This window comes from Saccopteryx bilineata, chromosome 3, assembly GCF_036850765.1.
Source record: "Saccopteryx bilineata isolate mSacBil1 chromosome 3, mSacBil1_pri_phased_curated, whole genome shotgun sequence".
Classification (NCBI taxonomy): Eukaryota; Metazoa; Chordata; class Mammalia; order Chiroptera; family Emballonuridae; genus Saccopteryx; species Saccopteryx bilineata.
The window spans coordinates 178,736,970-178,809,058 of NC_089492.1; the positions used below are offsets into that span (position 1 = coordinate 178,736,970).

At 38.6% G+C, this 72,089-nt stretch overlaps 1 protein-coding gene across 2 annotated transcripts; it reads right to left on the reverse strand.

Annotated features, from left to right (window-relative positions):
* Nucleotides 1-45,537: 45,537 nt before the first annotated feature.
* On the reverse strand, nt 45,538-56,455 carry RBM24 (RNA binding motif protein 24). Of its 2 annotated transcripts, none has more exons than XM_066268322.1 (4): nt 55,676-56,455; nt 54,408-54,531; nt 53,021-53,075; nt 45,538-46,237 (listed from the first exon to the last, which is right to left on the reverse strand). In XM_066268322.1, the coding sequence occupies exons 1-4, from the start codon at nt 55,841-55,843 to the stop codon at nt 45,889-45,891; spliced, it is 696 nt and encodes a 231-aa protein (XP_066124419.1). In that variant the 5' UTR covers nt 55,844-56,455; the 3' UTR covers nt 45,538-45,888. The 2 variants fall into 2 exon arrangements, with proteins under 2 accessions (XP_066124419.1, XP_066124418.1); XM_066268321.1 differs by having other exon boundaries at nt 45,538-46,265; nt 55,676-56,452.
* Nucleotides 56,456-72,089: the final 15,634 nt, after the last annotated feature.

Consider the following 72,089-nt stretch of genomic DNA (forward strand, 5'->3'; position numbering starts at 1 on the left):
AAATATTCCTGTCTTGACTTTGATGGCAGATGGACAGCAAAAAATAATTCATAGTATCCCAAAGGAAGAATTTAATTTAAATTATCCTAGGTCATTAGTGCTCATAAGTAACTGGGAAAAACAAATGCAAGAAGAATGCTAGTTCAACCCAGGCTCAAAGAATTCTGTTAGGTTAAGCTTTAAGAATAGTGAACTTGAGTGACGTCACGGAAATGGCGCCGTGAGAAGCGCATCCGACAGCACTCCCCTAAATCACAACAAATTTATCAACTAGAAACAGAAAAAATTTATCCTCGGAGAATTCCGGAGTTCCACACAAACTGAAAGCAAAAGGACTGTTATCACTTGAATCTGAGAGACGAGGGTGTGGAGGAAGCTACCGCAGCAGCGACGCTCATTCAAGCCGCGAGGGAGTGCGCCTGCGTGCTATCAATAAGACCACCCTCAGATGCCGATAAGAAAGAGGAAATCGAATATTATGGATACAAAAGAAAGAGAGGTAACACAAATAGATGTGGAAAAATCTATGGAGAAAAGACTTAACATATTGGAAGCCTTGGAGCTAAATGACAGAGAATTTAAAATAGAAATCTTAAAAATACTCAGAGATATACAAGAAAACACAGAAAGGCAATATAGGGAGATCAGAAAACAACTCAATGAACACAAAGAATATATTACCAAGGAAATTGAAACTATAAAAACAAATCAAACAGAAATGAAAAACTCAATTCACGAGCTGAAAAACGAGGTAACAAGCTTAGCTAACAGAACAGCCCAGATTGAAGATAGGATTAGTGAAATAGAAGACAAACAACTTGAGGCACAACAGAGAGAAGAAGAAAGAGACTCAAAAATAATAAAAAATGAGAAAGCCCTACAGGAATTGTCTGACTCCATCAGAAAGAATAACATAAGAATAATAGGTATATCAGAGGGAGAAGAGAAAGAAAATGGAATGGAGAATATACTCAAACAAATAATAGACGAGAACTTCCCAAGCCTGTGGAAGGAACTAAAGCCTCAAATTCAAGAAGCAAACAGAACACCAAGTTTTCTTAACCCCAACAAACCCACTCCAAGGCACATCATAATAAAGATGACACAAACCAATGACAAAGAAAAAATTCTCAAGGCAGCCAGGGAAAAGAAGAGTACAACATATAAAGGAAGGCCTATTAGATTATCATCAGATTTCTCAGCAGAAACTCTACAAGCTAGAAGAGAGTGGACCCCAATATTTAAAGCCCTGAAAGACAGGAACTTTCAGCCAAGAATACTATACCCATCAAAGCTATCCTTCAAGTATGAAGGAGATATAAAAACATTCACAAATACAGAAAAGATGAGAGAATTTATCAACAGAAAGCCCCCACTCCAGGAAATACTAAGGGGGGTTTTCCAACCAGATTCAAAGAACAAAAGAAAACAACACCACAAGTAACAGCTCCACCAAGAACACAATAAAACCAAACTTAAACTGTGACAACAAAGGAAAAAAAGGGGGGAGAGGATGGAGATTAACAGTAGCAAAGGATGATGAAGTGCAGAAATACTTATAAGATAGGGTACTACAATGAATATGGTAGGTACCCTTTTCATTACTTAATGGTAACCACCCTTAAAAAAACCACCACAAAAACACTTGACTTAAAAAAGGTAGCAACAGAGGAAAGAAGTATGGAACACAAACAAACAAAAACAAATGATAGAAAAACAAAAGAGAAGAATCAAACTAGATACAAAACTAACAGAAAGCAATTTATAAAATGGCAGTAGGGAACCCACAAGTGTCAATAATTACACTAAATGTAAATGGATTAAACTTACCAATAAAAAGACACAGAGTAGCAGAATGGATTAAAAAAGAAAATCCAACTATATGCTGCCTACAAGAAACACATCTAAGCAACAAGGATAAAAACAAATTCAAAGTGAAAGGCTGGAAAACAATACTCCAAGCAAACAACACCCAAAAAAAAGGCAGGCGTAGCAATACTCATATCTAATAATGCTGACTACAAGACAGAAAAAGTACTCAGAGACAAAAATGGTCATTTCATAATGATTAAGGGGAGTTGAATCAAGAAGACATAACAATCCTTAATATATATGCACCAAACCAAGGACCACCAAAATATATAAGACAGCTACTTATTGACCTTAAAACAAAAACTAACAAAAATACAATCATACTTGGAGACCTCAATACACCGCTGATGGCTCTAGATCAGTCATCCAAACAGAGAATCAATAAAGATATAGTGGCCTTAAACGAAATACTAGAACACCTGGATATGATAGACATCTACAGGACACTTCATCCCAAAGCGACAGAGTATACATTTTTCTCTAGTGTACATGGAACATTCTCAAGAATTGACCATATGTTGGGCCACAAAGACAATATCAGCAAATTTAGAAAAATTGAAATTGTACCAAGCATATTTTCTGATCATAAAGCCTTGAAACTAGAATTCAACTGCAAAAAAGAGGGGGAAAAACCCACAAAAATGTGGAAACTAAACAACATACTTCTAAAAAATGAATGGGTCAAAGAAGAAATAAGCGCAGAAATCAAAAGATATATACAGACAAATGAAAATGAAAATACGACATATCAGAATCTCTGGGATGCAGCAAAAGCAGTAATAAGAGGAAAGTTCATATCACTTCAGGCCTATGTGAACAAACAAGAGAGAGCCGAAGTAAACCACTTAACTTCACACCTTAAGGAACTAGAAAAAGAAGAAAAAAGACAACCCAAAACCAGCTGAAGAAAGGAGATAATAAAAATCAGAGCAGAAATAAATGAAATAGAGAACAGAAAAACTATAGAAAAAATCAATAAAACAAGGAGCTGGTTCTTTGAAAAGATCAACAAAATTGACAAACCCTTGGCAAGACTCACCAAGGGAAAAAGACACAGGACTCAAATAAATAAAATCCAAAATGAAAGAGGAGAGATCACCACAGACATCATAGAAATACAAAGAATTATTGCAGAATACTATGAAAAATTATATGCCACCAAATACAACAATCTAGAAGAAATGGATAAATTCCTAGATCAATACAACCTTCCTAGACTGAGTCATGAAGAAGCAGAAAGCCTAAACAGACCAATCAGCAGGGAGGAAATAGAAAAAACTATTAAAAATCTCCCCCAAAATAAAAGTCCAGGCCCAGACGGTTATACTAGTGAATTCTATCAAACATTCAAAGAAGACTTGGTTCCTATTCTACTCAAAATCTTCCAAAAAATTGAAGAAGAAGCAATACTTCCAAACACATTTTATGAGGCCAACATAACCCTCATACCAAAACCTGGCAAGGATGGCACAAAGAAAGAAAACTACAGACCAATATCTCTAATGAATACAGATGCTAAAATACTAAACAAAATACTGGCAAACCGAATACAACAACATATTAAAAAAATAATACATCATGATCAAGTGGGATTCATCCCAGAATCTCAAGGATGGTTCAACATACGCAAAACGGTTAACGTAATACACCATATCAACAAAACAAAGAACAAAAACCACATAATCTTATCAATAGATGCAGAAAAGGCTTTTGATAAAATACAACACAATTTTATGTTTAAGACTCTCAACAAAATGGCTATAGAAGGAAAATATCTCAACATGATAAAGGCCATATATGATAAACCATCAGCCAACATCCTATTAAACGGCATAAAACTGAGGACTTTCTACCTTAAATCAGGAACAAGACAGGGTTGTCCACTCTCTCCACTCTTATTCAACGTGGTGCTAGAAGTTCTGGCCAGAGCAATCAGACAAGACAAAGAAATAAAAGGCATCCATATCAGAAAAGAAGAAGTAAAGCTATCACTTTTTGCTGATGATATGATCCTATACATCGAAAACCCGAAGGACTCCACAAAAAGATTATTAGAAACAATAAACCAATACAGTAAGGTCGCAGGATACAAAATTAACATACAAAAGTCCATAGCCTTTCTATATGCCAACAATGAAATATTAGAAAACGAACTCAAAAAAATAATCCCCTTCACGATTGCAACAAAAAAAATAAAATACCTAGGAATAAACATAACAAAGAACGTAAAGGACCTATATAATGAAAATTACAAAGCATTGTTAAGGGAAATCGAAAAAGATACAATGAGATGGAAAAATATTCCTTGTTTTTGGATAGGAAGAATAAATATAATCAAAATGGCCATATTACCCAAAGCAATATACAAATTTAATGCAATTCCCATCAAAATCTCTATGAGATTTTTTAAAGAAATGGAACAAAAAATCATCAGATTTATATGGAACTATAAAAAACCCCGAATAGCCAAAACAATCCTAAGGAAAAAGAATGAAGCTGGGGGCATTACAATACCTGACTTTAAACTATATTATAGGGCCACGATAATCAAAACAGCATGGTATTGGCAAAAAAATAGACACTCAGACCAATGGAACAGAATAGAAAGCCCAGAAATAAAACCACATATATATGGTCAAATAATCTTTGATAAAGGGGCCAACAACACACAATGGAGAAAAGAAAGCCTCTTCAACAAATGGTGTTGGGAAAACTGGAAAGCCACATGCAAAAGAATGAAACTCGACTACAGCCTGTCCCCGTGTACTAAAATTAATTCAAAATGAATCAAAGACCTAAATATAAGACCTGAAACAATAAAGTACATAGAAGAAGACATAGGTACTAAAATCATGGACCTGGGTTTTAAAGAACATTTTATGAACTTGACTCCAATGGCAAGAGAAGTGAAGGCAAAGAGAAATGAATGGGACTACATCAGAATTAAAAGTTTTTGCTCAGCAAGAGAAACTGATACCAAAATAAACAGACAGCCAACTATATGGGAACTGATATTTTCAAACGACAGCTCAGATAAGGGCCTAATATCCAAAATTTACAAAGAACTCATAAAACTCAACAAGAAACAAACAAACAATCCAATAAAAAAATGGGAAGAGGACATGAACAGACACTTCTCCCAGGAAGAGATACAAATGGCCAACAGATATATGAAAAGATGCTCAGATTCATTAGTTATTAGAGAAATGCAAATCAAAACTACAATGAGATACCACCTCACTCCTGTTAGATTAGCTATTATCAACAAGACGGGTAATAGCAAATGTTGGAGAGGCTGTGGAGAAAAAGGAACCCTCATTCACTGTTGGTGGGAATGTAAAGTAGTACAACCATTATGGAGGAAAGTATGGTGGTTCCTCAAAAAACTGCAAATAGAACTACCTTATGACCCAGCAATCCCTCTACTGGGTATATACCCCAAAACCTCAGAAACATTGATATGTGAAGACACAAGTAGCCCCATGTTCATTGCAGCACTGTTCACAGTGGCCAAGACATGGAAACAACCAAAAAGCCCTTCAATAGAAGACTGGATAAAGAAGATGTGGCACATATACACTATGGAATACTACTCAGCCATAAGAAATGATGACATCAGATCATTTACAGCAAAATGGTGGGATCTTGATAACATTATAAGGAGTGAAATAAGCAAATCAGAAAAAAACAAGAACTACATGATTCCATACATTGGTGGAACATAAAATTGAGATTAAGAGACATGGACAAGAGTGTGGTGGTTACCAAGGGTGGGGGGGGAGGGAGGACATGGGAGGGAGGGAGGGAGAGAGTTAGGGGGAGGTGGAGGGGCACAGAGAACTAGATAGAGGGTGACGGAGGACAATCTGACTTTGGGCGAGGGGTTTGCAACATAATTTGATGACAAAATAACCTAGACATGTTTTCTTTGAATATATGTACCCTGATTTATTAATGTCATCCCATTACCATTAATAAAAATTTATTAAAAAAAAAAAAGAATAATGAACTCATAAACAAAATGACTCAGAACATAAAGAAACAAGAGACCATGAGTGAGAACCAGCAGAGTGGTAAGATGGTAATGGAATAGGAGGATGTACCAACTTCCACCTCCCAGAACCAAAGTGGATTACAACTTAATTTTAAGAACCATCATTTGGAAAAACCAACTTTGGACTAAACTAAGAGGACTCTTTAACCAAGGAACACTGAAGAACCCACACTGAGACTGGTAGGGAAAGTGGAAATGTGGAGAGGGCTTCCCAGCTCCTGAAAGCAAACGGCAGTCCAGAGGGACTTGCATGGAGGGAAGTGAGTTTAGTGGAGAGGGGAAGGTCCTGTGCCCCAGGAACAGAGCCCCAGCCTGCAGCCCCAGAGCTTAGAAGAAGCATATGGACAGTATTTAGCTGCAAAACAAGGCAAGATACTGTTTGTGAGAAAGAGACAGATTTCACAGACCCAGGATTCTTCTTAAAGGGACTGCAAAGAAAACCTCTTTCACAACCACTCACCCAGGACTCTGGGAGAGTGGGAGAGTTGAGAGGACTGGAATAGCAGGAAGAGAGTGTAATCTAGGAGGCACAGGGAGAAATACTTTGAGGGACAGCCACCCTAATCCCTGGGCTGAGTCATCCCCCAAATCTAAAGTGAATATTTCCTCTGGAACCAGTACCAACAAAGGGAAGCAATATACCAGCCAAACAAACTCTCCTGTGGCACTCAGAGCAGAGTTGCTTAGAAGGAGGGAACCTTCAGTAAAACAGTATTGAGTGTTTAGATTTGAACTGCAGCACCCCCACCCACACTGCTGAGTGCTAGAAGGGGGGGCACATGCGGAAGCGCGATCCTGTTGGTGTGGGTGAAAGCTGGCAGTGGCCAAGACTGAGGCCCAGAGTGACCTCAGTCTCATAGGGGCGGGGGTGGCAGAAGTGGTGCACAAAAGTGTCAGAGTCAGCTACGGGCCGGGTGAGCAAGAGCAGTCCCACCTGAAATCCTGGTGCAGGGGAAAGGCAAAGACCAGGGCACTGCAGAGACCTGTGGCTGAGGTGGGCATGGAGCCCTGTCCGGCCTACGCAGTTGGGCCTTGCGTCCCCACACACGAGCACAGTTCCACCCACAAGGGCAGGGCGAAAACCCTGGAACAGGTGGAGACCTGTGGCTGAGTGAGGGTGCACAGCTCCACCCCTGGAACCTGGTCTTGAGGTCCTCGAAAGCACAGCCCCACCTGCAGGGGCATGGGAAAAAGCCCAGAAAACAGAAAAGACCCATGGCTGAGTATAGGCACACAGCCCCACCCACAGAGGAGGGGCAAAGGCCGAGGCCAGCTGAGGCTTGTAGACCTGGTCACATGAACACAGCCCCTCCCATGGAGGAGAGGCAGAAACTTCAGTGACAACCGCAGCGGGCCAGCATCAGCAACACCCATACATGAATGCTTGAGGCAGTGGAAGAGGGGGTGACGGGTTTGCTGACAGATCACACCTAGGGAACACAGAGGCCACACCCATTAGACTCCAGTGGCCACACCCTTTTTATACACAGACAAAATGGGAAGGCAGAGAAATGCAATCCAAATGAACCAAGAAAAATCCACAGAAAAGGACTTGAATGAATCAGATATAACCAAATTACTGGATGCAGAGTTTAAAATAATGCTTTTTAGGCTGCTCAAAGACCTTAAAACAACCACAGATGGACATAACAAATACCTAAATAAAGAAATAGCAAGTATAAAAAGGACATTGAAATAATAAAAAACAATCAGTCAGAAATGACAAATACAATATCAGAAATGAAGACCACAATGGCAGGAATTAAAAGGCAGATGGATGAAGCTGAGGATGGAATCAGTAAGTTAGAGGCCAAGATAAATGAAGGCATGGAAGCAGAGCAGAAAAAAAGAAGAGATTCAAAAAGTCTGAGGAAACTCTACAAGAGCTTTGTGACAACACGAAGAGAAATAACATCTGCATCATAGTGGTTCCTGAAGAAGACTAGAAAGAACAAGGAATAGAGACTTTGTTCAATCATATCATAGCTGAAAACTTTCCTAAATTAATGAAGGAAAAAGTCTCACAAGTTCAAGGAGCACAGCGAACTCCATTAAAGAGAAACCCAAAAAAATCTACAAGACACATTATAATGAAAGTACCAAAGCTAAGTGATAAAGAGAAAATATTAAAAGATGAGAGAGAAAAAAGGCTATCACATACAAAGGAGTCCCCATAAGGATGACATCTGACTTCTCAACAGAAACACTTGAGACCAGAAGGTAATGGCCAGAAATGTTCAAAGTAATGCAGAACAAGAGCCTCTAATCAAGACTATGTCAGCAAGGCTATTGTTAAAAATTGAAGGAGAAATAAAAAGCTTCCCAGACAAAAGAAAAAAAACAACTCAATGAATTCACTACAACCAAACCAATGCTGCAAGAAATGCTAAGGGGCCTGTTGTAAACAGATCAAAGGGGAAAAAGAATATAGCAAAAGAGGAACACAGCTTTAAAGAATAAAATGGCAATGAACAACTACATATCAGTAATAACCTTAAATGTAAATGGATTAAATGATCCGATCAAAAAACATAAGGTAGCTGCATGGTTAAGGAAACAGGACCCATACATATGCTGTCTACAAGAGAAACTCTTTAAAACAAAAGATGCACCTGACTGAAGGTAAAAGGATGGAAAAAAGTATTTCACACAAATGTAAATGAAAAAAAAGCTGGGATAGCAATACTTATATCAGACAAAATGGACTTTACAGCAAAGGCTATAGTAAGAGATAAAGAAAGTCACTACATAATGATAAAGGGAGCAATCCAACAGGAAGATATAACCATTTTAAATATCTACACACCTAATATAGGAGCACCTATATATAAAGCAGACTTTGATGGATATGAAGGGCAAGATCAACAGCAATACTATAATAGTAGGGGATTTCAATACCCCACTAACATCACTAGATAGGTCCTCAAGAAAAAAAATTAACAAAGAACAGCAGACTAGATCAACTGGATTTAATGGATATCTTCAAAACCTTTCCCCCTAAAGCAGCAGAATACACATTCTTTTCAAGTGCTTATGGTACATTTTTTTAGGATAGACCACATGTTAGGGCACAAAAGTGGTCTCAACAAATTTAAGAAGATGAAAATTATATCAAGCATTTTCTCTGATCACAATTGCATGAAACTAGAAATGAACCACAACAGAAAAACTGAAAAAACTTAAACACGTGGAAACTAAATGGCATGTTATTAAACAATGAATGGGTTAACAATGAAATCAAAGAAGAAATAAAAAAATTCCTAGAAATTAATGATAATGAGCATATAACTCAAAATTTGTAAGACACGGCAAAAGCAGTACTGAGAGGGAAGTTCATAGCATTATAGGTATACCTTAAGGAGCTAGAAAAAGCTCCAATAAACAATTTACCCTGCATCTAAAAGAACTAGAAAAACAACAGCAACTAAAGCCAGAGGTAGTAGAAGGAGGGAAATAATAAAGATCAGAGTGGAAATAAATGACATGGAGCAGTGGTTCTCAACCTTTCTAATGCTGTGACCCCGCAATACAGTTCCTCATGTTGCGGTGACCCCAAACCAAAAAATAATTTTGGTGGCTACTTCATAACTGTAATTTTGCTACAGTTATGATTCGGAATGTAAATACCTGATATGCATTATATATTTTCTGATGGCTTTAGGCGACCCCGCTGGGGTCGCAACCCACAAGTTGAGAACCGCTGACATAGAGGCTAAAGAAACAATACAGAGGATCAATGAAATCAGGAGATGGTTCTTTGAAAAGCTAAACAAGATCGATGAACCCTTAGCCAGACTCATCAAGAAAAAAAGAAAGAGGACTCAAATAAATAAAATTAGAAATGAGAGTGGAGAAATTATAACTGACACAACAGAAATACTAAGGACTGTAAGAAAATACTATAAAGAAGTGTATGCCAAGAAATTAGACAGCCTAGATAAAATGGACAAATTCCTTGAAACATAATCTTTTAAAAATCAATCTGGAAGAATCATAAAACCTAAATAGACCAATTACAACAAATGAGATCAAAATAGTTATCAAAAAACTCCCAAGAAACAAAAGTCCTGGGCGTGATGGCTTTACAAGTGAATTCTACCAAATATTCAAAGAAGAATTAACTCCTATCCTACTCAATATTTCAATTTTTTAAATATCAAAAAATTCAAGAGGAAGGAAGAATTCCAAGCTCCTTTTATGAGGCAAACATAATTCTGATCCTATAAACAGGCAAAGACAACACAAAGAAAAAAAAATTATAGGCCAATATCCCTGAGAAATCTAGATGCTAAAATTCTCAACAAAATATTAGCAAACCAGATCCAGTAATATATGAAAAAAGTCATACACCATGATCAAATGGGATTTATTCTGGGGAGGCAAGGATGGTACAATATTTGCAAATCAATCAATGTTATTCATCACATAAATAAAAGGGAAGAGAGAAACCACATGACAATTTCAATAGATGCAGAAAAAGCATTTGATAAAATCCAGCACTCCTTTATGATCAAAACTCTCAGCAAAGTGGAAATACAGGGAACATACCTCAACATGATAAAAGCCATCTATGACAAACCCACAGCCAACATCATACTCAATGGGCAAGAATTAAAAGCAATCCCCTTAAGATCAGGAACAAGACAGAGGTGCCCCCTTTCACCACTCTTATCCAACATAGTCCTGGAAGTCCTAGACACAGCAATCAGACAAGAAGAAGAAATAAAAGGCATTCAAGGTGGAAAAGAAGAAGTAAAACTATCATTATTTGCAGATGAAATGGTATTGTATATAGAAAACCCTAAAGTCTCAGTCAAAAAACTACTGGACCTGATAAGTGAATTCAGCAAAGTGGCAGGATATAAAATCAATACTCAGAAATCAGAAGCATTTTTATACACCAACAATGAACAGTCAAAAAGAGAAATTAAGGAAACAATCTGCTTCACTATTACAACCAAACAATAAATAAATAAATAAAGTACCTAGGAGTAAATTTAACTGAGACTAAAGACTTGTACTTGGAAAATTATAAAACATTGATAAAAGAAATCAAGAAAGATACAAACAAGTGGAAGCACATACCAAGCACATACCATTCTAGGAAGAATAAACATCATTAAAATGTCTATATTACCCAAAGCAATCTATAAATTCATTGCAATACCAATTAAAATACCAATGACATACTTCAAAGATATAGATCACATATTCCAAAAACTTATATGAAACCAAAAAAGAACATAAATAGCCTCCGCAATCTTAAAAAAGAAGAATAAAGTGGGAGGTATCACACTTCCTGATATCAAGTCATACTACAAGGCCATTGTACTCAAAACAGCCTGGTACTGGCATAAGAACAGGCATATAGATCAATGAAACAGAACAGAGAACCCAGAAATAAACCCACACTTTTATGGACAACTGATATTTGACAAAGGAGGTAAGGGCATATAATGGAGTAAATACAGCCTTTTTAATAAATGGTGTTGGGAAATTTGGACAGCTACCTGCAAAAAAATGAAACTAGACCACCAACTTACACCATTTACAAAAATAAACTCAAAATGAATAAAAGACTTAAATGCAAGCCATGAAACCATAAGCATCTTAGAAGAAAACATAGTCAGTAAGCTCTTCAACATCTCTCGCAGCAATATATTTGCTGATTTATCTCCACGGAGAAGTGAGATAAAAGACAGGATAAACAAATGGGACTATATCAAACTAAAAAGCTTTTGCACAGCTAAAGACAATAAGAACAGAATAAAAAGACAAACTACACAATAGGAGAACATATTTGACAATACGTCTGATAAAGGGTTAATAACCAAAATTTATAAAAAACTTGTAAATCTCAACACCAGGAAGACAAACAATTCAATCAAAAAATGAGAAAAAAAATGAATAGACACTTCTCTAAAGAGGACATACAGATGGCCAATAGGCATATGAAAAAATGCTCAACATCACTAATCATTAGAGAAATGCAAATTAAAACCACACCAGTCAGAATGGCACTCATCAACAAAACAACACAGAATAAGTGCTGGTGAGGATGTGGAGAAAAGGGAACCCTCCTGCACTGCTGGTGGGAATGCAGACTGGTGCAGCCACTGTGGAAAACAGTATGGAGATTCCTCAAAAAATTAAAAATGGAATTGCCTTTTGACCCAGCTATTCCACTTTTAGGAACATACCCTAAGAACACCATAGAACTGTTCCAAAAGGAGAAATGCACCCCCATGTTTATGGTAGCATTGTTCACAATAGTGAAGATCTTGAAACAGCCCAAGTGTCCGTCAGAGGATGTGTGGATTAAAAAGCTTTGGTACATATATACTATGGAATACTACTCAGCCATAAGAAATGATGACATTGGATCATTTACAATAACATGGATGGACCTTGATAACATTATATGGAGTGAAATAAGTAAATCAGAGAAAACTAAGAACTATATGAATCTATACATAGATGGGACATAATAATGAGACTCAGAGACATGGACAAGAATGTGATGGTAATGAGGAGGGGGGATTTAGGAGGGGAGGGGGCAAAGAAGGAGAGAGAAGGGGGAGGGGCACAAAGAAAACCAGATAGACGGTGATGGAAGACAATTTGACTTTACGTGAGGGGTATGCAACATAATCAAATGTCAAAATAATCTGGAGATATTTTCTCTGAACATATGTACCCTGATTTATCAATGTCACTGCATTAAAATTAATAATAATAACAATAAAAAGCAGTGGTACATATATACAATGGAATAATATGAGGCCACAAAAAAGAATGAAATCTTACCTTTTGCAACAACATGGATGGACCTGAAAATTATTATGTTAAGTGAAATACGCCAGGCAGAAAAAGAAAAATATTTTATGGCCTCACTCATTTGAGGAATCCAATGAACTATGTGAACTGAGAAATGGAACTGAGATAGAGGAGAGATCAAAGGGACAAGAGGAAAAGAGGACAGAGGGAAGGGAGATGATTGAATGGGATAAACCAGAAGGGAAGTGGGGAGGGTGCATTTGGGAGGGGAGCAAGGGAGATGTTGAGGGGAATACAGGGGAAGGGGGATGCATTTGGGGCAACACTAAAATCTATGTAAATGCAATAAATTAAAATCAATAAAAAAAGAAAAGAAAAAAAAGAGAATCTGCAGAAGGAACACATCTCAGAAACAAAGTATTTGAATTGTCACATAGAATATGTTTATTACTTAATATGCTTAAAGAAACATAAGGTTTGATACCTATTAAACATTAAAATAAAGATACCAAGTAGATAAATAGCATGAGACTCTGGGGGGAGAGGTCAGGGATTAAGATGTTAATTAAAAAGTCATGAGCATAGAGATGGTGGGTATATTATATCATTTGTAATTTGTATATAATAGCTAGCTAGTTATATAAACATGGTATTCATAATAGAATATCACAAAGGCATTAAACAAGAGTATAGATGCACATAGATTGATACTAAAAGTGTTCAGAATATACTGTTAAATTTAAAAAGTAAATAGCACATGTATAATATGTTTTGTGTAAAAAATAATTACATATATATGCCTATGCATGGATGGAAATTTTTTGGAAGATACATAAGCAGTTGTCAACAGTACTTACTTGACTGGAGGTGGGGTGGAGGCAAGATATGAGAAGGGTGAAATTTGCTTAACCATTTTCATTATTTTAAATTTTACTTTGAATATGTATTTTATAAGTAAATGTCTAGGAAGTGATTGTGGTGATGGTGTTTTTCCAAAAAGGATTTAAGGCTATGAGAGAAAGAGAACCAAACTAAGAACCGGGATATCTGGTTTTCTCACTGATGCCGTGTGTGCTGTAGGACCAGTCATCTCTTGCACTTAAGCTTTAATTTTCTCACCATTATTGAGCAAGCAGGTTTCTGCATTAAAAGTCCCATCTAGGGCAATTTTGCCTTATGCTGTATTTTATTCAGGCTTATTTATTTATACCACACACCAATTCATGCACTCAAACACAGTACACTGTTTTACATCAATCTCATTCAATCTACTGTGTTCTATTCAATTCATCCAATCTTAATCAATCAATGAAATTCTATTTGATTTAAGTCAACAGTGCATCTACTATGTCCCAGGCACTGTATAAGTATCAAGACAATAAAACATAATCCTAATCTTCACAAAGAGTACCTGGTTGGGGAGAAAGTTATCTAAACAGTTATAATACCTTCAGTAATAATAGGGGTGTACAAAAGTTCTAGAGGTAAAACAGAGGAAGTAGTGATAAATTCTAGCTGGAAAGTTCAGGGGGTGTCTCCTTGATAGATTGTGTTACTGTTTACCAATATGTGCTTGCCATTCTTGGGAGAAGATTCTATTTTCCCAACCCACTAAAGTCATGCATAGCCATGAGACTTGCTTCTGCCAATGGAATATAAGAACTGATGTGTATCACACCCATGCAAAGGTTTAAGAGCAGTTTGTGTTTTGCCACACTTTCCCCTGTTACCAACCAACCTTGTTCTGGGGCCCAGAATGAGATGACTTGAAACAGCATGACATCCACCCACGATGGACTGCGTGAGTGGGATTCAAACTCTGTTATTATAAGACACTGAGATTGGGTATCCATTCATACTGTGCACCTCTGAAGGTTGGTCAATGATGTTAGACTGTGTTTTCCATGCAGAGAAATACAAGGGAATAATTTACTAAAATATCAGGATCAGAAGCACCAAAATCATAACCTTTGTGGGCAGGGAAACTCCTGATATGTCCTGCGGAGGAAAGCATATTACTTGGACATAGTTTGCCTTTGTTCAAGAGAATACATTTTCTCTCTCATTGAGATGAGAAAACAATTTCTGACATATTACCCTTTTAAAAAGGTACCACTATTGCAAAACTAAACTGATGCATAAATTATACATGCTAAAAACAAAGACTGTCCCTGTCTCCAATGTGGCTCCATCTTAAAAGGCTCAAATCAAACTCTCAGCTTTATATAGAAAGACTCAAAAAGCTATAAGTAAAGGCAGGTTTTTTCCTGTTGTTCAGCCTTTTGTAGTGAGAGTGAAAAAGTCTCTTCCTGGTTAGACTTCTCTTTTGAATTTCCTAAAAAAATATACTAGTGTCTAATAGGAGATGGGTGATATGGATGTGAAAGTTATCTTAGGAGCAAAGAAATTAGCTACAATACAGGTTTGGGGGTTCTTGGAATGCTTTTACAACTCTACTTGAATGACAACCCAAAGCATTTCATTAGAAATCTCATGATCTTTTTCTTTTCTTGTCTTTTCTCTTTCTTTCTTTCTCCTTCTTTTTTCTTACCTCTCCTGTTTGCTCATGAGGTGAATTTTTTCCAGGTAAAAAACAAGATAATTTGAAATACTAACATATTTTTAAAAGAAGATAGTGCTTTAAATTCATGACCATTAACCTCAGTAGTCCTACTCTGTTTCTTTAATGTTCTTACTCTCCTAGACTTTTTTTTACAGAGACAGAGAGAGAGAGAGAGAGAGAGAGAGAGAGAGTCAGAGAGAGGGATAGATAGGGACAGACAGACAGAAATGAAGAGAGATGAGAAGCATCAAATTAGTTTTTCATTGCAACACCTCAGTTGTTCATTGATAGCTTTCTCATATGTGCCTTGACTGCAGGCCTTCAGCAGACCAAGTAACCCCTTGCTCAAGTCAGTGACCTTGGGTCCAAGCTGGTGAGCTTTTGCTCAAACCAGATGAGCCTGTGCTCAAGCTGGCGACCTCGCGGTCTCAAACCTGGGTCTTCCGCATCCCAGTCTGACACTCTATCCACTGAGCCACTGCCTGGTCAGGCTCTCCTAGACTTTTATATTAGAACTTCTCCTCCCTCTTCAAGACAGAAGGTATTGATACTCATGGGGTTTAAATTCTGGGGTCATGGAATACCAAAAATAAGTGAGCAAACAAATATACTTCTCAGATAGGTGATAAAGGTAATGACAAGGAATAGAGAAGTAAAAGGGATAAATATAGAGTGATAGAGGTGGGAAGGAGGGTGTTGTGCTTTTGATTGGCTAGTCTGGAAAGCTTCTCTGATAAAATTACATATAAATAGGGGACTAAGAGGACATATATGAGTAAACCATATGGACATTAAAGGAAAGATTATTCTAGGCACAGAGAACTGCATGTACAAAGGCCCTGAGGCAGGGGTTGGGAACCTATGGCTTGTGAGCCAGATGTGGCTCTTTTGATGGCTGCATCTGGCTTGCAGACAAGTCTTTTTTTTATTTTTACCTGAATTTCTTTTTTTTAAATTAATTTTAATAGGGTGACATTGATAAATCATATGTTCAGAGAAAACATCTCTAGGTTATTTTGACATTTGATTATGCTGTATTCCCATCATTCAAAGTCCAATTGTCTTCCATCACCTTCTAACTGGCAGACAAATCTTTAATAAAAAAAATAACATTAAAGATATAAAACATTCTCATGTATTACAATCTATTTATTTCCTACCGCTCATGTTCATGGTTGTGGGTGGGTAGGGCCAATCACAGGTGTCCTCTGGGACAACACCAAATTTTTATTGGATAATGCATATGTACACGGGTCATTGTGAGGTCAGGAAGTAAACTTTCCTCCTTTTAATCAAGTAGTCAGCTAGCTAATTGCAGAAACCCTTTTGATGAAGATAAAAGAAAAAAAGATGGATAAAAGAAAAAAAGATGAGTATTGTACTTTTCAGCAAGAATGGACAGAGGAATTTGCCTTTGTGGAGACAGCAGGTTCTGCAGTGTGTCTAATATGCAGTGATAAAATTGCATCGATGAAATGGTCAAATATAAAGCAGCACTTCAACACACGCCATACTACATTTGCATCGAAATATCCAGCGAGGGATGGCAGGAAGAAAGCATGTCAAGAGCTACTGTGCAGAGTGCAAGCTAGTCAGCAGCAACTCTGTGTTTGGACCCAACAAGGTGACTGGAATTTGACTAGCTTTGCTGGTGCTTTAGCAATTGTGAGAAATGAAAAGCCATTCATAGATAGAGAGTATGCCAAAACATTCATGCTTGATGTTGCCAATGAACTTTTTGACGACTTTTTGGATAAAGACAAGATAATCAAATGAATAAAAGACATGCCTCTGTAGGCAAGAACTGTTCACGATCATACCATCATGATGGCAAATCAAATTGAGGCAACCCAAGTGAAGGACATAAATGCAGCACCATTCTTTTCTCTCGCTTTGGATGAGTCAACAGACGTAAGCCATTTATCCCAGTTCAGCGTGATTGCAATATATGCTGTTGGTGACATACTACATGAGGAAAGTCTTGCTGTTTTGCCTATGAAAGAGACAACAAGAGGCGAGGATTTAGTCAAGTCTTTCACTTGAGTTCGCTAAAGAAAAAATCTACTGATGGATAAACTTACTTCGCTGTGTACTGATGGTGCTCCGTGCATGGTGGGGAAAAACAGAAGATTCGTAGAGCTTCTTCATGAACATAAAAAGAGACCCATCCTAAGTTTTCACTGCATCCTACATCAGGAGGTGCTTTGTGCTCAGATGTGGTGAGAAGCTTAGTGAAGTGATGTCGCTGATCATTCGGGTGGTCAACTTTATTGTTGCCTGAGCTTTAAATGATTGCCAGTTTAAAACACTGCTGGATGAAGTTGGGAATAATTATTCTGCACAGCAATGTGCGTTGGTTGTCAAGAAGGAAGGTGCTCAGCCGTTTCATGGCTTGTCTGAGTGAAATTTGTACTTTTCTTGAAATGAAAAACGTCGAGCATCCTGAGTTAGCTACCACTGAGTGGCTCCTGAAGTTCTACTATCTCATGGACATGACTGAACATCTGAACCAGCTCAATGTGAAAATACAAGGCATTGGAAATACAGTCTTATCCCTTCAACAAGCAGTGTTTACATTTGAAAACAAGCTGGAACTCTTCACTGACAACATTGAAACAAGTTGTTTACTACACTTTGAAAAACTGGGAGAGTTTAAAGATGCATGCACAGCAAGTGACGCTGCTCAACATCTTGATCTCCAGTAGCTAGCGGGCTTTACATCTAATCTCCTGCAGTCATTCAAAGTGTGCTTTGGAGAATTTTGTGAACGCACTTGTCTTTTTTTTTTTTTTTTTTTTTGCATTTTTCTGAAGCTAGAAACAGGGAGAGACAGTCAGACAGACTCCCGCATGCGCCTGACCGGGATCCACCCGGCACGCCCACCAGGGGGCGATGCTCTGCCCATCCTGGGTGTCGCCATGTTGCGACCAGAGCCACTCTAGCGCCTGGGGCAGAGGCCACAGAGCCATCCCCAGCGCCCAGGCCATCTTTGCTCCAATGGAGCCTTGGCTGCGGGAGGGGAAGAGAGAGACAGAGGGGAAGGCGTGGCGGAGGGGTGGAGAAGCAAATGGGCGCTTCTCCTATGTGCCCTGGCCGGGAATCGAACCCGGGTCCTCCGCACGCTAGGCCGACGCTCTACCGCTGAGCCAACCGGCCAGGGCTAGAGAAGAGAGTATAAAGAGAAATAAAGGATAAAAAATACAATACAAAACAAAGAGAAAGAAAAAGAAAAAAGAAAGAAAAAAACCAGAAGGGTTTCTGAAATAAAACCCTCACAAAAAACAAGAATAAAAAATGTTAGAGGATGTCAGAGAAACAACATTGTGAGGACAGCTCCCGATACCTCTCCCCAAAATTTCAACAAGTTCTACAACCAGAGACAAAAAAAATGATCCATGGAGCCTCTTTAAGTCCCACACACTGAACAAAAAGGTATGATTGGGTGAAAGGGTGGCTAAATGTATAATCAACCCTGAAGGAAATAAGATGGAGAACAGAACACTCCACCTTCCTCACTGAAGCAAGGGCTGCTTTCACTTGGAACTGAGAGAGAATGAGGGCTGGGGGCGTAGCGGGAGCCCGAATGGAGCACAGACGTTCAAGTTGAGGATGAGTGTGCCCGTGGTGACTCAGCCCACGTGAGCTAATGCCAGCACTGGACCTGGGAAAAGATGGGCGAGCGGTGGCCTCCATTACTCCCGATATCCTGGTAGGCAAGCACAGACAGCGTGCGAGAGGTTCCTCCTAGCACCCTGGGCGTGGGCGCCCATGTTCCCAGATAGAGGGGCAGGGTCAGAAACTTCTGTGTGGACTGTGACCAGGGTCTCAGGGTAATCCCTTATCCCCCAACAACAGCGAGTGGGGAGTGCACAAAAGCGAACTTCCCTACACCCGGACTTCTCTGGGTGTGCGGGGTGCCTTAGCCAGCCATTCAGGCTAACATCTCGGGGAAGAAAAAATATGCAAGCACTAGGGGGAGGGGTGCGCAGGTGTTTTCAGTCAGTCTCTGGAGCAGATCTGCATATCCAATCGCTGAAATTAGCTTAACCCAGAGTCTGCTCACCACTCAACTGGCTTACGTGGCTGACAAGGTCTCTCTTAGCTCAGCAATCTAAGACAAGAGATGTGATATTTTTTAGTGCCTCTTGCTCTGTATGTAGGGGCAGGAGAAACTTCCTATCAGCCAATACAGGGTGAAAAACACATTACTATGGAACAAACCTCAGAGAACACTGCAGAAGTTAGACAGGCTAGGCTGTAGGCCTTTTAACAAGGAAGAAGCCTGCAGAGAGCAATCCCATTTAACACTAAGGCAAATTTAACTAGATATACCTGGGGAACCTTAGAAAGGAGCCTGAACAGAAGTCAGCATGTCCCCCTACCTGCTTAAGCTGGTGGCTCTGATTGGAAGAGCTTTCATACTCAGGGCTGTGTGCTAAAAAGAGGGACTTGGCAGCTTTTAAGACCTCCTGTTCTGCAGTCAGTGATTAGGGCACCTTCTTCCCAGCCAATACAGGTTAAAAAGTACAAAAATTCTGGGGAGAGTGGTCCCACAGAGTGCTAAGGCATTCTGGGCACACCTGGAGGATCACAGAAAGACACCTTGAGAGCAATTGGCTCCCAGCCCTGCCTGACTACGCTGGTGGCCCTGACTGACAGAGCCTTACCCAGAGCCCTGCACTGAGTGGGGATAGAGTGGGGATTTGTCAGCTCTTTGAGCCTTTTAATTTCCAGGAAGTGGCAGCGGCAACCTCATAGCTGGATCATCAGGCTGCTAATTCAGGAAGGAGAGACTAGGAGAGAGGCTCTGGGAAAATGGACTCTCCCATTGTTGGAGCCTGCAAATGCTAACAAGCCCCAACTACCAAGAGACTTAGGCCCAGTATATGACATCACCATAGCAACACATCAACTACAAATCTCTATCTAAGCATGCCACAGGGGCAGAGCCTGAGGTACAGTGCCACCGACAAGGAAGAGGGAGAAAAAAGAAAAAGGAAGAAGATAACCTCTCAAAATAAAAATAAAAAATACACAGTCTTTATAACTCTTTCCATTTTTTTTTGTTTCTTTCATCTTCTTATCTTTTTTTTTCTTCTACCTTGGTCCTTTTATCCTCTGCTCATCTTATTCTTTTCTCTTCATCTTGAACTACATTACCCATAAGTGTTACATTTCCCATTTTTTTCTTTTCTTTTTTTTCTCTCTATGAGGGTTACACTCCAAAACCCTTAACTCTCTCCTTTTTATTCCCCTTTTAATTTTTTCTCCCTCTCTCTTAGTTTCTTCTTTTCTCTTTTACTTTACCTCTCATTCTATCCTCACTCATGAAGAAATTCTTATATTTTGGATTCAAATTTTTTCTCTGTGGCATTTTGTGTGCTTTTTACTTTGCTTTTTAACTCATTAGCATTCCCCCCAACCCTGGCTCTCCAGTCTATGTAGTTTTAGTTCCACTTAATACAATAGTATTTTTTTTATTTTTCTTGTTTTCTTCTTATCCCTTTCATTAATACTCTCATTTGACCATAATTTACAAGCAAATTATTTTATTCTTGATCCAAATTTTTTCCTTTTGTGCATTTTGTGGGTCCCTACCTCCTTTTCTGCCCCTTTATCACTTCTCCCCAACTTAAGCCCTTTGTTATAGGTAGTTTTCATTCAATTTAGCACAATATAATTTTCAGTTTTTTATGATATTTTCTCAAAGAAGGAAAGAAAAGAAAAAAAGAAGAGAAATAATAATTTTTAATTATTTTTTATTGTCTATTTTTTTACTTTTTATTCTTTATTAATTCTCATTAGTGTTATTAACAAAACCACCCTCAGATGCCATTAAGGAAAAGGAAATTGAATATCATGGATACAAAAGAAAGACATGTAGAGCAGATAGATGAGGAAAAATCTATAGAAAAAATTTTAATAGATTGGAAACCTTGGAGTTAAATGATAGAGAATTTAGAATAGAAATCCTAAAAATACACAGAGATATACAAGAAAACAGAGAAAGGCAATTTAGGGAGCTCAAAAAACAACTCAACGAACACAAAAAATATATTACCAAGGAAATTGAAACTATAAAAACAAATCAAAAAGAGATGAAAAACTCAATTCATGAACTGAAAAATGAGGTAACAAGCTTAGCTAATAGAACAGGCCAGATAGAAGAGAGGATTAGTGACATAGAAGACAGGCAACTTGAGGCACAACAGAGAAAAGAGGAAGACTCAAGAATTTTAAAAAAATGAAAAAGCCCTACAGGAGTTGTCTGACTCCATCAAAAAGAGCAACATAAAAATAATACGTATATGAGACGGAGATGAGAGAGAAAATGGAATGGAGAACATATTCAAACAAAAAATAAATGAGAACTTCACAAGCCTGGGGAAAGAACTAAAGTCTCGAGTTCAAGAAGCAAACAGAACACCGAGTTATCTTAACCACAACAAACCTACACCAAGGCACATCATAATGAAATTGGCACAAACCAACGACAAAGAAAAAATTCTCAAGGCAGCCAGGGAAAAGAAGAATACAACATATAAAGGAAGGCTGATTAGATTATCATTGGATTTCTCAGCAGAATCTCTACAACATAGAAGAAAGTGGACCCAATATTTAAAGTTCTGAAAGAGAGGAACTTCCAACCAAGAATACTGTACCCATCAAAGCTATCTTTCAAATACAAAGGAGAAATAAAAACATTCATAGATACAGAAAAGATGAGGAAATTTATCCCACTTCAGGAAATACTAAAAGGGGTTTTCCAACCAGATACAAAAAACAAAACAAAACAAAACGACAAGTAAAAGGTCCACCAAGAACACAACAAAACCAAATTTAAACTGTAATAACAAAAACAAAAAGGGGAGAGGACGAAGATTTTTTTTTATAAATAAATTTTTATTTTAATGGGGTGACATCAATAAATCAGGGTGCATATATTCAAAGAAAATATTTTCAGGTTATCTTGTCATTTAGTTCTGTTGCATACCCATCACCCAAAGAGAGATCGTCCTCCGTCACCCTCTATCCAGTTTTCTTTGAACCCTCCCCCTCTCCCTATTTCCCTCCCCCCACCCCCCGTAACCACCCTACGCCTGCCCATGTCTCTTAGTCTCGTTTTTATGTCCCACCAATGTATGGAATCCTGAAGTTCTTGTTTTTTCTGATTCACTTATTTCACTCTGCATAATGTTATCAAGATTCCACCATTCTGCTGTAAGTGATCCGATGTCATCATTTCTTCTAGCTGAATAGTATACCCTGGTGTATATGTGCCCCTTCTTCTTTATCTAGTCTTCTATTTTTTTTTTACAGTGATTAAAAGACTCTAAGCAAACTCTTGGCCAATACAGCAAGAATCCATAAAAGAGTAGTGTCTTAACATGTTCACCAAGTCCAAGTTGGCCCTATCACCATGCCAAATTCCTGAAAAATGCAACCCAACTACAGTTCAGTCTGTTAGGAGCTGTCACAGGGAGCAGGAGTCCAGGAAAATCCCACATTCAGGAAAAATCCTCATGGCACTGGAATTGTTGTCACCATTCTATACTTTGCAGCTCATGTCCAAGTCCCAATGACAGCTGCTTCTAGCTGGTAATGATTCAGGTAGACTGGAAAAGCCATTTGCAGCATGCATGGATATGGAGCTTCTGTTCTCTTCTGCCTGGAGAGATGAGACCAGGTTGCTTTTCCCTGGAGCTCTGCAACTGTAGCATGGTAAAGAGAACCTTGGGATACACTAAGCTGGGTGGCAAAGGTAGATTCATAATAGAAGTTGGCAAAAGGGGGAAAGAGAGCTCTAAATTAGGAGTAGGTCCCAGCCTGAAATATGAGTGGGGCATTGAGGTAGGAGGGATAAAGGAAACACTATATATTAAGCAAAGCAGCAGAAAATAGGACTATCAACACCCACAACAGAGATCTTTGAGAGAAGAATAAAAAACCTGACTATTCAGGCAAAACATAGTTAAGTGGCCCTTGTGCAAATGAGATCAGTTTACCTGCTTCTTGGAAGAAATACCCTAGCCTCGTCCACAGTGTCATAGATGGGGCCGACAGCCCTGGGCACCTTCAGCTGCCGTGGCAAACCCCAGCATTCTAGGCAAGGTTAGGTCATAGGTGGCTGGAGCAGGGCTGGAAGAGACTGAAACCTCCCTTAGAGGAGTGAGGGGGAAGTCTACCTTCCAGTGTCCCTGTTTTCTCACAGCAGAGGCATGTAAGCCTGGTAGGCTATAGCTTAATGACCTTCCTTTCCACTATTGAAGCAGGACCCAGATGGCAGAGGATGAAGATTAACAGTAGCAAAGGACAATGGAGTGCAGGAGCACTCATAAAATAGTGTACTACAATTACCATGATAGGTAACTTTTCAATTGCTTAATGGTAACCACCCCTGAAAAAACCACCACAGAAGCACATGGCTTGAAAAAGGAAGTAACAGAAGAAAGAAGTATAGATTACAACCAAAGACAAATAATAGAAAAACAAAAGAGAAGAATCAAACAAGATACAAAACTACCAGAAAGTAATTTATAAAATGGCAATAGGAAACCCTCAAATGTCAATAATTACACTAAATGTAAATGAATTTAACTCACCAATAAAAAGACACAGAGTAACAGAATAGATTAAAAAAGAAAATCTAACTGTATTCTGCCTACAAGAAACACATCTAAACAACAAGGATAAAAACAAATTCAAAGTGAAAGGCTGGAAAACAATACTCCAAGCAAATAACATCCAAAAAAAAGCAGGTGTAGCAATACTAATATCTAACAATGCTGACTACAAGACAGCAAAAGTACTGAGCGACAAAAATGGTCATTTCATAATGATTAAGGGGACACTGAATCAAGAAGACATAACACTTCTTAATATATATGCACCAAACCAAGGAGCACCAAAATATATAAAACAGCTACTGACTGACCTAAAAACAAAAACTGACAAAAATAGAATTATACTTGGAGACCACAATACACCGCTAATGGCTCTAGATTGTTCATCCAAACAGAGAATCCATAAAGATATATTGGCCTTAAACAAAACACTAGAGCAATTGGATATGATAGACATCTATAGGACATTTCTTCCCAAAGTGACAGAGTACACATTTTTCTCTAGTGTACATGTAACATTCTCAAGAATTGACTATATGCCTGACCATGCAGTGGCACAGTGGATAGAACATCGAACTGGGATGCAGAAGACCCAAGTTCGAGACCCCAAGATCGCCAGCTTGAGCGCGGGCACATCTGGTTTGAGCAAAAAGCTCACCAGCTTGAGCCCAAGGTCACTGGCTTGAGCAAGGGGTTACTCGGTCTGCTGAAGGCCCACAGTCAAGGCACGTATGAGAAAGCAATCAATGAACAATTAAGGTGTTACAATGCGTAACGAAAACCTAATGATTAATGCTTCTCATCTCTCCATTTCTGTCAGTCTGTCCCTGTCTATCCCTCTCTCTGACTCTCTCTCTGTCTCTGTAAAAAAAAATAAAAGAAAGAAAAAAAAGAATTGAGCATATGTTGGGCCACAAAAATAACATCAGCAAATTCAGGAAAATTGAAATTGTACCAAGCATATTTTCTGATCTTAAAGCCTTGAAACTAGAATTCAACTGCAAAAAAGAGTTAAAAAAATCCCACAAAAATGTGGAAACTAAACGACATACTTTAAAAAAATGAGTGGATCAAAGAAGAAATAAGCGCAGAGATCAAAAGATACATACAGACAAATGAAAATGACAATACGACATAGCAGAATCTCTGGGATGCAGCAAAAGCAGTAATAAGAGGGAAGTTCATATTACTTCAGGCCTATATGAACAAACAAGAGAGCCCAAGTAAACTACTTAACTTCAAACCTTAATGAACTAGAAAAAGAAGAACAAAGACAACCCAAAACCAGCCAAAGAATGGAGATAATAAAAATCAGAGCAGAAATAAATGAAATAGAGAATAGGAAAACTATAGAAAAAATTAATAAAACAAGGAGCTGGTTCTTTGAAAAGATCAACAAAATTGACAAACCCTTGGCAAGACTCACCAAGAAAAAAAGAACTCATATAAACAAAATCCAAAATAAAAGAGGAGAAATTACCACAGATATCATAGATATATAAAGAATTATTGTAGAATACTATGAAAAACTATATACCACCAAATTCAACAATCTAGAAGAAATGGATAAATTCCTAGAACAATACAACCTTCCTAGACTGAGTCATGAAGAAGCAGAAAGCCTAAACAGACCCCTAAGCAGGGAGGAAATAGAAACAACTATTAAAACACTCCACAAAAATAAAAGTTCAGGCCCAGATGGCTATACTAGTAAATTCTATCAAACATTCAAAGGAGACTTGGTTCCTATTCTACTCAACATATTCCAAAAAATTATAGAAGAAGCAATACTTCCAAACACATTTTATGAGGCCAACATAATCCTCATACCGAAACCTGGCAAGGATGGCACAAAAAAAGAAAACTACAGACCAATATTCATCTAATAAATATAGATGCTAAAATACTAAACAAAATACTAGCAAATCGAATACAACAACATATTTAAAAAATAATATACATCATGATCAAGTGGGATTCATCCCAGAATCTCAAGGATGGTTCAACATACGTAAAACTGTTAACATAAAACACCATATCAACAAAACAAAGAACAAAAACTACATGATCTTATCAATAGATGCAGAAAAGGCATTTGATAAAATACAACACAATTTTATGTTTAAAACACTCAAGAAAATGGGTATAGAAGGAAACTATCTCAGCATAATAAAGACCATTAGGATAAACCATCAGCTAACATCGTATTAAATGGCATAAAACTGAGGACTTTGAACCTTAAATCAGGAACAAGACAGGGTTATCCACTTTTTCCACTTTTATTTAATGTGGTGCTAGAAGTTCTAGCCAGAGCAATCAGACAAGATAAAAAAATAAAAGGCATTCATATTGGAAAAGAAGAAGTAAAGGTTTCACTTTTTGCAGATGATATGATCCAATACATCAAAAACCCCAAAGACTCCACAAAAAGATTACTAGAAACAATAAACCAATATCATAAGGTCACAGGATACAAAATTAATATACAAAAGTCCATAGCCTTTCTATATGCCAACAACAAAACATTAGAAAATGAACTCAAAAAAATAATCCCCTTCACAGTTGCAACAACAACAAAATACCTAGGAATAAACATAACAAAGAATGTAAAGGACTTATATAATGAAAACTACAAAGCATTGTTAAAGGAAATCAAAAAGATACAATGAAATGGAAAAATATTCCTTGTTCTTGGATATGAAGAATAAATATAATCAAAATGACCATATTACTCAAAGCAATATACACATTTAATGCAATTCCCATCAAAATTTCAATGACATTTTTTTAAAGAAATGGAACAAAAAATCATCAGATTGATATGGAACTATAAAAAACCCTGAAGAGCCAAAGCAATGCTAAGGAAAAAGAATGAAAGTGGGGGCATTACAATACCTGAACTCAAATTATGTAATAGAACCACGACAATCAAAACAGCGTGGTATTGGTAGAAAAATAGACACTCAGATCAATGGAACAAAATAGAAAGCCCAGAAATAAAACCACATATATATGGTCAAGTAATTTTTGATAAAGGGTCCAACAACACACAATGGAGAAAAGAAATCCTCTTTAACAAATGGTGCTGGGAAAACTGAAAAGCCACATCAAAAGAATGAAACTCGACTACAGTTTGGCCCGTTGTATTAAAATTAATTCAAAATGGATCAAAGGTCTAAATATAAAACCTGAAACAATAAAGTACATAGAAGAAAACGTAGGTACTAAACTCATGGGCCTTGGTTTTAAAGAGCATTTTATGAATTTGACTCCAAAGACAAGAGAAGTGAAGGCAAAGATAAATGAGTGGGAGCACATCAGACTAAGAAGTTTTTGCATAGCAAGAGAAACTGACAACAAAACAAACAGACAGCTAACTAAATGGGAGATGATATTTTCAAACAACAGCGCAGATAAGGGCCTAATATTCAAAATACACAAAGAACTCATAAAACTCAACAACAAACAAACAATCCAATAAAAAAAATGGGAAGAGGACATGAACAGAGACTTCTCCCAGGAAGAAATACAAAGGGCCAACAGATATATGAAAAGATGCTCATCTTCATTAGCTATTAGATAAATGCAAATCAAAACTACAATGAGATACCACCTCACACCTGTTAGACTAGCTATTATCAACAAGACAGGTAATAGCAAGTGTTGGAGAAACTGTGGAGAAGAAGGAACCCTCATCCACTGTTGGTGGGAATGTAAAGTAATAAAACCATTATGGAAGAAAGTATGGCTGTTCCTCAAAAAACTAAAAATAGAACTACCATATGACCCAGCAATCCCTCTACTGGGAATATACCCCCAAAACTCAGAAATGTTGGTACGTAAAGACACATGCAGCCCCATGTTCATTGCAGCATTGTTCACAGTTGCCAAGACATGGAAATAACCAAAAAGCCTTTCAATAGATGACTGGATAAAGAAGATGTGGTACATATACACTATGGTATACTACTCAGCCATAAGAAATTATGACATCCGATCATTTACAACAAAATGGATGGATCTTGATAACATTATATGGAGTGAAATAAGTAAATCAGAAAAAACTAAGAACTGCATGATTCCATACATAGGTGGGACATAAAAATGAGACTAAGAGACATGGACAAGAGTCTGGTGGTTACCGTGGGGGGGGGGGAACATAGGGAGGAAGAGGGGAGAGGGGAGTGGCACAAAGAAAACCAGATAGAAGATGACAGAGGACAATTTGACTTTGGGTGATGGATATGCAACATAATTGAATGACAAGATAACCTGGAGATGTTTTCTTTGAACATATGTACCCTGATTTAATAATGTCACCCCATTAAAATTAATAAAATTTTTTTAAAGAATAAAAAATGTAATAACTGTGGATAATGTCATTCAAAATGAAAATAATAAAGAAAAAAGAAAAGGGAAAGACATATAAATGACAAAAATGACAAAGACCGTTTAAAAAAAGTTATTTTTTGTTTGTTTGTTTTTGAGATGTAGCTTCTTTCTTTTTTTCCATCAGGTGGCATTGTACTACGAGTTTTGCCTCTGTGGGGCTCTTGGGCAGAGTTCTGCTGGTGTTTTGCTGTGACAGTGACGTAGACTGGGCCTCAGTCCTGTTGGCAGGCGGGGTTTGTTAATGCTTTGCAATTATGGGGCTCTAGTAATGGGGGGTCTAAGTTTTCCAGACACCTCTCCGCATGTCCCTCTCACTGGAGCTAGCAGCTTGGAGACTTAGCTGTGGGGTCTGCCTCGGCTACTGTCCTCACAGCAAAGGAATCTATGCACAGCCAGGTCCCTCCTCCAGCACCACTCAAACCACAGGTCTGGGGAAGGCAGTGGGAACCAGAGGTGCCAAAGCAAGCAAGCAAGGCAGGGCACAGACCAAGCGCCAAGTTCCTTTATGTTACACACAGGCAAAATTCTATGGGCCTGCAGGCTTATCTGGCATGTCTCAGCATGCCACAGTTTTAATCTCTATTGGCTTTTCCTGCTTGCGCTGCTTGGTAGCCCACGACAGGCCACGTGTGTGTCCAGCTCCCACAACTGCACACAGGTGGTTGCAGCCGCTGTTCAGGTGCCCAGCCCGGGCATACTCAGGCCAAGGGTCTTGGCCCATGTGTGTGCTTGGTACTGGAGATAGTAAAGCTAGTAACGCTCAAAGATGCTGGTGCCCCTGGCTGGTGCCTAGTACTGGGAATTGTGGAGCTGGGGTGCCCAAAAATGCTAGTGCTCACACCGGTGCCTAGCATTGTTAATCTCAGGCAAAGCACCTTGGCTCATGTGCGTGCCCACTTGCTGCCTATGCTGGTGATGCCAGGTGGAGTCACTAATGCTGCTGGGAATACACAAAGGTGCTGGCGCTGGCCCACACAGGCACCCTGTGCTGATAATTTTAGGTGGATCCCACCACTTGTGTGTGTGCCCAGTGTCTATGATCTCGGGCAGTGTGATCTTTCCTTTGTTTGGGTGCCCGCCCTAATTCTGCTCCATCCCTATTAATTCAGCCTCTCCTCTTTGCCCAGCTCCAAACAAAAGTGCCCCTATCTCAGATCAGCGTGGAAAGCGAAGTGCCCTGTTTTCTGTCTTATATACTCAGCGCTTTTTCACCCAATCATACCTTTGTCTGGTGTGTATGAATTTTGGGTGGTCCTAAGGTTCTTTTTTTTTTCTCTCTGTGTTTAGTTGTTAAATTTGTTGAAATTTCAAGGGGAGACATTGGGAGAATCTCTCCCCCCACCATTTCTCTGACCTATAATCTCTATCTTAAAACATTCTGTTGAGCCCCTCAAGTCTTTGCTTCCCTTAACAGAAACATTTTTGCCTGTCTTGCCTGCAGTCTATACTTGCCACTCCCATTCCTTTTATCATATTCATTCCTGAAGCCAAGAAAAGCAGACTTTTGCTCCCACCTCACCACATAAAATCTCTCTTGTCAAAGTCACCAATAACCTCTATGTTATTAAATCCATTACTCATTTACTAATTCTCATCTTTCTTAGCCAATCAGTAGCACTTGACGTGGTTGATTACTTCCTCTTTTGTGAGACATTTTCTTCATGTGGTCACTTCATTTTCCTTAGCAGTTGCTCCTTCTGGAAACTTCTTCCTTTCCCTTACCTCAGAGTGTTGGGGACTGCAAGGCTCAGCCCTAAACCCTTTCTCATTATTATGAACACTCATGCAGTAGGTGATCTTACCCAGTTCCATGGACTTAAATACATTTTTATCTCATATGTAATTGTCAGAATAGTCTAGATTTCTCTGCTACCTACCTTCAAATCTCAGTGTTTTAGAATAACAAAGATTTGTTTCTCTTTCACTCTGAATTTCCATCATGAGTCTACAGTGCCTGACTGATGGTGGTGCAGTGTATAAAGCATTGACCTGGGAACACTGAGTTTGCCAGTTTAAAACCCTGAGGTCGTGGGCTCTAGTGGGGCAGAGGGCTTCATCAGCACAGGGTCGTTGGCTCTGAGTGGGGGAATTGTCCACATGGTCCCAAAAAGCTCGCCAGTTTGAGCCCAAAGGTTGCAGGCATGAAAAGCTTGAGGTTGCTAGTTGAGCAAGGGGACACTGGCTCGGCCCTGGTCAAGGCATGTATGAGAAGCTCAATGCACAACTAAAGTGAAAGCAACGACTACAAGTTGATGCTTCTCACCCTCTCTCTGCTTGTCTTTCTCTCAAAAAGAAATGAGTCAGCCAGGGTACCTGTTCATTGTGGCCACTCAGGGACCCAAGCTAACACATATAACAACCACAATCACCTAAGTCAAAAAGAGGACTCTTAAAGCTTCTGTCTGAAGTGACATAATTACTTCTGCTCTCATTTCATTGACTAGATCAAGTCATATGCCTATGTCTAACTTTAAGGGAGCAAGAAGTACAGTCCCACCATGGACCTAGAAATATTGGTGAATAGCGCGAATGATTACAACAGTTCTTACGGTTTTATCCCAGACCCTGACATTTCTGCTAAACTCTTGACTGCTGTATCATACTGCCTACTTGACATCTTCTTTTGGATATTTCATAGACAGTTCAAATGTTAGTATGTCCAAATCGAAACTGTCAATTTCTCTCTTGCCTCACATTGCCAAATTTGTCACTGTCTTTGACTCTGCCTTCTTGGTAAATAGCAACTTCATTCTATCTGCCACTCAGGACAAAAAGCTGGAGTCACCTTTGACTACTTTCTATTTCCCAAATCTCACACTTTCTCTCAAATTAAACAATTCACAGAATATGACTTCTTCTCACCCTTTTATTATGACCAGACTAGTGCAAATCTCTTTTGTGGATGATTGTGACAGTCTATTAACTGATTTCCCTGTTTCTGCTTGTCTCCCTGTAGTCTGTCCTTCATACGGAAGGTAGAATAGCCTTCCTGAAACATTGTCATTGATTTTTCTGGGCTCAAAACCTGTCAGGGATTCCCTATCTCACTCACCCACAGTGAAATTCAAAGTCATCATTTTCTAGAAAGGTAGGTTCTGGATGCTCCCTGCCACCTCCTTGACCTCTTACTTTCTCTACTCTAGCTGCACTTGCTTCCTTGCTCTTTGAATACTGAACACACTCTTGCCTCAGGATCTTTGCATGTCAATCCTGTTTCCTTCTTTATTCTTTGTCATTACTTTTCACCTAATGGAAAAGTATGTTTACTTTTGTTTATTTTGGTTTCCCCTGTTTCTGAAATGTAACCCTCATGAGTACCAAAGCTGTGTTTTTCTACCTCTATGTCCCCAATGCCTACAACAATGCATAAGAAACATGATATGAAACACAGGAAATATATGTTAAATGAATAATTAAGAAAACCAAAAACTAAAGCAGCTAATGTTTATTGGGTGCTTACTCCTTGTCTTGTTCTCTGCTATACATTATTGTACTCCATGATGCAACATGCCCTCTTACAAAGGAAGAATAGAGACTTAGGGTGAGTCAATTGTCAGGTCTGTCTGCCTTCAACTTCATGCTCCTAGCCATCATACGTTAACGACCTTGTCTGGCTATGATTTTGGCAAACTCCTTAGTGAGCAATCTGTTAATGCGCTTTTAAATTAGAACTTTAAAGTAAGAAAGAATTAATAATTAAATGTTACCATAAAGAAAAACTAGACAGACCTAGAAGATTGTGAACTTTAAGTAGAATAAAAAATAGATTTAGGAATTCTGTTGATTTTCAGTCTTCCACATTAGATCTAAAACCATCCAAATTTCACACTTAAACAGTGCCTAAGGTTCCAAAATAACTCAGTGCCCTCAATTAGCCTTAAAGGCCAGCAAACAAACAAACTTCTGGTCAAAGTTTCTCTCTCTCTCTCTCTCTCTCTCTCTCTCTCTTATTGAGGTATAGTTGACAAATTGATCATGTGTGTTTTCTACCAGACTTTGACCTTACAAATTAGGCTGGGCGAAAGGAGAGTCATATGTTGAATGTGTCTCCTAAAATTGCTTCTGATCTAAGCTATCTGGTGACGTAACTGGAAAGTTCAGAATGTGTTACATCACCCTGAGCATATTCTGTTTCCCTGGAACGAGGGCCTCATTGGCTCTGTCTGCTACAAACAGCAACATTTCTTATTAATAGAGTTCTTTCTCCACAGGGCCATAGATTATTGATGGATCTCACTGTTAAGCATAGCCTCTGTCGCCCTAGACAGCAAATACGACACAATTCTCCAGCTTCATTTCAGCAGGCACAAATGTCTCCTCACGTCAGCCCATGTGCATACTTGCCCAAGGCAGTGTGAGAGTGGCTGTCAATCAAGCTACATCTCAAAGGAAGATCACCTTTTCCTGGCTGAGTAAATAGGAAAAAAGGAGGGGAGGGACATTGGCAAAAGCTCTCATTGCCGACAGACATCATTACTGGATGGCTCTCCAGTTGACAAGGAAGCTCTCTCTGGACCCAGAATCTTAATTTTACATATTTGTACCAAGTACCTTTACTTTAAACTCTTTCTCACATCTTTCTCCTTTTAGTTTAAGCATTTTATAACTCATATAAATGCACTGAAATATGTAAAATGTTATAAGATAAAGTAGGTTACCAAAGGAATGCTTGTTTACTTATTTTTTCTATCTTCTATGAAAATACATAATTTTTTTCTGAAGGTTTATAACTGTTATATTTTTCTTATTGATTATGCCTCTTTATAAATGCTAATCTAATGTATTTTATCATGAAATTTACTTTATCTGAAATCAATATTTCCATTTTTACTTATTTTATTTTATTTTTGTTCTTTTATTTATTAAAATTTTTTATTGAATTTATTGGGATGACATTGGTTCTCCATAGATTTTTCCTCATCTCTCTGTGTTACCTCTCTTTCTTTTGTATCCATGATATTCGATTTTCTCTTCTTTAATGGCATCTGAGGGTGGTTTTCTTTGGGTGTGTTGTGAAGCATCTGAAGACTCCAAGGATAGGTTTTTCTGTTTCTGGTTGAAGAACTTGTTGAGTTTATGGGGAGATTTTCAGTGTCGCTTCCTACCGCGCCATCACGCTGATGTCATCCTCGCATTCGACATTGGTTCTCAAAACCATGCAGATTTCCTGTGTACAACTCAAGAAAATATCATCTGCACCCTGCATCATGTGCCCATCACCCCAAGCAAAGTCTCTTTTGTCCACATTTTGCCTCCTTTTGCCCCACCCCCTTCTACCCCTAACTTCTTTTCCTCTGCTGTCACCACATTGTTGTCTGTGCCTATGTGCTATTTTAAATATTTTTGCTTAATCCTTTTGCCTTCTTTCTCCAGCCCCTCAATCCCCTCCCCTCTGACAGCTGTCAGTCTATTTTATGTACCCATGCCTCTGTTTCTATCTTGTTTGTCAGTTTACTTTGTTCATCAGATTTCACAAAGAAGTGAGATCATATTAGTGTTATTTACAATAGCCAAGATCTGGAAACTGGCCCAGTGCCCATCAGTAAAAGAGTAGAGAAAAATATGTGGTACATTTTCATAATAGAATACTACTCAGCCATTAAAAAAAGGGAAATCTTACCTTTTCAACAGCATGGATGGAGCTGGAGATTATTATGCTAAGTAAAATAAGGCAATCAGAGAAAGACAAATACCATATATGCTTTAAATTTTTTTACTGAATTTATTGGAGTGACATTGGTTAATAAAATTATGCAAGTTTCAAGCGTACAGTTCTATAATATATCATCTACATATTGTATCATGAGTTCATCACCCCCAGTCAAGTCTCCTTCCATCACCATTTATCCTCCTATACCCTCTTCTATCTCCCCCACTTCCTCTCTGGCAATTTCCACACTGTTGTCTATGTTTGTTCTGTTTTTTTGCTTAATCCTTTCACCTTTCTCACCCAGCTTCCCAACCCCCATCCCCTCTGACATCCCTTAGTCTGTTCCCTGTATCTATGAGTCTGTTTCTATTTTGTTTGTTCATTTATTTTGCTCATTAGATTGTACATATATGTAAACAAGGGCCTCCAAACTGTTTACACAGGGGACCAGTTCACTGTCCCTCAGACCGTTGGAGGGCTGCCACATACAGTGCTTCTCTCACTGACCACCAATGAAAGAGGTGCCTCTTCCGGAAGTGCAGCAGGGCAGATAATGGCCTCAGGGGGCTGAATGCAGCCTGCAGGCTGTAGTTTGAGGATACCTGGGTATTTGTCTTTCTCTAACTGGCTTATTTCACTTAGCATAAAAACCTCCAAGTCCATCCATGCTGTCACAAAAGATAAGATTTTCTTCTTTTTTAAAGCTGAGTCATATTCTGTTGTGTAAATGTACCACAGCTTTTTAATCTACCCATCTATTAATGAGTGCTTGGGCTGCTTTCAAATCTTGGCTATTGTAAACAATGTTGCAGTGACATAGGGGTGCATATATTCTTTTCAATTAATGGTCAGGTTTCTTAGAATATATTCACAGAAGTGGGATCACTGGATCAAAAGACAGTTCTATTTTTAATTTTTTGAGGAAACTCCATATAGCTTACCACAGTGGCTGCACTAGTCTGCATTCCCACCAACAGTGCATGAGGGTTTCCTTTTCTCCACACCCTCACCAGCACTTGTTGTTTGTTGATGTATTGATGAGCGCCATTCTGACAGGTGTGAGGTGATACCTCATTGTGGTTTTAATGTACATTTATGTGATGATTAGTGATGTTGAGCATCTTTTCATATGTCTATTTCCATCAGTAAATAAATTTATATTAAAAAATTTGTTAACCTGGCAGTTTAAAATATGACACCAAATACTTTTTATTCCTCCCATCAAGAGATGAGGTCTAAATCTCTTGTCACTGAGTTTGGATTAGTGACTCAATTAATCTATGAAATGTGGCAGAAGAGGTTGTGCAGCTTCCACTTTGTTTGTTGCAGTTCTGAGCTGTTGTGAAAGAAGTCACGTGGCCCTGAGACTGCCATGCTGGAAACGCCATCTTGGAAGGGAACCTACAAGCCCAGCTGTTTTGGCCACCAAGCATTCTAGTCACCTCAGCCTTTCTAATCACACCTGTTGACTGCAGAGCAGATGCTGTAGAGACAGCTGTCCTCACTGTGTCCTTCAAAATTTCTGACCCACAAGCAGTGAGTATAAACAAATTGCTGTTTTTAATTTTACATCACTGTTTCAGAATGGCCTATTATACCTCACTAGACACTGGAATAGTTAAGTAGTTCAAACTGTCTCTTTGTTTAGACTAATAATTTTTCATATCATAGTGTACATTATTTTCATTTTGCCACTATTGGAGAATACTGTGCCTCATTATCTGTTGCACTTGCATGTGCCTATAGTCTTTATTTAACTTTTATGCTTGTATTCATGCCTGTATTAACTGACATTTCTCTGTGTCTGAAAATCTATAAGCACATACTAGGTATCTCTAACTTGACATAATTGAAATCTCAAAAATGATTAAAATTTTATGATTACCATCACAAATAATTCTTCTAAAATAATTATAAGAAATATGACTGATCTATAAAAAGTGGCAATTTTAATTTAAGAAATCAGATCTGCTCTTTTAGTAACTCCTACTTTATTTTATCAGAAATTTTAAAAGTTGCCTGACCTGTGGTGGCGCAGTGGATAAAGCCTCGACCTGGAACACTGAGGTCGCCAGTTCAAAACCCTGGGATTGCCCGGTCAAGGCACATATGGGAGTTGAAGCTTCCTGCTCCTCCCCCTCTTCTCTCTCTTTTTCTCTCTCTCTCCCCTCTAAAATGAATAAATAAAAATAATGATAATAAAAAAAGAAATTTTAAAAGTCATGTAGTCAAAGATCTGGTAAAAATTAGTAATGTCAAGGCTATTAGTAATTAGTAATGTCATGTATTGGCTATTACATAGAAGCAAAAATCTCATAAACATATATTGAATTTAACATGCCTTATACATAGGAAATGCCCAGTAATGTCCAATAATGCTTAGATTTTAGTGTTGATATCATTGTACTACAACAGGTAAATGGAACATGTATGATAAAAGAAAGAGTAAGAACAACTCTAGAAAAAAAACTAAGTCGAGCTTTAGTTTTTAAGTTGTAATTTGTGGAATCTACTCACTATATGCTTTGTCTTCCTTAGGGCCCTAAAGGACTGAGCCGATTCATTTAGATCACAAATTTGGGGAATTGCAAGATCTCAAATATAACACCAATTCATTTACAGTTATAGAGCTTCTATTCTTTCAACATAAACTATTTTAAGCAAGATCCAAACTGTTATCTAATTAGTAATAGGTAGAAAGAATGTGCCCTTTGTAGCTTGGAGATGTGTGTATGTGTGTGTGTATCAGTCCAGCTGTTCTTTTTAGCAGACTATAATCAATGCAGATTTCTACAGAATATATTCAGATGCAGCAATTGATTTTGACTTAGAAGGCAGTCAAAATGAATAAATCCAGCTTGGACAGACCTTGCCTATTGATTTTTCTCCTCAGCCTAAGAACTTGGACTTAAGTATATACAACAGGAGACAAAAGAATGTTTATAGTCATTTGTGTGGAAAAATATGTATTACAAGAATAAACTCTGTGTTTTGTGTACTCACAACTGTAAACCTACTTTATCCCACCTTTGTAGAAAGTTCCCATCTACGTCAAAGCATAGCAGGTATGTATTTCCATACAATCAAGAGATTTACCTTCAAAATTGGTTCATATTTTTAGAATAATAATCTTAATAACATAATAAAAACACAAAGTTATTTTAACAAATATGTTCCATTTTGGGGGTTAATAGAGAAGAGAGCAATATTGGCTAATGCCAAAAGGAAGTAGGATATTACCCAAGACATTAGTATCTCTTACAGGTTTTATTGAGTGGGAATAGAGTGAGAATTGCCAAGCCAGAAACTCCCAACTGCGCTCAGCACTGTGGCACTCTGAAAGTTGTCCTTCTCTGCTTTGCAGAGAGGTCTTTGAGCATTTATTACATAATTTTTAACATACCCCTTAAAATGAGATGATGCCATTTCTTTTAATCACTCAAAATCCATCGCGGTAAGAAAATCTGGTAACCCCACAGAACCAATAAAATTTTCTTGTAATAATGACCCTGAGGAGTGACAATCACATTGATTATAGAAGGGTAGACTCATCTAGAGGTATTGGTATCAGGTAAGTGGACACAGTTTCCAACATGAAATTAAAATTTCTTCCCAGCTTGTAGCATTTATATTTCTGTACATAGTGGGATGCCAGTTAGTATGCTACCAGACTGACAGGCTATTACACAAATCCAGTAAGGTTGCAGTCACAGAAGCTCTGCATTTCAAAGGTGAGAAAGCTCTTATTTTAAACAATTAAACATCCTGTAGTTTTCCCTCACATTTCTTTGTGCCACCTCTGGGGTGTCTCATCCTTTCAGAAATGCACGGCTTGATTCATGGTGAGCAGGTTGTATGAAAGCCAAGATGAAATTTTTTCTTGATAGATTTCAAGTTTAATTTGGAAATTGCACTGTTATAACAGGCATGTTCCTTCCCCACATCAGCATGCTGAAATGTCTCATTTTGACAGAGCTGAGAGACAACCACTGTGCAAAAAGTGGCAGCTGGGGAAGCTTTGAAAAATATATACAGATAAAGGAAGCAAAGGCTAAGAGGTAAGAAAGACAGCTGAGAGATTTAAGGAATGTGGCCTCTAAGCAGCTGAAAGGGACAGCGATCCAGGCAGAGCCTGTTTGAGAGATAAGAGGCTTTGTGTACACTGAAGAAATATGTCAAAGATGATAAGAAATGCAGCTGTTAGAGAAGCGTGCATTATCAAGATTCTCAGTATGCCCAGTATGCCCAGGATATAAAGACATTCAACATGTGTGCTTAAGTGACAAGCATAGTGACTGCTTATACCCGTCAGTGTCACTCCTCTTAACTCCGAGTGGGGACACTGCATACCTCTTACTCATTCTCGAACCACTGTGGCTCCTGTTTCTGGCATTACTTCTTCAAGTTCTCCTTTTCTCCTTAATCTCCTCTCAGTTTTCATTGAGACAGTCAAGTTATTAATGGCAGATAACTTGAACCATATACCTTAATAACTATATTCTGCATTTAAATTCAATGTTATTATTGTTAAAATTGACAATGTTCATTAAAACCTTATTATTATTTGACATCCTTTGACATAAACTGAGATACACTTTAATTAAATTTTATACTGGTTTATTATAGCAAATTGCAGGATTAGTATAATATTTTTCCTGTAAAGATACAAGTGGCCAGAGGTAAAAAAGATTAAATAATCATTATAATCCTTAGTACTATGACTAAACAAATGTTGACCAAAGAAATTAAATTAAGAAGATGAGCATGGAGACATTTATGCTATGAGATTTTCATTAAGGGTTTTAATGATGCATATAACTTGCCTTGAGATCCTCAGATTTGTTTTTGACCCCAGGGTCTACAGAACCAAAGGCACGTTTATTAAACTTCCCTTAAAATTTCTGAGACAATTCCTAGTGATACAGAAAGATATTGCTAAAATAACTCAGTGGCAATTAGTCTTTGGCATCAGTCAGACCTGGGCTTCAAGTCACAGTTCTATCATCTTCTGTTGTGACTTTAGGCAAAGTCACCAACCCCTCTGTCAAATGAAGATAACGTCAAACTTACTGTAAGGTTGTGAGGATTTAAGATAACGTATGTGGTGTCTGGCATAAATGAATGCCCAGTAAATGGTAGCCAAAAATCTAGGTACTTTAAAGAAGTGAATAATGGTAATAAAGAAAAAAGTGTTGAATTTAATGTTATCACCAACATTCCTTTTCTAATATATTCAATAGATCTATGACATGAATGATTCTTTAACAGTGAAATCAAGGGCTGCAAGGGAACACCAAACAAAGGATGTGTGAGGTGAAGTTTTATACTCAAATTCTCCTCTGGACACTCAATGTTCAATCGCTTTAATGTCAACATTTGCCCCATTACACTCTACTAATGTTACCACTTTTCCATCAGGCATTGGTTTATTCCAAGCACATTGTCAAACACAGTCAATGACAGAACATATATACAGAGAGTTTTGAAAATATCATTAAGGAAGTAGAAAAATATTATTGGCATTAGAAAAAAATTTTAACATTGTACTCCAGTGATAAGCAGGTACCAAAAGTACAATTAAGTGTCAGGTTGAAGGTCAAAAGAGTGATTCGCCTGTAACTGGGAATGAATGAAATTTGTTCAGGGCTCCATTGGAGGCTTCTTTAACTTCTCTAGAATCTTCTATCCCTATTCTTCACCATAATTAATATCTATGTGCAAGAATTTTCTCTCCACTAATTCACTGGTCACTTGCTCATATGTAACAAGCAATTAGGGATAGGGAACCATTGGCTTTGTCTAAGGAACCCAGGGAGGCCCTGGCCTGTTGGCTCAGTGGTAGAACGTTGGCCTGGTGTGCAGAAGTCCCGGGTTCAATTACCAGCCAGGGCACACAGGGGAAGCGCCCATCTGCTTCTCCACCCCTCCCCCTCTCCTTCCTCTCTGTCTCTCTCTTCCCCTCCCACAGCTGAGGCTCCATTGGAGCAAAGATGGCCCGGGTGCTGGGGATGGCTCCTTGGCCTCTGCCCCAGGCGCTAGAGTGGCTCTGGTCGCAACAGAGCGATGCCCCGGAGGGGCAGAGCATCGCCCCCTGGTGGGCGTGCCGGGTGGATCCTGGTCAGGCGCATGCGGGAGTCTGTCTGACTGTCTCTCCCCGTTTCCAGCTTCAGAAAAATCAAAAAAAAAAAAAAAAAAAAAAAGGAACCCAGGGAAGGCTCACAGGGTTCACTAGAAAGGGGAAAGTTGAGGAGCCACATGGCGAGGCGGTGTACATGCAGGATTAGGTTTCAGGCCTCTCCACCTTGAAATCCTGGTTCTGCCCCAAGCTGACACTGTGACTTTAGGCAGGCTGCTTATTGCCTTCGCAATCTTTTATATGTCTTAAAAACGGGGACATTATTACCTACCTTATGTTGTTATGAGGATTAAATACAAGTACTTGGTACCTAGTATGTGGTTAGTGGTGTAGACCCCTTCCTTTGTACCTTTTCACAACTTCCCATTATTTTTCCAAAGGTCTGTCAACAGGAGTCAACCAAGTCAAGAAAGAAGCAGCACAGATCTTTTGTTCTTTCAGACACAAATGACATTTTAGTACAATGAAAGAAAATATACTGGATAGTGACGTAAATACATTTCTCTGTCATCTTTCCCTTCTGTCTGCTTAAAATGGGATGTGACAATAGATACAATAAAAGAATGCCAATGTTCTCTGTCCCTGGAGGTCCAAGGTCCATGAGGAAGCTCTGTTTAATCCTACGAGAAGCACCAGAATGATGTTTTTATTTTATTTATTTATTTATTTTAATAATTTTTTTTATTTATTCATTTTAGAAAGGAGAGAAAGAAGGGAAGAGAGAGAGAGGAGAAAGACAAGGGGGGGGAGGAGCAGGAAGCATCAACTCCCATATGTGCCTTGACTAGGCAAGCCCAGGGTTTTGAACCGGCGACCTCAGCATTTCCAGGTCCACACTTTATCCACTGCGCCACCACAGGTCAGGCCAGAATGATCTGTTTTTAAACATTTTCAGGTATAAAGGATATATTCTACTTTTTAAGGTATCTAAAGCTTGCAAGTTCAAAATCTCAGCTGTTGTCCTAAATGTCTTTTATTTAACTAGATAACAGAAAAAAAACATGTGTAATTACTGTCCTGTAAATGACTACTTCACATCCCATCCCCAGAGGAAGTCTCCTGCCACCCAGCAAGCCACCTGTGCCAGGCTTCCCTCTGTGGCCCTCTTCCTGGCAAGCCCTTGCCTCATGTGACTCTGTCATTTCATCCTCTTTCACTTTAGGAGATATTAACCTTAGTGCTCTTTTCTTTATTATTCTCTTCTCTATTCGTTCACATCCCTCTTTTCTCAAATTTCAAAACATGCCAAGTCAATGCAGCATGGAAACGACTGTCCTGAGACTCTGCAAAGGCACCTGCTATGTCTCTTGTCTCAGAGGAGATGCCTGCAGTTCAGGGGCTGAGCCAGGGGCAGAGTATTTAGAAAGTAAACAAGTTCATAAATGGTTGAGCCTGTCAGATGGATGTAGTTTAAAAATAGAGTTAAAACACAACTTTCTACTTGGCAAAACTGTTTTTGTATTTAAAACTCATCTTCTAAGTCCATTTCAGGTGTTTGCCCTTTTATAAACATATTATCTGAACTATTAAATGAAAGGAAATAAAGATTGACTTTCAATCCTTGCTAAAATGTAATCAGAATTACTTCCAATGGTGGCAAAATGGAAAACAATGCACACTCTCCAACTCACTTAAAATATGTGAACAGCTTAGTGGTAGCAGCTTGGATTTTAAAAAAGCCATGACATTCATCTTCCAGGAGACAATTCTCTGGAGAAAAAGGGATTTCATAGACTTTCTCTTTGAAGTTGATAAAGAATGAACAAGGACTGTGCTCTAAGACAGAACTAACTCATGACATCAAAGCTGTCAATGTCTATCATTTTTCTTATCTAAAATTTCTAAAGTGCTCACACACGTATTGTCTGATTTCTTTCTCATTTTGATTCACAACTGGGATTTCGGAGCCTGGAATTTAAGTGACTTAGCTATCATTATTGAACTCTAAAATTCAACTCAGAACAAACACCCAAAATGAAACCTCTTTTGTATCAAGTGCTTAAGCAAAGCAAGTTAGAATTTCCATGGAAACAGCCTGGAACTCTAGTCTAGAAGAAGAGAGGACAAAAGTAAGCATGTAAATGCATTTATTTTTTGGTTCTTTTTCACTTCTGCCCCTCAAAACCTCAGGCTGCCATCTTAATGAGCTTTCAAGCCTCAGCAGGAATTAAGAACAATATTTGACAGGGGTGAGGAAGGAACTAAATCTAGTCTCCCTGTGAGAGAAATGTATTCCACAGTCTTCTCAATCTCTTCTTTCTTCCCTCATCTTTCAATGTTATTTTTTGTGCTGTCTTTGTTGTATAGCAAGTTTAGTTATTACTTCGTTGTGTCTGGATAAAGAAAACATCACAAAATACAATTTTGTCCTCTTTTGGAAAAGTCACTTAATATAATTGATACCAATTTTCAAAGTAATATTGTACATATTCCTTATAATTTCCACTGGCCTAATGTTTTAGAATTTCTAAAATGTGCTCATAAAATTAATTCAGTTAACTAGCACAGTCTAAGAGGTAAATAGAGTAACTATGTTGGGTACTATCAACTCACACTTTACCAGGGTGGAATGGTTCAAGATCACCGTGCTGTTAATTTAAGTAAAGGACCCAGTCAGCTCTTTGGATCTCATACCCTTTGCTTTTCTAACTCTACAGATACAACTAGCCTGCCTGACCAATGTGAATATTATGTCATGGCTATGATCCCATCTTTTTTAGATATTAAGAACTTTCATTTATTTCTTCTTAGAAATAAATGCTTGAGCATTACCAAGTAAAAACTTTCCCCCTCTACAACTGCTACTATTGGTGTTATATAGATCAGAAAATACTCAAAGAAAGGTACATCCCTTTGGTTTTCCCGAGTATGGCTATTTTTGACAAGATTTTCCCAGAACTGTCTGACTTATTTTTAATTGATAAATCCAATAATGTTTTATTTTAAAGTTCAGCAACCAATGTATGGTTTATTGAAAACAAAAGTGACCTTGCATAAATCTGAAAAGTTAAATGCAGAACATATCCTTTGAAATAAAATAATCACTGATGCATGAATGAATTACATAGCTTATAAATTATTTTACCAATCCAAGGTAATACCTCAGGGGTAATAATAATATCTCTTTCTAGTGATAAGCTGGTTATCTGTTTTTCTTTGGAAAGTTAAAGGCAAATAAAGCTTGGGGTTGTGGTGACCATAACGGTTAATGCAAAACAGAAAATGTGATAGAATTTATCAAAACTTTCTGCTGCTTATAAATTTTGAAAACTAATGGAGTTAATTAAATATATTATTTCATGGATTTAGGAAATATTAAGACCAACAAGCAACCTATTCTATAATTAACACATCATACACACTTTAAAACAATCAATATGACAGTCATCCATTTAATGTTCTAATACTCACCTTATTCGATATTGCCAAGTCACTGTGGAAAAAAATTTTTAAACGGTAACAACTTATGAGGTGATTTTCTTTTTTGTTAGCTTTCATTATTGGGCATTACAACAACTGATACCACTGATTATTTATCAAGGACTTACTATATATATGGCTCTAAGCCAAGTACTTAATATTTCCTATTTAATATTCAAATAACCATGTAAGACAGGGAAGGCTGTCCCAACATTATAGATGAAAAATCAATAAAAACTTCACCCAAAAAGTAGATTACGAAAAGTAATTTGTTCCATTCACATTGCTAGAAAGTGGTCTAGTTTAGTGCCAAGCCTGTTTCCCTGACCCCGCCGGCTGTGCTGCTCCAGCTTCAGATGGACTGGCTCCCTCTACAGCCCACTCCTTTTAGTGATCTTTAGTTAAGCAATTGGCAGTAACGTGGATAGTCTTTCAGGGTTCTCTGTTGGAGAAGGGCCTATATCATTTTCTACATATAAGGTATATACTAAGTTAATGAAATTTACTTAGAAGGTATAAAAACAGGGTGCCTGAAATGTTTTCTGTTTGCTGAAATTGTTCCATTTAAATCATGGCCATTAATTCTAAGTAAAATGAGAAATCACTCCACCTTTATGACAAAATTAGAAACAATCTATGCAACAGGAGTTTTTAAAAATTATATTTAATACAAGTGAATAGATTAGAAGATCTGAAATGTTATAAAGCAATATACATAATGAATAAATAATCTGCAGAGGAGAGTCATGTCTACATTATATAACACTGTCTAGTATGGGAATACTTAAGTAAATCCAGTGATAATGGAGAAAGTCCATAAAAATGCTAACCTGTCTTCCCTTGTATGAAATTGTTCAAGTATAAAAATCCAATACAGTGTAAAATAGTATTCAATTTATTTTAAGAATAAAAATCGCAAGTATTGCAGTTTCAGAAGGAAAATGTAAAGCAGCATTTAAAAACTACATAAACTACCTAAGAATAGTGTTAAACTAATGAAGTACCAAGAGATGAGATCTACATGAGCAAAAATCAGAGAAGGAAGCATGAAACTAGCAATATATCCTGTTTTTAAAAACCTAAAAACTAAAATAAACTAAAATGTGTTAATGTAAGAGTACTCTCATATACAGTGCACATATGAATTTAAATAAATCCAAGTCAACATCTTTAGCTGAATAGGTTAATATTTAATATGCTACCTCTAGACCTACTAAATAATTTATGCCATGAGATGAATACATAATTTTACAGTGTCACATCTAAAGTTCCTTTCTTTAGAGTGCAGCATAGTAAAACTTAAAAATAAATATCTTAAATAGCATTACTATTAAGGCACGGGTATAAACCACATTATCATTATCTCTGAAGAACTGTAATTTCAGTAACTTTGTCGTCTCATGTACTGTACTCACTAATAAATAGTTTTAAATAGGACTCTGAAATAGATACTAAAAAGTGTAAAATTATTCAAAAGAGGGAAAAAATGTAAAGACAGTTCTTAAGGGTTTAGAGTCTGCAAACTTTGCCTGCCTTTAACCATAAGCCACGAGTGGACACAATAAATAGAAAGAGAAGGCTGTTGTAGTAAAAGCCTGATCCTATTTCAGAATCAGAATTGCTGACACCAGCAGATACAAGTTTCCCAAAATTGAAACAGGATGGGGAGAGGGATTAGAATGTGACAAGCTCATCAAACAAGCACAAGTGATGTGTTCTTTCTAGAACTGTGTGTATTATTGATTGTCTGTACATCTGTTGCACCCATTAATTCCACATCACTTGTTCCACAGTCCCACTCATCCACAGGATAGATGAGAAAATAGATTTGGTGCCTGTCTACCATTTCACCCACTGCCACGCTCCTAGATTGATTGTTCGATGCCCATTTTTGAAAGTAAGAACATTACCTTCTTACTTGTTAAAGTTCTGTAGGCCATAGTGACTTACACATGACAATCAGTGCTTTCACCACTTTTTTTTTAAATCTGCTTTTAAATGTAATTCAAGCTACATATTGCTCACTCTGTATTCCCTGGTTCACCTAGGTTCAAATAGCAATTTCTAACTTGTAAAAGGCAGTTTGCTTCCCTGATACTATAAAAAGAGCAAAAATAAAAATCCCGTTATAAAAGTGAAATTCCATTGTTACTCCTGCCATCATTTCCTAGCGGTCTTTCATTTCTTCAGGCTCTTTGGGATTGGTTTCCAAAACTGCGCCCACTTCCCTCTCTCTCACTCTTTCTCACCTAGAACACTACTGGAGTATAAAAATAATAATTCTGCTTCGTAACAGCATCACTTTTTTTTTTTTTAAAGCTGTTAAGTCAATATTAACTCTCTTATCTGCTACTAAAAATGGGAAAATGGGGAGGAAAAGAGAAAACGATTCAACTTTGATCAGATGGCTGGTCTACTGCATTCGGTCTGTTTGCAGCTGCTGAGGCTGATACTGGCCAAATGCGGCGGCGGCGGCAGCTGCGGCGGCGGCGGCAGCAGCTGTCCCAGGTGCCGCCGCCGCGATTGGCTGCTGCACGGCGTAGCCGTAGCCCCCGGCGGTGACGTATCCAGCAGCAGCTGGCGAGGCCGCATAAGGGTACTGCTCGTAGGCGGCGGCGGCGGCGGCGGCAGCAGCTGCGGCCGAGTACTGTGCGTACGCAGCTCCAGTGTAATCGATGTAAGGTGTGGTGGAGGCAGCAGCTGCAGTAGGCTGCACGTGTGGAATGACCACTCCAGGCTGCACAAAAGCCTGCGGATAAACATAGTGGGCAGGTATCCTGTTGAGAAACGGAAAACAAAGTCAGGCAGTAGTTGCCTCCTATCTGTAGCAGTGCTTGCTCAGAGATATGACAAACTCAAATTTAGTGGTTATTATGAGCATAGGGTTGCCACAATATCTGCTTTCCAGTGGTCCGTGAAAGTACTCTGGCAGTAGCCAGAGTCAGGGAGTGCCTCCCAAAATATTGAACAGCAAAAAATATGATGATACCCTCCTTGCTAGAATTTTTATTAATGATCATTTAGAACCAATAAATGTCAATTAGCAAAAGTTTGGAAAATAAAGTTCATCAGGGCTATGCACATAAGAGGTGTTTTGTTAAATGCTTAATTGATTAAGACTTTAGAAACTTGTGATGAGTTCATAAAACAAAACTGTTTAGCAAATAGAACAATCCTTAGCTGTGAATGCAGAACTCAAATGGTAATCCATGATCATTCAGTTCCCAGGGGGTGATGGCTGGTTTGTCAAAACTAAGATTTCAACAAAATCCATGTTTATTATCATGGCAACCCTACTTAAAATTGCTATGCAGACTCAGCACACATTAATCTCTCTGCAACCTCAGTCACCCTTATTAAAAATAATAATAATAGAAAGAAGCAGGCGACAAAATAAAAAAAGGAGTTTAAAGTTCACAAGTGTGGTAGACACAGCACAATCACACTTCTCAGACGAACTGTAGTGCAGCTCACTCTACAGGAGGCTGTTGTGGGAAGCTATAGAAATGCTATTAACATTCGTGGCAGTGACTCCCAAGGAGAGGTGCAGCACGCTTTTTGTCTTTCTTTCTTTCTTTCTCTCCATAAAATTCATAAGGACACAAGGGTCAATCAAACCTGTTTGACTATCAGGCAACTGAAGGTCAGCCAGCTTGTTTATCTCTATGCAAGACAGACAGAAGGGTTTGGGGGAAATGAGGTTGAGGGAAAAGGTAAGGACAGGGAAATACAACTAAATATTTCTAAAATTAATAAAACTGAAAAGGTTTACATAATAGAGTAAAAAAACAATTTTTTTGTGCATCTACTAAGTCTTGTTTTATCCTCCAAATCAACAGAAATAGATTTATTAGCACATCTGCTTTAAATCTGCCTATAGATATTTTATATGCATCAATTCTCTTGTTATATATTATCCTGCAAAAGTTCAAGAAAGCAAAACATAATCAAGTACCTTTTAAAAGTATACATTCAGAGATCACATACAAAACACATTCCAATGACTTTACTTAAATATTAATTTTGTTAAAAATTAAATCACAAGAGGTATTTTTAACAACCCATGCATCTCAGTTCTCACTCCTGGGAATCATTACTGTCCACTTAAAATACTACCATGAACATCTGGTTTATTTCATCTTTCTTTAAAATAATCTCCAACAAAACCCCTTATAATATTTCTAAAAATATTACATTATAATGTCATCTGGATGTTGGCAAAATCAACTTGTGAGGGGTACAAATAATATTTAAATTTTTGAAAAACTCAAAACCAGAAAATTCACATTTAAATATTCAAAAACACAGATTTTACTTTGCCTTTTCAGAGTTTTACTGAAAACACTCATTAACAAACATCTATGGAAAAGATGAATTTATCACAGATGGTAATGAACTTTGACCCCAATGATAAAAATACACTCAATTTTACTACACTTGTGGATCTTTTCCAGCGCCAGGAGAAACCACGTCATCAAGGGTTTCTTAGGACACTCAGTGATGTTCTTAATTGCTCGTCAGAAACCAGACGCATGGTCATATACACACAAAAGTTCTCTGCAGGTCAGGTGACTGGTTCACTCACAGCGACAGGTGTGGCTTTATGAAACACTGTCCCTGGAGGCCACCGTGTCCACAATGTGCAGACATGGCTAAGAGAGCCTACATTCATGCCAGTTTACATGTGGTGATGGACAGCAGGGGCTGCTGCCGGGCTATTTTTGATCCTGTCATGCGACAAGGGCTTCCAGCGGGTAAAATGTCTTTATAAGGCCAAAGTAAAACATCTATCAGCTGCAAAGGCCAGCCAGTAGGAAGCGCACTGATATGGAAACATTAACCCCTGCACTCCCAAAGTTTCAAAGACATGATAGTTGCTAGGTTTGTATCTTCAAATAAAGGTGTTAACTGAAAATAACTAGCCTCTACAACAAGGCAGGATAAAATTGTGTGTGTGCGCGCGCATGCATGAAGAATGCATTAAAAGATAGGCAGGATTGCTTACAGGACTGTTGTCTCTACATGTATTTTACATTAATAGTTTTTATTTGATAATGTCAACTTAATGCATAAAGTTCCTTGGAATGTCAGAATCCTACAGAAAGTCTGATAAGGGTTAAGAAGATGTCTGGAAGATAAATGAAACCCTGAAGGTCTTTAAGGCTTAGAGAAAGGAGAACCCAGAAGACAACAGAGCCTCAAGTATCTCACTTCAAGAAGGAGGGTAGAACTGGATTAAAATGTAAGGTGGCACTTCTGAAGCAATTCCTGTGTTAAGAGTTCTTTTAATAGTCTAAGGCAGTGATTTTCAACTTTTTTTTTTCATGGCACAAACACACACTAATTACTAAGGTCAGTGCCCCTGACTAAATACAACCATTTTCATCTCATGGCACAAATAAATTAGTTACTAAAGAAGAAGAGGTCAGGGCCCCCTTTTCTTTAGTAATTAGTTTATGAGTGCGTGAGAAGCAAAGGTTGAAAATCACTGGTCTAAGGAACCCATTGAAGCAATTTGAGAATCTCCCTCCTACTAAATACCTATCAACGTCCTTTCCTCAATTAGTCATAGAATATACACATCTAGCAGTTTCAAAAGCACAAGAGCACAGCAGAGACTTTGGGCAATTTTCAAAAGAAAATTTACTATGTTTTCCTTTTCTTCCTATTCCTATCTCTTCAAGTCCTTCTACCATCTCTTTGTGACTTCTGACATCCTAGCTGGTTTCCTCTTCTAATCTATCACAAAACTACAAAGTCTTCATTTCATCTGCTTGCTCAAGTAATCTATGGCCCCTAATGTCATTCCAAACTAATACAAGTTCCTTAAACTTTGGTATGCTAGATCTTTAATGTTTCTGGCTCCAAACTACTTCTTCCAGTATTAGTTTCCACTTTCCTTGAACTCAGGTCAGCAGGGCTCCTCAGTATTTCTGGTCTATACCACACACTCCCATGCCCTCAGCTATGCCTGTGCCATTCTTTTTGTCAGTGATGCCAATCCTCACTCCATCTCTACTGGCTGAAATCCAAATCTGATCCACTATAGATCCTGCACTCACTCTGTGTAGAGCCTTCAGGAATTTGCTTCAACTTTTTGGTCTATATGTGAAATGAACATAGTATTTCCAACCCTGAATTGTCGTGCAGTAAATAAAATTATGCAAAGAGCTTACAATGACAAATATACTTAAATACTCAATTCAAGAGTTCCCTCTCATTCTCCATTCTTAAAATCTAAGTCAACTTCTGTTTCCTTTCTAGATCCCACCAACCTGATGTCTCTCTCTCTCATCTGAAGATGCAGGAACAGCCTTTCTAGGTGCTTGTCAGTTTTCTTACTAGATTACAAGACAGAATGGAGTTGTGTCTTATTGGCTAATGCCTGACACAGAAAATAGAACATGGCTTTTGTGCTCAGGCAAGCCACGATTATGAATCTAGAACCAAACTTACACTTAGTAGCCCTGTTGTAAGTTAATTCACCTCTGTTCATCCAATGAAACAGTTTTATCACCCAATAAAAAGGATATTAACAGTGCCTTCATCAAATAATTATTGTGCAAATTAAATTATATAACTTATTTAAATCCTTTATCAGTACTAGGTATGTAACAGCTGTTCAGTTAATCTTAGTTATTGTCCCTCCTGCCCCTTTTAGTGGATGGTATGATTACCCATTACAGTGTTAACACAACCAACCTAAATTTTAACACCTAAAGGTATATGAGTAAATGTTTAAGTGTATTTCAACATGATCTAAACTAGTCTAGAACTTTCTGTTCACAGATCTGCATTCTCTCTTCCCTAAGGTTACAAGAAAGTGATTTTTTCAAACATAAAATATTTATAATATATTGTTCTGCAAATCACAAGTTTCTATTCATCCACCCACTGTGTTACACCAGAAATTCCTTTAGGCCAAGGTTTTCTCTTTAAAGGCCCAGAGTAATTTGGGGACCATTTAAGGACCACATTAAAAAAATAGTTCAGCTACTAAAATTTCAAACAAGTCAAATAAAATTAAAAATTCTCAAGTTTCTTCCCAGACTAAAATAACATGTAGCATTCAAATACAATTTAGGATGACCAGGTGTGATTTGTTAAGTACAGACTCTGGGAGTCAGAATGATATTGAGAACCCCTTAAAAAAGAAAGAGAAGGTTTGCTTGGTTCATCTGGAATGCTATCTATTTTTAATAAGAATCCCAAGTTCAAATAATTTATGCAAATAGTAATAATGACCATCCTTTATAAAGACAGCTAATATTAAAAGAGATGAAAAACAAAAGGTTACTATCAAAACACGCTTGATGTAAAATTTTCATATGACACAGTTTACTCTGCTTGTTCTTATTATCCCCATGCTGCTTTCTTTATCAAAGATCTATAAGGATTGACAACCAGTTCAGATGTCTATGTCTAGCTCTCAAGACCCTCCATAAACATTCTTTATATAATTAAGTCTTTTCTCCTTTGCGCCTTTGCTTACGTTCACCTCATCCTATGCTCTTGAAACAGGTCGATTCTTCCTTTTAACCTGTCTAGGATATAGCATAGCCATTGGTTCGAGTGTAGTTCAAATCCTCACAGAGCCTAGTTCAACTCTTCCAACTCACACATTTTCTTGCTATTCTGAATTATTTTGGTACTGAAAACAATACCAAGTAATTTAGCAATTAAGTTCCTGATTGGTTTGTTTTAGTTCTCAAACTAAAGTGCAATGTCCTTATTTTATATCACTCCTACCAAACACATGCAATACCTGTTGATTGATTAAGCTGTATGACTGTTTCAAGATTATTTATGTGAAAGCATGACTAAGTTCACCATCACTTCCCAAGATGTATGTTTTCCTCCCCAATCCCTCCTTCAACATAGGTTACTCTAGACCAATGAGGGGGAGGGGACCTCAGAAGTAGTTTAACAGATAAACCCACTAATTGTTGTCAGTATTCACGATGGTTTGGATGGGGCATTGATAAACAGCTATGGATTCACATAGCTCTTTTAATGATACTGGACAGAAGACTCTTCCACGGTTTGAAAAAAGTAAGAGTTGTCAGTAAGAGCGAAGTATCAATATGTTAAAGGGATGGTTATAGGAAGGTTATCATGGAAGATATAACTTGAGTCTTCTGAGTCAAAATACAATTACTTTTTGGGGGGTCTATTCTTAGGAACACATAAGGTAGATAGCTATCTATATAGATAAATACAATCTTCCAGGCTATATTTACATGTAGATGTTTAGGTGTTAAGCTACAGAAGAAACTATTGTTCAGGATAAAACCGTTCTTAAACAGTTAAAACATTTGAAAAGGAAGTTTGAATCTCTGGCATCAGAGTTACAGCAATGTTGATCCTGTAGAATAAAGCCCAAACAGACCCTAAGTGTTAAGAATAAATTTAGGTGTTAGAGGATCTCCCACCCATATCATGTCTGAATGGAGAGTAAATAAGGGATCTCAAATGAGGAAAGCTGGTGATCACAAAACCTAGAGATAACACAAATATGAGCAGGCTGGTCACCAGAGTTAGGTTTGAAAGGAGAAAGTTAGTGCTACTCTACTCAAAAACTCAGCTAGTGTTAACGAAATCTGATGACAGTTGTTGAACGTTTATATTAGAAGGCCTGAAAGTGGATACATATTGCAAAAGAATAAACTCCATTCCCAGAAAACTCCCCCGTAAAACAGAAACTTAGGACATGCAAGCAGTGTATCTGTATTCTTACAGAGGGAAATCACACGATTTAGCACTCACTACAAAGTATGGTTAAATAGAAGTCACAGGCTACAGCTTAAAAGCAAGGAAAAAAAAAAAAGAGGCCCTTTGCTTCCCATGGCAAAGTCAAAAGTCAACACTCCTCAATACCACCACCAAAACCAAAACACAAAGAGCCCCTTCCCAGAGGAAAAGAAAACACTTTCACTACAGCTCTTTTCAATTAAGTAAAAAGCACACAGTTTAGCTATCAACACCACTTCATTACTGTAATAAATAAAATAAAGCACACGGAGGTCTATGGACTATTGTGAAAAATAAAACACCAACACCAACATCCATGCATCGTTAATCACCATCTGAGCTTGTGTGTCTGAGTCTACTGGTTACAGTTTAATTCCAAACAGAACTATTCCACCTCTTATCATCGTATCCTTCTGATCAGTTAGCTTAACTGTATACGAGCCCTGTCAGGTTAGAAAGAGATAAATAAAATTGAGTCAAGTTGAACAGTAGTAATGGTGTTGGGACACAATTGTCTGGTACACAAGTCATACCTGGTATTTTTGTTTTGTTTTGTTAATCTTAAGCTCAAAATTTGTCTGGTTTGGAGGCTGCATACTTGGTCAGATAACTTGACTCATCTAAAAACATTTATATTATCAGCAATTAAAAATACACAAACATATATAAATATGTATAACCAGGAACATTCTGTGATATGATAGTCTTGTCTGTATATAGGAAACAGGTTAACAAATGACAGCCATATCGAAAGGTAGGAGGGTATGGTTAATTGACTTACCCAAAAGGTCTTTGTATAAGGGCTGGATGAAGTTGTTGAACACCAAAGGCAAAACCTAACAACAAAACATACCACATTCTCTGTTTGTGCCTGATTAGACATTTATACCTCCTACATATAAAGAGCTATCACAGCTTTCGGTTAGAAAAGATAACAATTCTTTTGATACGTTAGAGAAAAAAAATTTTTTTAAATCATTATTATTAACGTTATTGTTGATGTAAGTAAAAATTCTAATAGTTTACAAGAGGAAACTAAAAATTATCTGCAAAGGTTAGTTGACAGACATAGAATAAGACCTTAGAAAATCAGTCCAGGGAAAAGTTCTCATGGAATAAAACCTAGAACAATAGGACTTCATAATGAGTTTACATGTCACAAATATTCTTCTGGTTCTGAATCATGATTTGTAGAAGAAATCTTTGTAATTTGGACCACTCTGAAGTGCTTCAAACGATGCTTTGGAATTTTATAGATTTTATGGATTACAGATAAAAATTTACCAAAACAAACTCTCCTTTCCTTCTTTCCCAGATAGTATCTACACACAATGCATTAGACAAATACATGTTTTCTTAAGACTTAAGAGTGAAGAGTACATGCTTTAATTAAAGTTGCTTACCCAGGAAAAGATTACATTTGTTCAGTAGTCAATTTCAATTATTTGCGCTAATGCAAAGGGCAATGTGGTAAATAATGCAAAAGGTCATGTTTTCACATAGACAAAACTGTGTTCCCTCTGGCCGATTAATAGCTATGTGTGACTTTGGAGTAAACCATTTCTTATCTCTAAGCATTAGTTTCTTCATCTGTGACATGAGGAACCTGGAGTATATGTGATCACTCTATTTTCTTTAATTACTAATAGTCTGTGATTTTATGTTAAACATGTATCATTCAGACACCTCCACCTGCACCCCTAGGCCTTTCTTGGGTCGGTGTTCAAGTCTGAGTGCCTGCTTTGAGTCCAGGGCAACTGGTGGTAAAAGGAGAGACAACAATACATTAGGAAGTCTAACCAGTCAGAGCTGACAAATTTGGGCCATAGAATCAATATCTGAGTTATAAGTGGCTAAAAACTTGAAAATAGACAGTGTACTGTGACTATGTCATATAGAAAACAGGTGAGTCAAGCTCAAGTGTACAAACTGTCCAGACCCCCAAGATCTATTTTTGTACATGTCAAGTCCCGAAAGGAGTGTTTACAACTTCCATTTATTTATCTTTAATGTCTCGGTAGAATGACCAGCCAAGGTAGAGTTAAACTCTACTAAACACATCTCCAGATTCTCTTCGTACCAATGTTTTCTAAATCAGGGATTCATTCTGTGCAGTAGTAGGGGTCTCTAGTGGGGTGGGGAGGTAGGAAGAGACCTTTGTTCCTCACCTGGTTGCATGATCCGTGGTTTTGCTCCCAAGTATGCCAGATTCACGTTGGCCTTCCTGCCATCGATGATGGGGTTGGGATCCTTGCAGGCTCTTTCTGCAGCAGCCCGGTCAGCCATGGTGACCTTAGCAACATACATACACAGACATACATACAAAGCTCTCAATCAACCCTTGAAGGAAACCAGAATCACAATGGAAAATCATTAATGATAAAACTAAAGGGGGGGGGGAGTTCTTAAACTTTTTCTTTTCCGTTCCGGAACTTACTCCTTGATCCCCCTTCCAAAAGAAAGAGGAAGACAAAAAGACGAAAGCAGAAAGATAGAAAGAAAGAAACATCCCTCCCACCCTCCACACACAAACACACACTCAAGTCTGGGTGCTAGTGAGGCCTAGCAAAAATGTGAAAGCCTGAATTCTGCCTCAGAATTCCTCTATGTCCTCTTCCCCCTAAGGCCCCCAGGTCTCTACAGTGCCTCAGAGGCACTGTTTGCTTAAAAAAAAAAAAAAAAAAAAGAAAGAAAAAAAAAGTCCAGGCTCACAGCCGCCGGTGCTCCCAACCACCCTCAAACACTCCCTAACGACAATAGCTATTGTCCTACTCTGGGGCTCCCCGTTCTTGGGCAGCTGAATTTACACGCTTAAATCTCCAGGTAGCTTAATGTACTCTCTTTCAGTTCTGCAAAGAGCCATAGGATCATCCTTTTAAAGAACCCATCTTTGCAGTTAAAAGAAATGGGGGGCGGGGGAGAGCGGGTTAACATAAAGGGAAGAGCCCCAGAACTCCTGGTGTCCCCTCTTGGCCCCCAGCCGGAACGCCAGAAGAGACGCATTTTTACAAAGCAACAGCGCCTTTAACGACCGGCCTCCAACCCGGGAGTGCAATACCGTGGGGTTGCGGCCCCTTCCTCCCAACCTTCCGCACCCCCAAATCCAGCAGTCGTGACAGTTCTCTCCTTCTACTCCTGTTCCGCCGGTTCCCCGACACCGCAACACGCTCGGTCTCCTCGGAACCCCTGGAGGCAGGAGCCGGCCCTCCCTCCCCAGCTTCGCCGCGCGCAAGCTTTCATTTCAGCTGGGAGCCAAGGGGCAGCTCAGCTCACGCCCGAGGGGTTCCTCGGAAGGTCTCGCCGAGCCCCAGACAACGATCCCCCCGGCTAAACGCCACTCGGCCCCTCCCGCCCCTCTCTGTCCTAGGTTTCCCAGCGGGGATCTTGGTCAAGCCCCCCCCCCCCCCACCGGCCTCCCCCAACCCGCGCAACTTACAAATCCGTAGCCCCGGGACTTGCCCGTCTGCCGGTCGGTGATGACCACCGCCTCCTCAATCTCGCCGAAGACTTCAAAGTACTTGCGCAGGCTGGCGTCGGTGGTGTGGTAGGGCAGCCCCCCGACGAAGATCTTGGTGTACGTCGTGTCTTTCTGAGTCGTGTGCATCTTCGCGCCCGCCCCGCGGCTCGGGCTCCGGCTGCGGCTGCGGCTGCGGCTGCGCCTCCTCCTCCGGCTCCGCGTCTCCCGCACCCTTTCGCGGCCGCCTGGGGCCGAGGGCGACTCTGGGGGCGAGGGTGGCGGCGCGGCGGGGGCGGGCGGCCGGGGGCGGCCGAGGGCGCCGGGCGCACGGCTGCCGAAGTCGCCAGCAGCCCCAGAGACTTGACTTGCCTTTCTCCTCCCGCCCCCCCTGCCGGTCACCGTACAAATTCTCCGGATCGTCTGGGTTAGGATCCGGTTCAATAGAATGTGTAAGTGGTTGCCACTCAGCCGGCGGCGAGGCCAAAAATAGAAAGAGAGAGTGGTCCTCGAGCGAAGAACCGGGTGCGTTCAGAGGTAGCTTTTTCTTTCTTAGAAATTAGATGTCTCGGATGGGGTTGAGGGTAGGGTCGGCGGAGAGCACGGCCGAACGCGGAGATGGGTGAGTGGGCGCGGCGGTGGGGCCGGGGCGGGGGGACTCCGCTAGGCTTGGGTTGTCCTTCTGTCCCTCCCGCCGCGGAAGCTGGAAGATAAGTGGCGAGGACGGCTGTCCCCCTCTGTGCTCCCTTCCCCCGAGGGCCGGGGGTCGGCGCCTGGCTGTGGAGGGGGCGGGCCAGACGCCTGCGATTGGCCGCGGCCGCACCTGGGGCGCCGGGCGCCGCCGCCCCCCCAGCTGTTGGAAACAGCTGCTTCTCTTTCGGCACAGAGAAGCACTGGGCAACCCGGCTTGGGCTCTGGAGCCAAAGCTGGGGTAGGGCTGAGGATAGCTGGAGACGGCCTTGCTCTTAGTGTCGCCTACTCGAACCCGTCAAAGTCCTAGGAACCTAGCGCTACCCTAGCCTGAACCCAGGGCGCGCAGACTGCGTCCTAGGTGGGAGCTGCGTCGCTTTTCAAGACGAAAACGCGAGCTCCTTGCGCTCGGCTACGGTGACAGAGAAGGCGACGTGGCCAGCCGCGCTGGGGGCCCGGAGGCCTGGGGTGGTTCGCCGAGAGGCCACTACCGTCCCTGGCGCAGAAGATCACGGAGCTCGGGCAAAGATACAGAGTTGAGTTACCTGTGCTCTGGAGAGTAAGAAGGAGAGCCCCAACCTTCCTTGACCCCAAAGAGCCGGTACTGGGGCAAGTAGTGAAGCAGAGCCAGAAGGGGACAAAAAGGACTAGGCTTGGGTGTGCTGGGGAGAACCATTAGCTTTAATTGCTCAAGGCCCAGCCAAGCTAAGTAAGTGTAGACACCTAAGTTTATCTAGCACCGCCTTCTCTTTCAGAGGGTCATAAATTAGTACTTCAGACCCCAGGGCCACCAAATTTGTGTTTCCTCCCTAACTATTGGGGAATATTGGTACAGATTTCTCATTATAAACTCTCTATTCCCCTTCTAAGCAAAGTATTTATGTATTTCCTTCTGTTGAATTGTGAGAATGTTTAGTGACTTGAGCCCAACTGTTTTATCAGAATGTAATTGTAAAAGGTGCAATCTTTTTAATTGACTTGTTACATAACCACTGGTTTCTATCAGTGGACCTTGAAAGCATTTGTAGAAAACACACTCTTTAGTGCATCTTATATATATTTATTTTTTGAATCAGGTTTTTGCAACTTTTTATTAAGAGTAAGTGCATTCAATTAAGCTGTAAAATCATTGTCATAGTTGAGGTTTGGATGAGGTATTTAATGAGAGCAGAATGTTTCACCCACGACTAATGGCACGCATTTGCCTTTAAGTCGTTTCCACTGGTGTCCACTGAAGTCCATACATTAATTGCCCTGGCTCACACCATTTATTCCCTTATAGGGGTTTAGTGTACTAACCTACTAGAGAGACACTTACTTCTGTTTCTCTTTCTAGGGCACCTTTGCAGTCAGCCCATGAGGATGAGATAGATATATTGCATTTGCAAAAACTAATGGGAATGCAATATTCTTGTACAAAATGTTAAATTCTACTTTTTATCTTGTCGACTTTGGCATGAGATTGGCCTTTTGAGGTCATCAGTTTCTCTAAGCTTGAACTACAAGTGGGAGATATGGAGAAATAAGAAATCTAAAGATTTTGAAAAATATTTTTAAAATCTATTTGAAGAATGAAGAAAAATAAACCATTTTACAAGTGTATGAAAACCAGTAAGTGAAATTGTAAACACTCTCTCTTCATTGCTTAAGTCATGTACAGGTTTAAAAAGGACTGTGTGTACTGGTATGATGAAAGATAATTTTTAAAAATTAGAAAAACAAAGCAGAACATGAAACAGAGGAGGCATGTTTTTAAATATTCAACAGCCATCTTGCAATGTCACTTAAGAATAACTGTACTTAGAGAGGATCAGGCAAAAAATTCTTTTGCAGGGGAAAGCTACTTAAAGAGAAACCTTAAGGAGAAGAGTGACTGGCTGTTCCCCTCTCTTCCCACCTCTCTGGAAGGGGACTGGGATACCATCAAGGAAGGATGGGATCTGGGAGTGCAGCCAGCAGCTTGGATGTTTGCTAGGTACACTGGTGAGATCTACAAGGAAATTATGATCCCAGATTGGAATATCTGTGCCATAAAACTTGATTTCTGGAAATTAGATGCTTCCCAGCTATAGTCGCAGAGAAAATAATGCAGCCACCCTCCTCCTACCCCATGTAACCCCTGACTGGTGTGCTCTTATTCTTTCAACAGAAAAGTCGGTACTCTAGCTTTGTTTGAAACTTTATTCATTTTGTATGAAATGATGCCTAGATATCCCTGCTTTTTAATTTCAGAGATAATTAAAGCATTCTTAATAATCTACTGTTACATGGTTCTTGGAAAACAAAGGTTAAGAGGAGTGTGGAGATTCCTTAATCTCCAAACCAATTTAAACTGAAGTCATAAGTCATCCCCAGTTCAGCTTGACAAACCATCCAGCGCCCCCCGCAGGCGGGCACCGTGCGAGGGCTAGGCATTATTGACACTGGGTTTTGTTTTACAGCAGCACAAAGGTGGGTACAGTTACAATGGCCAGACCCATTCTTGGTGGATTTATGAACCTGAGCCATCAGATCATGTAGCCTTAGAGCCATAAAATCTTTTTAGATTCAAAGTTTCAAGGTTACTGAGTACCAAATATTTCTGTACAATTATCCATTACAAATTCAGGTTGAAAAACAATACTTCGGTAATCCTTTTGCTTTCTCAGCTGCTTTTGGCAGAGAAGAATGCTTGTGTATTAAGAGACCTTGTGCAATATGATGTGTGCTTCTTTGGAAAGAATGGTCCATAAAATACATTAAAAGTTATAAATAGGTTTTAAGTTTTTCATATCCAAATTAGTACACAGGAATGGCCTTGAATTGTTGTTTCCTATTCCATGGCAAGATCAATATTATTTTCTTACTTACAACAAATTATTGCCCACTTTGTTCAAAAGCTTAATTTGACTGTTAAAGGCCAGAACAAAACTCACTATCTCACATTCATTTATCTGTTTTCTCGTTTTTCTTCCTTTCTCTTAAATTAATCATGGAAATCAATGCCAGGCCCAAGGTTGATAAAGAGTTTTGAGAAAAGGGAGTACTATTTTATGAAAGTAAAAAGGAAGAATTACTCCTGCTCATGGAGATGTCTGATCCAGAGTTGTGTTATTTGGACAGTAAGTCTCCTGCAGGCAGAGTTGATCTTTTAGGTGCCCATGGACTTCTTGCCAGTCAGTTAATTCTCTGCAGATTTTTACAAATATGAACTCTGAAGAAATAGTTACTGAAGAAATTTGATATCTTAAATACTATATATCTACCTGCAGGCTTGATGGGAAAAAAAAACACAACTTTTTTGATTAGAACTGACCACTTGAATATTTAGGTCAGTCATTTTTTTCCCCTCTTTTAAAACAAACATTTATCTTCAATGAGGTCTTTCGCTTTGGTTGTTTGGAAATGTTTACTTTCCTTTATGAGGGTGTGAGCATTTTGATGTGAAACCACTAGGTTTTCTGCCCTTTTGAGAAGTCTCAAGATGAGCTGCATTTCTGTTTCTCTGGATGGGTGGGTGATATTCTCTTAGTAACAGATAACAAATACATGTAATAGGTTATGCTGCTATTTTTATGTGCATGAAAATTGGCAGTCTGAAGCCTCATCAGTTTAGCTCAGATCCACCTCTGGGAGAATTCTATTCATGCTTCATTAAACCACATCTGACCTGCTAAGCAAAGTGAAATGGAAATATGTAATTGTTATTCAATCATTAGAGTCATAATGTTTTTTTTACATCAAACTTCCAGAAAATAGAAAGCAGAGTAGAGTTTCCTAGAGAATAAGGGGACAGCAAAAATGAAAGTAAGGAGGGACAAAAAGAGTTTACCGCCAAATTCACCCTATCAGCAGTTTTACTCTGTTCATGGAGCAGTGACTTAAAGTGTACGTAAGCTTTAAACTCTATTCTATTAATTTGAAAGGCAAGAAAGAGAATGCAAATATTTTAAACTCCCTACGTGTTTCTTTACACTTTAAATTCAGGGTATAGTTTGGTTGGAAGTCTTTAAATAGTGATCCTCAGAGCTGCCAAGCTATTTTTGATACTCTCCAAATGTATTGAATGACTCTGTTGATGACAGAGTCATTCTAATCACATTGCTTGTGTGCTGGGCAAAGGACACAGTGTGGTGGAAATAGCCCTGGATCCCAAGACAGGAGACCTAAGGTCCCACTTAGGCAGTCATTGCTTAGCTCCAAAACTTTGCTTTATTCCATTAAAAAATGGGAATGCAGTAAGAAAAACTGTGACAGTCTTCCTGAGTAGACATGACCTAGAATGGAGAATGCTATTCTGACCCTTTATTTACAGATGTGTTTAGAAGGTCACCTTGGATTTATGAGACAGCACAATGTTAATTAACACTTGTGTTATTTATTTACTTTTTAACTTAAACTACTTGAGATCATTCTGTACGATTGAAATTATTTTTCTGCTAATAAAGGAAAGACACTTCCATGACATAAAATTATAAAAAGGCATAAAGCTATACAAACAAGAAAATCAAAAGCACCCACACCTCTACTCAGGATAATGTAATATTTTAGAGTGTCTAATATCAGGTATTTCTTATACATAAACATATACATGTAAGTACACAAACATGAGTTACCTTTTATGTATTACTGCCAGCTTTTTACACTTAATAGAATAAGGTGAATATATTTCCCTATCATTAAATAGTTTCTACAATTCATTTAAATACCTAAATAGCATTTTATTATGCTAATGATCCCAAATTTATTTAAACCATAGGCTTTTGTTGGGCATTTATATTGTTTTCAATTGTTCCCTATTATGAAGTGCTCTGAGATTAACCTTTAGGTAAATCTTTTTTTTTTTTTTTTTTTTTAGAGACAGAGAGTCAGAGAGAGAGATAGATAGGGACAGACAGACAGGAACGGAGAGAGATGAGAAGCATCAATCATTAGTTTTTCCTTGAGGCACCTTAGTTGTTCATTGATTGCTTTCTCATATGTGCCTTGACTGTGGGCCTTCAGCAGATCGAGTAACCCCTTGCTTGAGCCAGCAACCTTGGGTCCAAGCTGGTAAAATGAGCCTGCGCTCAAGCTGGCGACCTCCGACTCTCGAACCTGGGTCCTCTGCATCCCAGTCTGATGCTCTATCCACTGCACCATTTCCTGGTCAGGCTTTTTTTTTTTTTTTAACACATTCTTGACTATTTTTTTTTATTTCTCTTCTGTTTTCCCATCTTGGGACAAGTCACTAGGAAACAAGGATGAGAAACTGATTCGTTTAGACCTGTCATGGCCCATTGCTGGAACTGGGGAACCCTACCAAATGTGGTTGGGAGTTTCTGGTTTCTTGAAGAAATGGATGGTAAAGAGAATGCATTGGAAACAACAAAAAGCTAGCATTTAACTTTAAAAATATATGTATTTCCTAGGGTTAAAATGCTCTCAAGTCAATTTTTCCCCCCATAAGTCCATAGAACGTTTGTTTTCCTACTAGAATTGTCTTTTTTAAAAAATGGATATTTGTCACTTTTTCTTCAATATTAAAGAACACTTTAAAGAGCTGTTTTGATAGGTCCATGCCATGTAACTCAGATCATCCAGTCCATTTCCTCATTTTAGAGTTGGGAAAACTGAACCTAGAGAAAAATGGCTTCTAAAAGGTCATAATCTAGCAAGACTCACTGGGATTCAAATTAATTATATTTTCCCTTTGAAATTTTTTTATTAAATTTAGACATATTCAATTGCACAAATCTAAATATACACATGTATATACCCATGTAATCACTACCCAGGTTAAGATATAGAACATTCCTATAAATCCAGAAGATTTCCCTTTGCCCTTTCCCAACCAATAATAACACCCCCCCCCCCCCCACACACACACACACAATCATAGCTAGTGTTCTAATTTCCATCATCATGATTTGGATTTGCGTATTTTTGACTTTCATATAAATGAAATCATAGAGTATTTATTTACTCTTTTGTGCCTGGTTTCTTTTGCTTCAACCACAGTTATAGTTGGAGATATTAACACCTCTTCCTCAGTTATTGAAGGAACAAGATTAGGCACAGGGAGAAGTTGAGCTGCAGAGTTTTCAGCCAACCCTAAGGGGAGTTCTGAAGTTGGGGTGACACTTAAGAACTGAGGGAGCTGTGCCTTTACACCTCTCAGTGATTGGTCATTGGGGGAGGCAATGACCTGGGCTTATAGCTGGAGAATTTCTACAGGTATTACTTCCAGCACCTGGGAAAATAAGCCTTTCGTTTCTGAAGGGATCATGGACATTGTATTACCATGTCCTTCACAGTCTAGTCCTTGTGCCTATAGAATTTGTTTTTCACATAAGTTATGGCAGCATTTCTTCCAGGATTCTGGTACTCCTTATCTTGAAAAAACTTAGAAATGGAAGGCTTGTGGGATGAACTACCAGCCTCTGTGGCTCCAGGAGGCCTTGGGATGCAACTAATAACTCATCGTCAACTTCTTTGCTATTCTAGATTCTGCTCATCCTTAGCTAGCATGCTGCTTAGTCTTGGTGGTTTGCCCAGAGTTCTCCAGAGAAATGGAACCAATAGGCTACATAAAAATCATATGGGTAGATAGGAATTGGCTCATGTAGTTAAAAACCTGGAAACTAGGCAGACAGGACTTCTGTCTTACAGTCTTGAGGCAGAATTCCTTTTTTAAGAAACCTCTGATTTTGCTCTCATGCCTTCAACTGGTTAAGGTTCACCCTAATATTGTAAATAATTCTTTCTTAAAGTCAACTGATTATAAATGTTAATCACTCTACAAAATATCTTCATTATAACATCTAGACTAGTGTTTGGCCAAAGACTGGAAACCAGAACTTAGCCAAGTTGACACATAAAATTAGCCAATACAGGCTGTGATTAAGACTCTCAAACCTGAGAGGCTGGGTTCCTGGTCATCATGCCCTCGCATGATGTGGCTGTTGCACCTGTCCATTTATTATCAAAATAGGGCAAGGGAGTACCAAGCAGCATCCAGGTAGATCAAGTGAGTGCCAAACTTATTCCTGCCCCTGTAGTTTAAACAAGCCTTATTTCTTCCTGATGATTGTGGTCAATTATCCTTGTCAGGGTGGTTACTCTTCTTCTTGTCTGTTGGTCCCTGCACGTAAGGATCCTGAAGTGCTCAGGTGCCAAGTGTAGCTTTTACTTCTGTGTGACTTCTCCGGTGTCTCGTGGCACAGGAATTCTCTCTTTAACTCCATTTACCCCCTACATGTTGTGCTAGTATTTTAAAAGATATCTTACCATGACAAATGCCTTAAACCACAAAAATGTTATGTTTCTTAGGTTGTTAGGCTTTTATGTTTACTCATGTATTTACCCTTACTTGCTGCTCTTGATTGCTTCTTGCACTTTTGTGCTCTGATTTGCAATGATTGTTTTTACTTGTCTCAAAGAACTTTCTTAAATATTTCTTGTAGAACTGGTCTGCCCATGATGTACCTATTCTAAACTTTTGTCTTTATATTGTTTTTATTTGTTAAAGATATTTTCCCTGGTAAAACCTGTAATTCAAGGTTGACCGCTATTTATTTATTTATTTATTTATTTATTTATTTATTGTGCTTTAATGATGTTTTCTGGCTTCAGTAGTTTATGATAAATCAGCTGTCATTCTTTTGGTTTGGTTTGGTTTTTTGTCTTTCAAAGTAATGTATACAGTTTAAAAAGTGCTTTAAAAATTTAAAATTTTTAGCCCTGGCCAGTTGGTTCAGTGGTAGAATGTCTGCCCAGCATGTGGATGTCCTGGGGAATGCACACAGGAGAAGCACCCATCTGCTCCACCCCTCTCTCTCTCACTTCTCTTTCTATCTCTTTATCTCTTTCTTCTCCTTCCCTCTTGCAGCCAAGGCTCCATTGGAGTGAGTTGGCCATGGGCACTGAGGACAGCTCTATGGCCTCTGCTTCTGGCACTAAAATGACTCCACTTGCAAGGGAGCAAGGGCCCCAGATGATCAGAGCATTGTCCCCCCAGTGGGCTTTCCAGGTGGATTCTAGTCAGAGTGCATGTGGGAGTCTGTCTCTGCCTCCCCTCCTCTCACACACAAAAAAATAATAAATAAATTTTTATTTATTTATTTATTTTATTTTATTTTTTTGTATTTTTCTGAAGCTGGAAATGGGGAGAAACAGTCAGACAGACTCCCGCATGCACCCGACCAAGATCCACCCGGCACGCCCACCAGGGGGTGATGCTCTGCCCCTCCGGGGCGTCGCTCTGCCACGACCAGAGCCACTCTAGTGCCTGGGGCAGAGGCCAAGGAGCCATCCCCAGCGCCCAGGCCATCTTTCCTCCAATGGAGCCTTGGCTGCGGGAGGGGAAGAGAGAGACAGAGAGGAAGGAGGGGGGGGATGGAGAAGCAAATGGGCACTTCTCCTATGTGCCCTGGCCAGGAATCGAACCCGGGTCCCTCGCACGCCAGGCCGACGCTCTACCGCTGAGCCAACCGGCCAGGGCCAGTTTTATTTATTTTTTAATAAAGATTCTATTTATTCATTTTAGAGAAGAGAGAGAGAGTGAGAAGGCGGACGGAGGAGCAGGAAACATCAACTCCCATATGTGCCTTGACCAGGCAAACCTAGGGTTTTGAAAAGGTGACCTCAGCATTCCAGGTCAATGCTTTATCCACTGCGCCACCACAGGTCAGGCCACCGCTTTTAAAATTTTAGTTTTGTTCACTTATTTTTATTTTTCAGCAGCTTGACCATAAAATACCTAGTTCTGGTTTTCCTTGTGTTTTTCCATTTTGGGTTTTGCTGAATTTCTGTTTGTTGTATGGCCTTCATCACAGTTGAAAAGTAATTTGAGTATTATTTCCTTAGATATTTTTCTATGTCATTCTCTCTTCTCCTTTGAGAAGACATAACCTAATTCCCTCTCAAATGGCATATGCTTTAGGTATTTTATTCATGTTCCTGGTCCCTCTTCTTCTCTGTTTTGTTTCTCTTTGTTTTTTCACTGCATGTTTGTGTTACTTCTATAAACTTGTCTTTGAATTCATGAAATTTGTCTTCTACTGTTTCCAGACCTCTGTTATACAATAAAGTGACTTCTAATTTTAGATATTGCATTTTGAAGTCAAGAATTATAAAAATTTTTGCTGAAATAGTTTATATTTTAATCTACCTTGTCTATATTTTCCTTTAACAGATTACTTGTAATTATTTTGAAGTCTTTGTAAGCTAACTCCAACATTTGGATCTTTTATATGTCTGCTTCTATTGATTGCATTTCCTCTTGATTATCATCATCTTTTTTCTGCTTCTTCACATGCCTAATAATATATTACTGTATGCTTGGTTGTGTTGGAAAAGTTCTGCATTATGTAATTTTTTTCTGAAGAACGTTAATTTTTGTATCAGTAGGCATTTAAATTACTGGCAGGTCACTTAAATTCTGTCAATATTTGATTTAGAATTTTTTAGGGTTAGTAGTTTTCAACTTTTTTTCTTATTCCTAAAAAGTAGACTTCATTCTTTTTTATTTTTTTTTGTGGCAGACACAGAGAGAGTCAGAGAGAGGGACATATGAGGACAGACAGACAGGAAGGGAGAGAGATGAGAAACATCAATTCTTCACTGTGGCTCCTTCGTTGTTCATTGATTGATTTCTCATATGTGCCTTGACTGGGGGGCTACAGCTGACCGAATGACCCCTTGCTCGAGCCAGTGACCTTGGGCTCAAGCTGGTGAGCCTTGCTCAAACCAGATGAGCCCACAATCAAGCTGGCAACCTCAGGGTCTCGAACCTGAGGTCTTCCACATCCCAGTCTGACTCTCTATCCACTGTGCCACCGCCTAGTCAGACTAGACTTCATTCTTAAGCATGAACTTTCTGGAATCTCAACTGAATGAGTAGAGTGTTCATCAGGATCTTTTCAATATGAATGGACAATAATTTTAAGATTTTCATAGCATTTTGCAATCCTTGAACACTTTGCTCATCAACTAGCCTTCCACAGCTGTTTTCTTTCTTTCTCTCTTTCTTTCTTTCTTTCTTTCTTTCTTTCTTTCTTTCTTTCTTTCTTTCTTTCTTTCTTTCTTTCTTTCTTTCTTTCTCTCTTTCTCTCTTTCTTTCTTTCTTTCTTTCTTTCTTTCTCTTTCTTTCTTTCTTTTTCTTTCTTTCTTTCTTTCTTTCTTTCTTTCTTTCTTTCCTTTCTTTCGTCTTCCTTCTTTCCTTCCTTCCTTCCTTCCTTCCTTCCTTCCTTCCTTCCTTCCTTCCTCTCTTTTCTTTCTCTCTTTCTCTCTTTCTCTCTTTCTCTCTTTCTTTCTTTCTTTCTTTCTTTCTTTCTCTCTTTCCCTCCCTCTTTCCCTCTCTTTCCTTTCTCTCTCCCCTTTCCTTTCCTTTTCCTCCCTCCCTCCCTCCCTCCCTTCCTCCCTCCCTCCCTTCCGTTATCTCTCTCTCTTTTCTTTCTTTTCTTCTTCTTTCTTTCTTTCTTTCTTTCTTTTTCTCTTTCCCTCCCTCTTTCCCTCTTTCCTTCCTCTCTCCCCCTTCCTTTCCCCTTCCTTCCTTCCTTCCTTCCTTCCTTCCTTCCTTCCTTCCTTCCTTCCTTCCTTCCTTCCTTCCTTCCTTCCTTCCTTCCTTTGAAATAGGCTTCTTTTCTTTTTAAGTATATTTTACTTAGCTTAAAATCCTAAAAATATTTTTATGATTTTTTTCTCCTTTTTGTTCTCCCTTGCCTGGTACCTGCCCCCCCCCCCCCCCCCCCCGCCAATTCCAGCATTCTTAGCAGGTACAAGTTCTGATTTCTGTTTCTTTTGCCCACTGAAGTTGACACATTGTGCTTGGGATCCACTTCCCTGGGTCAAAGATTTGAAAATAACTTAAGGAAAAAATATGGAGAGAATGTAGGACTAATCTCATGTATTTCTATTCTCTTAAGAATTGTACCCCTTGAACCCTGGCTCGGTGGCTCCATTGGTTGGAGTATTGTCCTGACACATGAAGGTTGCTGGTTCTATTCCCTGGTCAGGGCACATGCAGGAATGGTTCAATATTTCTCTCTCTCTCTCTCTCTCTTTCTTTCTCTCTCCCTTTCTCTCTTTCTAAAGTCAATTAAAAAAAAAGAATTATACCTCTTCAATTGCTTGTTGTCCGATGTATTTCAACAGTTGCCTGATATATTGTACTCAGTTTTTATAGTTCTTGTTTAATGACATGAGTTTGATACCAGCTACTTTATCATGTTCTGAGCCAAAATTCCTTTAGATAAATTATAAATATGGATATTTTGTTAAAAGCTGCTTTACAAGAAAAATATTAATGTACAGTGTGTCCGTAAAGTCATGGTGCACTTTTGACTGGTCACAGGAAAGCAACAAAAGATGATAGAAATGTGAAATCTGCACCGAATAAAAGGAAAACCCTCCCAGTTCTGTAGGATGATGTGGCAGCATGTGTGCACGTACAGATGAAGACGTAACACTGTGTATACAGAGGAGCAGCCCACGGCCATGCCAGTCAAGATGTGGACAGTACAGAAGAAAGTTCAGTGTGTTCTGTGGCTCACTAAATTCGAATTCGTGATCAAAGTCCAATGTGAATATTGGTGCATTTATAATAAAGTGCCATGACATTAATCACTTGAAACAGAGAATCACAGACGTTATTCACTCTGTTACACCAGACGTCCTTGCCCATGTGTGGCAAGAACTTCACTATCATTTGGAAGTGTGTAGGGCAACAAATGGAGCCCACATCAAACTGCACTGAATAGGTATGAAACTGGGAGAGTTTTCCTTTTATTTGGTGCAGATTTCACCTTTCTATTGTCTTTTGTTGCTTTCCTGTGACCAGTCAAAAGTGCATCATGACTTTACGGACACACTGTATTTATTCAATTTTAAAATTCATCTTTAGGCTTATTATGTAGCAACTAGTTTTAATAAGTATTTTCTTCACATTAAACTTTTGCCTTAATCAAAACACAAAGAAACTATTCATTTTAATAACCAACTTTGGGCCAGTTGGCTCAGTGGTAGACCATTGACCTGGCGTGTGGATGTCCTGGGTTCAATTCCCAGTCAGGACACACAGGAAAAGCAACCATCTGCTTCTTCTCCCCTCTCCTTCCCCTTTCTCTCTCTCTCTCTTCCTGTCCTGCAGCCATGGCTTGAGTGATTCAAGAATCTGGGCCCTGGCTGCTGAGGAGCCTCTGCCTCAGGTGCTGAAAATAGATTGCCAGCATCAGCCCCGGATGAGCAGAGCATAGGCCATAGATAGGGGTTGCCAGGTAGATCCCACTTGGGGTACATGTGAGTGTCTGCCTTTCTATCTCCCCTCCTCTCTCTAAAAAAAAAAAGTGTGGGTTTATCAAAATTAGCTTTCACATTGACTTTCATATCCATTTCTGGTAAATCATGTTAAATATCTCAGAAGTTAACCTAAAAGGTGTTTGTATTAATTACAATGCTTGAGAACAATGAAAATAAAGTAAGATAAATGTAGAAAGACAAATTTACAATGCAATGTAAAGAGATTGCATAAGATTTCAAGAGATCCATAAGCTCAATTTGAAATTTTTCACTGCCTCAGAATTCTTTCTTCTTTTTTCATAGATAAGTGGATTTGTTCTTCACAAATATAGTTTTTGGTCTCCATGCGTAGATATTTTATGCTTATCGATATAAGCATTTGCAATGCCTAGGTATATATATGCTTTTTGTTTTTTGTTTTGAGAGAGGCAGGGAGAAAGCTGCTTCTGTATGTGCCCTTACTGGGGAATCAAACTGGCATGCTTCAGGATGAGACGTTCCAACCAACTGAGCAAGGCTTAATTTTTATTAATGTTTAGAGATAGAGAAGAGGAGAAAGAGGGGAGGGGGAAGGGAAGCATTTGTTGTTCTACTCAGTTGTGCATTTTTTGGTTGCTTCCCATGTGTGCCTTGACTGGGAAGTGAACCCACATCCTTATTGTTTTGGGAGGACGCTCTTAGCCAACTGAGCCAGCTGGCCAGGGCCTATATGTTTAATTATTTCACAAGGACATGGGAGTGTAACCAGGAGTGTCTGAAAAGACCATGCACATCCCACTGTTCTGTCTACACCAGACAGAGAAGGGACATGAAAATGGGGATATATCTGATTCTAGATGTATGGTTTTGCCAGAAAATCACAGTGCTTTACATTAGCTTGTCTTTCTCTGTCTAGGTGAAACTTTCTGGACCTGAAAATGTTGTTCTATATGTTTACTCTGACATCTGAATATTGCTTGTTCCTCACCCAGAACTTTCTTGCATACAGCAGGTATGTGTCTTTGTTGTGAGGGGAAACTCCAGAAATTTGGAACATGGAAGGGAGAAACAGAAGAGACAACATAATGACCAGTTGATGGAGTGCAGATCAATTAAGTATGGCAAGCAGTTTATCCGTATTTTTTAAGTATTCTCATTGCAAAGTAACTCAGGCTCTGCCATAAAACAAGTGTTGATAAATTAAACTCAGTGCACACTGAAGAGTCAAGCACAATTGGGGTTCCTGTCAGACTCTGGCAGGGATTCTGTGGGGACCTATGTATAAATCAAGAAACCTTTCAGTACTGTGTTTTAAATCACATCAACAGTAAAAAGCTAATGTCATAAAGATTAATATACATGTAGATATGTATAATTATTAAGATATTTATTTCTTTCTCTTTATAAAGTAAAATAATTCATCTAATTACCCACAAAAACACAGTGAAACAACCCAAACATTTTCTGAAAATAATTTATTATGGTTTATCTGTTTTGTTTTTACTTATATTATACTTTGTGAAGTACTTAGCCTCCATTTATAGATTGGAACAGTGTCATTTTTAGCTTGTATTAAGAATCCACCTCAATACAGGATATCATAATTAAAGCAGTTTTCTTCTAACTTAAAGCAACAATTGAAGAGATGAATTGTGTGGTATAAAAGTTACTTAATTTAAGTAACTACTTGTACAGTTGGCTATTTTTTTAATATTTGGAAGACATTTATAAAATATTTTTCCTCACAGAATTAAAAACATTTATTTTGCCAATTGTATTTTTCTTCCAATTTTAACTGTTCTTTTCTTTATCTTACATACTTTGGGGGGAAAAGCTGTCACTTATTTTTTTCTTAGAAAAATAAGACCAGCAAATATTTCACATAAAAAAACAAACACTTTTTTTGGATGCCTTCTTTTTTGCAAGAAATATCATAGTACTAGGTATCAAAGTAAATTAGTCTAGGTCCAAATATTAAATACATTTATGGGCATTACATATTTACTTTTTAAAAAAATATGTCTCTTTGTATAAGTGTGTATTTTTTTCCAGTGGATGTTGAGAGGTCATCAACTCAGCCATGTTGTTAAGTTTGGAAAAAATAAAATATTTAAGACTAGTAAAGTATTGCAGGTTTGCAGATTTTTTTGAAATGATAGAAAACCCAGTTCCACCTCATTATTTTACTGAAACCATCTCAGATACTTCTTTAACAAAACCCTCTAAATGTCAAAATTTATTAAAGATTCTCAGAATTATTCAGATCATATTGATCCATAGACAAGATGAGTTAAAAAGATAGATTAGTCAATTTTATTTCTCATAAGTTTAAGGCAGAGAAGAACTTTCCTAAAAAACAATTGTGTGTATGACATGCCTCAGTCTTCTAATTTCTCTGCCACTATTTTATTAGTATTAGTTAGGTGGAGATACCAGAGTTATTTTATACCTTAGCAAACCTTATTAAACTGCACAATAAGGAAGGAGGTAGAATATGAAGATTTCAAAAAAAAATTTTTTTATTAAATTATCTATAAATCACAGCTAAAATGTCAGAAGAAAGGACTGTGTTTTCCTCATTTGGAAGACAATGAACTACCCAGCATTATCCATTTGCATGTGTCAAGCCAAAGGATGAATTCCACATAAAAGGATTCTATTTGGAGAAGTTGATTGTGATAGTGTACACTTTATAAAATGTGCAATGTATTAAAAGGAGTGAACATAACTTCTAAAATGTGATTTTTTTTTTGTCAAGAATCAGAGGGTCTAAATACTTAGTTTAAGAACATACTAGAAGAGGTGTACTTTAGGAATGGCCGAATAAGGACCTTTGAAAATTTGTTCTCACATAAAAGTAGTAAGATCATTGACAAAAATTGTCATATTCGATGTCTTCAGAAGTTTGGAAATTAATCAAACATTTGTAAAAATTTGAGCAGTGTTTTTTGAAGAAAAACAGATGAATCTTGATAAGAACTGTGAGCTTTGTCACATTTTACCTTACCTGATTGCCAACTTCATTGTTTCGTAGTAGTTTTGGAAACCAATAGCCTTGCAATCACAGTAGATGTAAAAAACAGCAGCTTAGCAGCCACTGAAGGGGGCAAAATTGTGTTGGAGTATCTCCAGAAAGCACCATTCCTAGAGAATTGTCATTATTTGACCTATCTGACAGTTTCCTGAAAATCTCCACTCACAGAGCTTGTCCTTTATTTATTTATTTCTAACATAACACAGAACTCAGTGCAAAGAGCCTTTCTCCTAGAGCACTTGTCAAAAACTTTCAGTTGCAGTTGTTTAGTATTGTAGCTGGTGGAAGTCATGATAACCAGTGATGACTAAGAAACTTAAAAGAAAAAGACTGGGAATGAAATGGCCAATAGCGGTTTTGAAAAATTCTGTCAAACTCCTAAGACTCTAGGAGGCCACATTGCATATGTAAGACTATGCCCAGGAGAGGACTGAG

Coding starts and splice junctions, on each gene's coding strand:
- RBM24 (XM_066268321.1), bottom strand. CDS start 55,843: ATGCACACGACTCAGAAAGACACGACGTACACCAAGATCTTCGTCGGG. Junction 54,532..55,675: donor AGTCCCGGGGCTACGGATTT/GTAAGTTGCGCG, acceptor TATGTTGCTAAG/GTCACCATGGCTGACCGGGC. Junction 46,266..53,020: donor CTTATACAAAGACCTTTTGG/GTAAGTCAATTA, acceptor GTTTCTCAACAG/GATACCTGCCCACTATGTTT.